General features: G+C 43.3%; 1 protein-coding gene across 1 annotated transcript; it reads left to right on the top strand.

Annotated features, from left to right (window-relative positions):
- Positions 1–21,194: 21,194 nt before the first annotated feature.
- KCNJ8 (potassium inwardly rectifying channel subfamily J member 8) lies at positions 21,195–59,762 on the top strand. Its single transcript, XM_069228539.1, has 3 exons — positions 21,195–21,517; positions 24,223–24,662; positions 55,791–59,762. The coding sequence occupies exons 2-3, from the start codon at positions 24,307–24,309 to the stop codon at positions 56,689–56,691; spliced, it is 1,257 nt and encodes a 418-aa protein (XP_069084640.1). The 5' UTR covers positions 21,195–21,517; positions 24,223–24,306; the 3' UTR covers positions 56,692–59,762.
- Positions 59,763–72,089: the final 12,327 nt, after the last annotated feature.

Below are 72,089 nucleotides of genomic sequence, written 5' to 3'. Positions count from 1 at the left end.
TTCAGACTTGAGAGGACACATGTAGCAGGGCCTTCAGGGCATGTGTGAGTTCCCTGCAATTTGGTTACCCTCAGGTATGTGCTGGTCGAGCACGGGTTCCATCTCGGGAGGGATAGCTCTCACATAATGACCATCCCAGAGTGCCCACCTATCTCAGTCCCTCACGTCGGGACAGAATCCCGACAGGGTTTGGCACCACGGTATATCATAGAACTACAATTTGGTTAATCTTTCAGAGGTCTTGCACCATCCTCCATTTTTGTTGCCTTTTTGTAAGGCCGTGATCGGTGAGTTACAGGGACTCCCAATTACTTCCCTTTTGTTACCCTGTTCTATCATTATGTCATTGACAGGAGTGATTCCTGCAATGGCCTTTGGGTTCATCTTGTAATGATGGGTTTAAGGAAACACTGCATTGGACCAAATGGTTATATTTAGGGGTTTAGCATCCTTATTCAGTCTGATTTCTCTCCACATGAAATCCCAGATGTCTTTTATAACTCTCTCAGATAAATTGGTAAGTACTCTTAATAACTGGGTACAGTCAGGTGACAGATTCTGGCATTTGTAGTTTGAACTCTGCATTGGTGGCTTGGTCTCAATCCCGATTCCATCCTGGGTACAGTAAATGACACAGTTGAGTTTGCAAAGAAGATCCCTTCCTAGCAAGTTTACAGGTCTTGGTTCTCACACTGCGAACCGGCGCTGTTCTTTGATTGTTCTGATTGTTACTGGAATGGGGCTGTAATCTGATTGGTATGCCGCTGATATTTTCTGGCTACAATTTGGAATTATTTTCCTGAGAGGCTAGAATAGGGACCCCAACTGTTCTAACCGCTGAACCAGTGGTCCCTGTGTCTCATCAGGAAAGATACAGGATATCCGTTAACCTCTCCATCTACATATGGTCCACTCAGGTCCAATTCTAAGGCTGCGCCAAATATCCAGTCCTCCTTCCCCTCAGGCACTGTCACTGGTCCTGATCAAAATTAGTGGTAATCTCAAACATCTCGGGGATCAGAGCACTTTGAGACATCAATGGATTTTTGGGAATCCTATTGCTCGTTTTTAAATGTGGAATTCCTCCTTGCATTTGCATAGGTCTAGGTGCATTTTGTGACAGGGCTAGGGTCATTATAAGGGGTCTGTGTATCAGAGGACCCTTTCTCTGCACTGCAAAATTTGCAGTTTAGTCATTCATCATAGCTCAATCAGGATTGTAGCAACACTCCTGCTTCCAATGCCCAATCTTGATGTTAATGTGGCAAGGGATAACCTTCTTTATGGCACTTGTGCCACTAACTGGTGTGTTAACGCCACCTTCTCTCATCCCTGGAGTATTTCCTCCACATGTCATAGAAACTCCTTGCATGTTCATCCCGATACTGGGGCCTGTTTCAGGGTCTTGTAGGGGTACTTTAAGTCCCTTCTTCCCTCCATTTTATGCTAATTGTGTCTACGTTATTATGTACTTTTCTTTTCGCTTAGCTTCTAACATATCACTGCAAAATCTTGCATGCTGCAGGATCTCAAGTGGCTCTTACTGTGCTATCAAAGAACTCCTTGGACAATCTGATTGCTAATTGTGGGTTTCATTCCTTACACAAAGGAGGTGATGAACCCTTGCATGTTGTCTCAAAGTGGGTTGTCTAGTCCACTAGTCTTCCTATACACCTGTATCAACCCCTCAAAGTATGTGTGCACTGACTCCTTAGGTTCTTGAGAGGTTTGGAAAATCTTGGGCAAATGTATTTCTCTTTGGGGAACCTTAGTCTTTAGATGTTTTATGACTTCTTCCTACTTAGTCTAGACTAGGAGTGAGGGTGCAATTGTCCCTATTACCCTAGGAGGCTGCTGAGTCACCCATTCAACTGCTCTCTTACATTCTGCTCACAGGTCATTTGGATCACCACCTCAAACAACACATCCAAATCCTCCCACAAAACCTTTGAAATGGTCACAAGGTGGTCCATCTGTGTATACTACTTATTGAGATATGGAAGGGAATTTGTAAAGTGAAAGAAAGCTGTCCAGATCACAGGACATGTATGTATGCTCCTCCCTCTCCTTCCATCAAGGGTATTCCCTTACTACCTCTCCTGCAGTCTCTCTTTCATTCTCATTGGCATCTTCTTTCCTTCATTTCGTCCTAACCCATTCCTTCCCGGACCACAGCTCCCCCAAGATCTCTGCCTCACTCCAATCCCAAATTTTCTCATTCAACTCTCTTACATGGCTTCTCCATTCTCTCAGCTTTAGCTGTTGTGCTACTTTTAACTCTTCTTTCCTCATGTAGAGCAATTCTCTCTCCTTGTAAAGTCCTGCAAAATCCATTCCACGTTACCCTTAACAGTTTCCTAAAACTCAACTTTCAGCTGGGCAACAATAAGTCTTTGTGGGATGTGTCCTGTGCTTGAGATGCTAACTGGTAGAGCTGCAATAACCATTTGACCTCCCACTGCGGAACTGGTCAAAACATCTCCTTCCAGTAGGACTTAGTGGTATTGCTCTAGGCATAGGTGTGAGATTGCAGGGATTACTTAAAATGAGCTGAGTTACTGGAGTGCTACCAATTGTCTCAGCGTGGGAATTATTGCAGTACTTGACAAAGGTTGTGTATTTGTCGAGACCTGGACAGGGGGTGAAATGGTGGTCTTTGTATTGCTTGTGGGTGATCGAGCTTCTGTAGAGGTTTCAGTGTCTGTCCTAATGTTGATTGCCACTACAGCTGTAGCATTTGGTGTGGCCACTGCGCTATATAGAGGGTGGTGGTCTTATGATGAGGTGCTCGTCTAGGAAGGTGTCCGCCTCCTCACTCTCTACTTTGTCTCAATTTTAGATGTCTCCTTCTCCCCAAGCTTTTCCTTTGTCATTTCTTCTCTCTCTAACAAGGGGCAAACTCCAGTGGTCTCAATTAATTCCACCCTCTGCTTTTTCTGCCTCTCCTCATCATGCATGCTTATCCATTAATGAGTCAAATTACAGATTTTTTATGCAAATGTCTTCTTTTGGTTTTTTGTTTGTCACCTGTTCCCAATGATTCAGAGCTTCATATTGTGTTAGCCTAGGTTGTGGTTTCAAATTGTAGGTCCCTCACCTCAAATTTCCGATTCTTTGAATATCGAAATTCCTGCTCAGTTGGAACCATATTTCTCCATCTTTGGATGCATATTTGTGCCATTGGATAAGTCACATGCATGTGTGTAGTCCTTTATTTGCCACCATCTACCTAGCTGGAATTCCTTCTGGTGGAAACATTCCTTACTTGCTCATATCCTTCTCTTTTTTCAAAAAGGGATTTCCCATATCAGTAAGTTCTCAATCACTCTCTGTCTCAATCTCACACTCTCTCTGGGCTAGTGTGTTAATGACCTGCCTACCGATACCAGCATGTTTCTGTCAAAGGGCACCCTATCTGAGAGTCAGTCAATGCTTGTGCAACACCAAAATGATGCAACGCCAGAATACTACCAGAAATTCCTGAACCACTTTTCGTTACAACCTGTTGTTTGTCTGCTTCATCTATACAGAAAGCTCTACAAAAGCAAGAAAACTACCTACTTCCATACAACATTAAACCCTCAAACTGTTGGACTCGCCATAGTCAGCACACTCACTCCCATGCACCAATAAATGAACCACTGAGTTCAATTAATACACCTGTGCAAGAGAAAAATGACATCCCTATCCTGGTGTGACTGATAGTGCCTCACAGTATACCTCACCTTAGCAGATAAGTTCAACAATCCAATAAATTCAACTTGAGGTGCTTAACTTTTACTTTATACTATAAATATAATAACTCGCACAGTCAGCAATTTCCTAAATGAAATAATATCATCAAGAACACAATAACTATCGCTCCCATGAATCCTAGAGCTAAAGCCACATAATAATTGTTCTCAAAATCTATCTACTGCATTCCATCACAATACACCAACTAGTGTTGCCAACTTACACTGGCTTGCTGCTCACTTATTATTCATGCTTCTCATCTCTGCAAACCCTGTTGACATTCACTCCATCCTTCTTCAGTCACCTCGTCTTTTGGATCCACAATCAGGTTTGGTCTGGGTCAAATTGAATCTCTGGGAGTAACCGCGTGAACCTTGAAGGTGGAGTAATTGGTTCAATAGCCCATTGGGTTTAACTAGTACTGATCGAACCCAATCGGAATCATCAGCATTGCTACCTGATCTGTTAGTGTGCAAACCAGTTTTTCTTACTCATACCAAGAGCACGCCCATGGTTCAGTCCAGGAGCAGTGTAGTCCCTATATGGACTTTGGTGCGTCCTGACTGGACCTTTCTCTATTACATGTAAAAACAAATTCAGTAATCAGTACGGCCACAATCCCAGTAAGCATGACAGACACAGGTCAAAGTTTTAAAGGTTTATATAATGATTTAGGAGGCAAAATACATGAAATGCCATCAATATAATTAGCAGCAAAGCACACAAATCATAAACACAAAGAACTCTGTAAAGTTCTATGCATAATCTAGCATAGATTTGCCTCATAAGAATGGGAAACAAGGGTTCCATTTACAAATAAAAATTATGTCCTTGATAGGACTTTAGACAAATGATTTCATGGATTACTACACAAGCACATGACACTCAAGATATGCACTAAAAAGGAGCAAGCAAGAATAAACATTTTACCAAAGAATACATTTGAGGTTTCTCATGATATTATTGCATTGAATACAGTCATTCTCTTTTATTTTTCAACACTATTAGTAGTACATTGTACAAGGTATAGTCTGAGACAATTGGGAGGTCCTTGGTTAGGTACAGTGTGATGAGAACCACCTGGGATTACTGACCATCTTCTAGTGCAAAAGCTGACAATCCTTTATTTAGAACAGAGAAACAACATTACTAAGACACAATTTCAAGATGGAGGACAACGTAAGCACAGATCTGGTTAACCTAAGCTTGGTTTCTAATATGTTTTAACCTATGGAAAGAACAAAACAGGTCTCACAACTCAAGGCAATCCAGTGATGGTTATTGACTTTTTTTTTTTTTTACACAGTGGACTTTTTTGTTCATCTGCTCACTATAGATATATTGAGTTGACACTATAGTTGTGAAATTATGTCCACAAATTGCATTACGAAGCATTGGCAATATCTGAATTGATTATGACGCTTGACCCCAATATTTTTTGCACATGGCATCCTAAGCAAGAGATTCCTCCTAAAAAATTGGGAGGGTGCTATTGAAGACATAACATATTGCACTTGTTATTTGAAGGGGCATGCTATAAAAATGAAGAAACATGAATGACAGCTGCCAAACCATTTCTATATGGGTCAAAAGTAGAATGATATAAAACCTGAGGTAAATGTTGGCACGGAGCTTGAGGTTGCTAAGCCTGACAATAGCAACCAATTTAAAGTGAGGAAGAATGCACTATAAATATCTCAATTTACATTAATAATGTACTGACAGGAGTTTTTATTTAGTTTTTTCTCCTGCACATGCGCAGATTAGCTCTTAAGTTACTGATTAGTTTTATGGTTGTATCACACATTATGAACGATTCTATGGGTGATTTTACCCTCTGATATTTAAGTACCGGTAGAATTATTATCTGATAGCATGAAACCCAGATATATCCTATCTGAAAAATAAGCTAATTTTAATATAAAGAAGTCTTAAAACATAGGTGCTCTTCGGGGAGGGACTTAGAGGAGCTGAGAGTGGTCAATCTAATTTTCATATTTGTGATACTTTATCCCTTAATGACACCTATCTCATCTCAGAAATGAAGAATACGTTAGTAGTGCTTCGAAGGATGTGATAGGTGACAGTTATGTTATAGTTGACATTTTGACCCTAAAGTACATGCAATGAACATGTCTTTGATGTATTGTTTTGTTTACAGTACGCTGTATAAGTGGACCACCCTAATAAAATATTAGAAAGTGATAGCAACATGTCCAGAATATATTTTCATGGCAAGCTCCCTACCTTTTTGCGCTGCATCCCTGATTTAACTATGGAAGAGAGGTCCACTCTTCCTTAGGAGTATACAGTTTGGACTCAACCAAAATATGAGTGATAGAGACATGGCAAAGAATAATAAATATTGAAATTGGGAGTAGAGTTGAGAGGATGGTAGATTACATACAGCTTAATAAATAAGAAGACTTACATGTCCAGGGCTACAGGTGTGCTACACTGAATGGATCAGCTTGTGTATACCCTTTGTCAACAAGCACAGATAACCTGCTGAACCCTGTTCATGACTGGGAATTGCAATTATTTCCCATGAACAAGGAATTACCAATAAGTGTGGGTCACAAACTTACATTGATTAAGTCCCTAATCTTTTTACATACCACTGGTCATTACTACCAATTGGATTGTTTAGTGCGTCCTTGGATCAGCCCCACCAGGTTTGGCAACAACTCTAGTGGAGCTCCAGGAATACAATAAAATTTGACTATCTAGAGAAAGTAAACACCGTAACAAGGTTTACGTAGTCTAGCCTGCAGAAGGATCATTGATCTTGGAGTGGCCTGAGTGACTGAAAGTCACAGCCTGAAAAAGCAACCCAAGGTACAGGACCCCGCCGTCCCTTGTGCGTCCTGGGTGTGGTGCAGTCCATGTCTGCTAGCTGAGTGATTCACGGTCATTGACCTCTGTCAAGCGTTTTTCTCAGTTCTCCTTCACAAAGAAAGCTAGTTTTTTTTTGCGTTTCGGTTCCATGAGAAGACTCTTGTGTGGTTTCATGCTCCACAAGAGTATATAGAAAGCTAATCCTATTTCAATCACATACTTAAAAAGAACCTAAAATCTCTGCATTAACCATGCAGTTAGACCATAATTCAGAATTTTGAGGATCTTTTGATTGCATGATTATTCTCTTTTGAGAATAATGTCTCTCTCATGAGATGTAACACACTAAATCCTGGTTCTCTATTGCCAACTCCGGAGGGAGACGATGAGAGTGATTTTGACCATGATTGTGTTAGTCTCGCCAAGTTGTGCACAAAACAAGGCCTGACAAACTAGATGTACCCCTAATGGAATCTGACCATACCCTTTCTTTTTACTGGTCTTGTTCGAGAGAGTGATGCAACATTTTAAAAGCTGCCTATGCTATGTGCACCCTCAGTAGGTTTGTGGAAGCATCCTACCTGTGCCATGTAACATCTGCACAAGAAGCTACATTGATTGCTTTTACAGGAGCCTGCTGTACATTGGAAGAATCCTGAATTACCATTTATACTGAAAGCCAGTATGGGCTCAGAGTTGTGCATGCTTTTGGGCAGTTGTGGTCACATTGAGGGTTCATTACCTCTGCTGGGTCCCCCATTAGGAACAGATGTATGTGTCAAGGTTTTAGCCATGGCTTGTCCACATGTGCAGCTTCAAGCATGAGCCCAGGGTTATAAATTCCCTTTACATTCCCTCAAATTCTGAACACCGTCTTCAGGTTCATAGAGTAGTGGCTCTCCTGCCCGGTTCTCTGTGCACCACTAGGTATTTGAGAGTCAAGCTGTCTAATTGTTGTATGCAAAGGTGGAGTGATTTCTTATTGTGCAACCTTTTCCTGGTGACAGTAGTAGGTGTGTATAAACTACATCAATGAGCAGAAAAGCACTCTCTCTAGCTACCTGGTTAGTTCCTAGACACATGGCAAACCGCTTTGACACGTGCTGAATATTTGCGAGATTGCAGGTCTGCACGTGTCCAGCGGCCATCTTTGGGTTATAAATACCGCGCCCCAAGAACAATACATTGCTTGGCCTCATCCTCCTTGCAGCGTGCACCTGGCCTCCCACCTGAACTTCATTGCTTACCAAAGGCAATCCTGAGCACCAGAGCTCGGCATCTAAGGTCAGACTTGATTATTAAGACTATATACATTTCTGAACACTTGATGATAGACCCTTTATTGAACATTTTGGTTTATTTACTTAAGACTCTTCAAACACCAAGAACTATGTGTTTATGTCCTTAATAGGAGAGAGTCAAGACAGATTTGAGGACTAAGGAATGTGAGGAGTTTCTGTTAATTTGGAACTGCTGATCTGTGTAAAGTTAGGTCTGTAAATGTATACAATGTATGTCTCCTTGGGAAATCGATTTTGTTAATGTTGTTAGAGAAACCCTGGTGATTATGTGCTAGATAGCAGCCAAATTGCAGGGCAACATTCCCAGCAACAAATCTCGCAAGAGACCTAGAGAGGAATCCAGACTCAAAGAGTGTCTTCTCTCTCTCTCTCCTCCCCACCCCTTTTCCCTTTCGATACTATTGCCAGAGTTGCTCCTACTGACTGCTACTGAGTGTTGCTCCCGGACGAATCTGAGGTACAGCTTTGCCCAATCTTAATCCCCTGGAGTTTAGGTGAGTGGGTTCACTGACAGTATGTCTCCAATCTATTGAAAGCTTTGCAATTGCCAAAAGAGATTGGAATGGTGAATTGTGCTACACACAAGAGTGGCAATGACTTTGTCACCACAGGCAACTGCTACAAGGATGAAATTGCCCGATGCAGAGCACTTGAGTCCAGCACCTTTCATATGGACATGTGTAGTGAAAATAAGTATGTTTGACAACTGACTTTGTGTTTCACCACTGTGCATATCAGTTGTTCAATGTTCACCAAGTGCACATTACATTTTGTATTCAGTTTAGCTGCCTTTTGGCTTTATCGTGGTGTTAGACATTACATTTTGTATTCAGTTTAGCTACCTATTGGCATTGCAGTTGAGACATTGCAGATGAGCTGTGTTTTTCCACATGGTAAACTAAGCTTGTGTTTTTCGTATTTCCTCTTACCAAACACTATAGAATGATAAGGAAGCGCATATTTTGTGTTTTTCTTTAGTGCAGGGAAGAACTCGGCCTTGGAAAAGAGTGCCTTGAAAACCTGGCCAACTTTCAACGTTGTTTCTTCCAACTCTTACCTACAGTGGCCAGCATGTTTTGAATATTCACATCTGAAAGGGAAGGGCCTTTCAGAAGGCTTTTTCATTATTTCATTTATAAAAGGTGTCCCTTGGCAGCAGAGAGGGGGAATTTTCCAAGACTTCAGTGAGGAGTGGACGTCAACTTCCTTCCCTCCCGTGAGATTGGAAAAACTCTTTCTCGCAGTTGAAGAGGGGTCATCAACTTGCTGGCATGAGAAAGATGAAGAGCAGTGATAGGCTCTACGGTGATGAATTTTGACTTTATTCTTTGCTTGGCAGTTATGCTATAATATAATCACATATATTTGCTGTGTACATTGCCGTTGAGAATCACTTTGATATATTTTCCTTTCATTGCTGTGACTATTTTTAAATGTGTGCCTCCAACCTACTAATCTCCTCTCTCAGGACCCTCGTGGTGAAGTAATAATAAATGTCTTCTTTAAACTAAGAAGTGCATTCCAAAGATTTTTGTCAGCTCGGTCATGAGTGAAAGCAAAACATTTTGGCATAGAGTCGTCAGTCTGGGAGTGGAATTGGAGATTGTAAGTGCACGAATTAAAAGTGTAATTTTTTTTGTTGTTTAGAGAATTAAAGGAAGCACCACAGACCATGTTTGAAAATGCATGTGAAGTTAAACTGCCTTATGGTGCTGTGACAAACATGTTTTCTTGTTTATCAGAACTTTCTAAGTTTTGGGATGAGTGCTTGGATAAAACAAAAGTGTTTTAATATTTAGAAAAGGTGCTTTTTGAAAGAAATGATGTTCCTTTTGTTCTTGACAGAAGGGTTTGGATACTTTTGTCTGCTTACAGTAAAATACATGAGAGATGTAAACAGTTAGAACATGAAAATAAGAATTTACGTGAGCAAATTAGCCAGAACAAATTATTGCAAGATAAAACTGAAATTTACAAAGCTGTTACCGGAGAATCTTACTTCTCCCATTCCAGTAATGAGGAGGTTAAAAAAGGTGAGGGGCCAGTGTGAGCCTCATAAGCAGAGCGTAGATCTCCGTGCGCAGATCAGCCCACAGCTTTTGGCGGGAGTTGAAGTGCATTCTTTAAAAGATTACACTGAGCAAGAAGTTGACGATGTAACCGGTATATTCAGACCACTTTTGCAGAGTACGATGTGTATAATTAATTCAGACAAGACAGAGGTACTGTCGCAAAATGTGCAGTTTCTGGTAATTCAGTGGAATCCAGAACATAGACAGATTTTGTCACAGGTAAAACAAAAGATTTTAGAGTTTCTTACTATTTGCACTATGCAAGAGACACCGAGTTTCATGAGCTTGTTTGATTTTTGGAAACAGAATAGCCCTCATCTGAGTAAAATCTTAACCCTTTAATACAAAGTAACTAGGAAAAAACATGAGTTTGAATGGAGTGAAGAGCAGCTGTGTGCTTTTGATTTGGCAATTGAAATAATTCAACAGACTTTAGATTTGTGCACAGTGCAAGAGGGAAACACTGATTTAGATGTAAATAAGGGACAATATGCCAACTTGAGTATGTGACAGTAACAGGGGAGGACAAGGGCGCCCGTGGGGCTTTGGATTAGAAAACTATCTGACTTTGTGGAGCGCTATACTCCTTTTGAAAACAGCTTTAGACTTGTTATTGGGCTCTAGTGAATTCTGAGCAAATCAAACTAAATGATAATGTAATTCTGAAATCTGAACTACCAATCATACAGTTGGTGATAAATTCACCTAAATCTTACCATGTAGGACATGCACAAGAGGCTAGAATCATACACTGGATCTGGTACATACAAGACAGGGCTCGAGTAGGACCGGTAGGCACTGCAGCCCTACATGAACAGGTGTCACAAGCCCCTGTACAGGATGAGGAGAGGGTGCGGGGGTACCACAGGTAAAAGAATCACCAGCGAAATTGAGTGCACCATTTGAATTCTTGTCTCCTGAGGATAGAAAGCGTGTTTGTTTTACTAATGATTCATTGAAATACGTGGGTACTAAAAGACTTTGGAAAGCAGTGTTATACAATCCAGTTACTGAAAGGTTGTTGTCTACCACAGGAGAAGGAAAAAGTAACCAATATGCAGAGTTGTACAATGTGTGTCAGACTTTAAAGCAAGAGCTGCTTGAGACGTGTCATTTTTACACTGATTCTTGGTTCACTGCCAATGGATTAGCCGTTTGGCTTTCCACATGGCTTGTACATAACTGGTTCATTCATTCAAAGGAGATGTGGAGCAAAGAGTTTTGGCAGGAAATTTGGGAAATGTTAAAACAGAGTAAAGTCATACATGCTCATTGCCCCATTGACTCATTAGAACTCTGGTTCAATTCTCTTGCAGATGTTAAAGACAAAAGTGCAGAGGTAGAAGTGTCAACCCAGAATTCTGTCTTGGTGGGGATGACTAAGTGGGCGCACTAGAAATGTGTACATCTGGGAGAAAAAGCCACTTACAGGTGGGCAGAGATTAGAGAGATGCACATTCCCCTAGATTTGATTAAAAACTGTGATTTTGCAATGTCCTATTTGTCAGCACACACAACAGAGATCTGTCCCACAAACAGTCCAAGATCAGTTGGGGAGAGGAAGGTTACCAGGACAGATATGGTAAATTGATCAGGTTTTAGGGGGAGTGATTGCTGCAGATTACCAAGGCGAAATCAAAGTTATTCTGATAACTAGCAGAGATTCTGATTCATTCATACAGATTGGAGACAGAATTGCCCAACTTGTCATAAGTGCGGTGAATGGAGGTTTGGTAAAGAAGGAGTCTGCCCCAGCCCTTCTGACAGTGAAAGGAAAGGGAAGCTGTGGTGCAGCAGATAAAAACCTCAGTACTAAGGTGTGGGTTGAACCCCCAAATGGCCCTCTGGAAACTTCAGAAAATATAGCAAAGGGCCCCAATAACATCCTGATGATTATAAAACAAGGAAAGGAAAAAGGAGAGCACATTTCAGATGAGAAATGTTATTTGCAAGAAAAGTCATATTTTTTTCGTTTGCAGATCCTACTACGACTCGTCACTGACCATGAGTGTGCTGTGTGGTCTCCCTTCAGGCATTTGTGTGTGGGGTTGGGGGAGGGACCGCACCCCCAACCTGAACCTGATTGATTAAAGTACAAAACCCATGAATCCATTTTGCGCAACTTGCATCTTCGGTTCAAGTTCTACATGGGAACAATACAGAGTACCATGGATGTTCTGTCAACTGGTTTGATTACATTCTTCCACTGGAACTAACTCATGGTTTATTAGCATCTGATGACTGCTGCCAGTCTCATTAAGTAACATTGCCAGTTAGCTGTCTGTTTTTCATGTGGAAACCTGACTTTCACTTGCATTCCAGCAAACCTTTCAGGTGGACCGTGTACGTTTTCATGATTAGAACTCATGATGTTTCCATCTAATTCTACACTGACTTGCTATATTAGAGACACTATTAAATCAGTTATCATCCCAATCAAAATATATAAGCTTCAGTCTTTTCACTGTAGGTGTGTCTAATTTGAAAGTTTATAAGATCAATACGTTAATCCACTTCTATTGCTTTACAACGATTGCTTTTATCATTACATTATGTTGCTGTATAAAATGCAAACCTGATTTGCTTATAATGTTTTTGTTTTTTCTCTTAAATAAGAGAAAAGTAAACAAAAGTCATTGGCAGAGGGTGGAGATGTAGTGAAAATAAGTATGTTTGACCACTGACTTTGTGTTTCACCACTGTGCATATCAGTTGTTCAATGTTCACCAGTTGCACATTACATTTTGTATTCAGTTTAGCTGCCTATTGGCTTTATCGTGGTGTTAGACATTACATTTTGTATTCAGTTTAGCTACCTATTGGCTTTATCGTAGCGTTAGACATTGCAGTTGAGACATTGCAGATGAACTGTGTTTTTCCACATGGTAAACTAAGCTTGTGTTTTTCGTATTTTCTCTTACCGAACACAATACCATGATAAGGAAGCGCATATTTTGTGCTTTTCTTTAGTGCAGGCAAGAACTCGGCTTTGGGAAAGAGAGCCTTGAAAACTTGGCCAGCTTTCGACATTGTTTCTTCCAACTCTGACCTACAGGAGCCGGTATGTTTTGAATATTCACATCTGAGAGGGAAGGGCCTTTCAGAAGGCTTTTTCATTATTTCATTTATAAAAGGTGTCCCTGGACAGCAGCGAGGGGGAATTTTCCAAGACTTCAGTCAGGAGGGGCCGTCAACTGCCTGACCTCCTGTGACGGTGGAAAAACTCTTTCTCGCAGCTGAACAGGGGTCATCAACTTGCTGGTCTGAGAAAGATGAAGAGCAGTGAGAGGCCATACGGTGATGAATTTTGACTTTATTCTTTCCTTGGCAGTTATGCTATATTATAATCACATATATTTGCTGTGTACTTTGCAGTTGAGAATCACTCCGATATATTTTCCTTTCCTTGCTGTGACTATTTTTAAACGTGTGCATCCAACCTACTAATCTCCTTTCTCAGGAACCTCGTGGTGAAGTAATAATAAATATCTTCTTTAAACTAAGAAGTGCATTCCAGAGATTCATTAGTGAAAGCAAAACAACATGCCATGCAATGCAGGGTGAAAGACTGTGTCAAACAAGCTGCTAAATACTGTACATTCCTTCAATGAACTGAGCGAACTGCAACATACTGCCCCAGAAGTTGAGAAGGCTAAACAGGGAAATGTTGGGATATGTGACGGATGCCAGTGACATTTGGATGTCCATTGATGGGAAGCCCCTAATCCCCAACTCTATGTTGCTTGGTATAGTACAACAAATGCATGGCCCCACACATGTAGGAAGAAATAGGGTGGTGTCCACTTTCAAGCAGTAGTGGCACAATCCCCATTTTCGATCAATGGCAGGTAGTTTGTGTCAGCATTGTGCTACTTGTCATAAACAAAACATAGGCAAAAAAGGTTATGGTGACCATGAGCCACATTGGAAAGTCTGATGGTCCCCTCACCCATCTACTGATCAATTTTGTGGAGCTGTCCTGGTGTAATCAACTGAGGTATATCCTCATCATTGTGTGTTTATTTTCTCGCTGGGTCGAGGCATATTCCACCAGGAGATGTGACAATCTGACAGTCACTAGGCTATTGTTGCAGGAGTTAATACTGCAATTGGAGATTCCAGTTCATCTTGAACCAGATTAAGAAGACTTCAAAAAGGAGAATATCTAGTTGCTATGCACAGCACTAGGAAAAGACCAGAGATTCCATTGCAGTTATAGACCTGAGGCTTTAGTCATCGTAGATAGACTGAATAGGACGATAAAGCTAAATTGGTCAAAGCCTGTGCCTCTACACCTCTTATATGGGCTGATGCACTTCCTTTGATGATGATGAACATTTGCACTTGAACAGGATTACATCCTCACGATGTATTAATGGGAAGAGCCATGCAAATTTATTCTATTCCAGCAGCTGCTTTTGTGAATATCAGAGATGATCTTGTTCTCGAGTACTACCAGGGCTTGGTGTATGTGATATGTTCTATTTCTCATCAGGTTAATGCTGCTACTTTAACTGTCCAACAGACCAAGAAACACATCTCCAAGTCCTGTAGGCTCCTCCACTGACAAAGTCCCTAACAGATGATCCTGGTCACTAACAGTGCTGTCAAGTGTGCTGGTCTGCCTAGCTGGAAACATGTGTCCTGTACCAAAAGAGGAAGATGAGAAGAGAAAGAAGTGGAGCCAAGATCCAATAATTCATTAAATCACCATAAGTTTAAGTTTCTTAGGCTTCTGGAGAATAAGACCAGTTTGAGGGCTCACAATCTCCACCAGGAAAAACTTCAACAGGAACGAGACTCAGTAAGGGTGTCATCATCCCAGTGACCACTGTGATACCAACCACTGGATTGCAATTCACTGACACAACAAAAATTGATGGAAAGCTGAAACAAACCTACCTAAGCCAAGATAGTAGGAAATACAAAGTAGTACAGCTCAAGGACATTCCACCTCTGAGAGTGAATCTGCCTCACTGGAGCCAGAAATCACAAACACCTCTAAGGACCATGGCTCGACTGAGGAAGGCTGGCCAAAGACCACAACATATCTGAAAAGACTGTTGCTGACTAGGAAAAGACCAGAGATGATAAGGGAAGTTAGCAAATTAGAGGAACTAGAACCTGCTGAACAACCTGACATTGTGGATGAAAGCACAAGATTTACCACTTCCAACCGACCCAAGAGAGGGAGAATAGTAAATTGAAAATATCCAATCTGGATTGGACATACATTGCAAAAATTGATCTGGAATCCGATGACCACCTGACCGATATTGATGAACTTCGCTGAAGCAAAGACGGTTCCACAAGGAACTCATTTGTGTAAATCATTGACAAATGAGAAAAGAATTAATACGGAGTTAGGGTACTGGTCAGATGATGCTAGAGCCTTAAGCCTCCAGCTGATGCAGTATAAAAATCCCGGTAGCTTTCGGGATGTTGTAGTGACATCTGGGTAGAAGAACAAAATACTATTTGGTTCATTTTTAGATATATTTCTTTGATCTGATTTAAGTTGACGTGGTGTAGCAATGTTGCAAATTCTTATGTGTAGTTTTCACAGTTGCTATTTCTATTTCTATGATTGGTTAGTTAGTGGATGTTGGGGTGGTGATGTCTTTCATACTCCAGTAAACAATATTATTAAACTTGTTGTCAGTAAACCAGTACATTAAACTAATGTTTCAAATGTCCCACAGCATGAGCATGAGAGTGTCTATAGCTCTGATGTTTATTTTCAGATATTAACCAAATAAGTGAAAGTTGTGCAGGTAGAAGATTGCTTTGTGTGTACCTACCTTAAAGCTTCTGTGACTGAAGACGTGTCATATTTTCATTTGCCTCTGCCTTACTCATTATCTTTTTCTAACTTTCTAAATCTATATTACCAGCAGAATTGTATTCAGTTGTTGTAATCTGATTATGAACTTTGCTGAATTTGAGGTGAGTATTAGGGCCATCTACTATGTGTGTTGTAGTCAGCTTATTTCCAGTTGCTACACACCTGGGTAGATAGTTGTTATGCAGCTTTGAGTTTTACACAGAATCTATCTCTAATGAGCTAGATTTTCCTCTTGACCACTACATTAAACAAAATAAGTGAGATTTTAAGCAAATCCTTAGTGATATTTTTCGAGCACTCGTACTATCAATAAGAGTTTCTTCAAACAATGTTAAGAATACAAAGATATCAACTTTAGCAGAATAGATTTCAACTTATACTGCATGAGCTTTACCAGTTACAAATAAATAATTGCTTGCTATGAGAGCATTGATCATGCAGAACCACCTTGTATTAGATTTACTGCTTGCAAAAAAAGGTAGAGTCTACAAGGTCATTCATGCAAGGGAATGTTGTGCATATATCCCAAAAATACATAACAGCATGATAGTTATATTACTGACATTGCAAATATTAAACATGAACTAAATCAATTAGAACAGACTAGTGCCTAGGAAGGCACAGGCTCTCTATTTGGGTCTATTGGGAGAGGTTCTGCTAACATAAGAGAGTGGCTTGGTAATGTAGGTGGAGGAATACTGAATCTACTTTTAACTTATCTGTTGGTTCTACAGATCGGCGTTACATGTGTGCTTCTCTTCCTAAAGATTTGCAAAGGAATTTCAACAAACAATGGGATGAACTGTGGGTATACGAAGCTGTCAGCAATGAGAGGAAGAAAAATAAGACTTGGGAGAATATCATGAAAAGAACCCAAAGTTGATTAATGCTGTATTGTAATAAAGATGTAGAGTGATGACTTAGAAATCATCAAAAGGGGGCTGTGAGTGCTGTTTGTCTTTCCATTAGGCTTACAATGTATTAGAGACAGAGTTTACACTAACATAAAATGTGTTTACACTGTCCCCATCTTGAAATTATGATGCAGTCCAGCACATGATAACCAGCGAAGCTGTCCCTGTTTCTAAATAAAGAATTGCAAGCTTTACACTAATAAATGGTGAGCATTCCCAGAGACTTCTCACCATGCTGTCCCTAACGAAGGGCACCCTAACTGACTCGGAATATCGCTTGCACAATGTATAAACTATAATGCTTGTGTAAACTGTGAGAACGACTGAATTAAATATCATAGTGCTATGAGAAAATCTTCAAATGTATTCTGTAGTAAAATGTTTCTTCTTGCTACCTACTTATTGGTACATATCCTGAGAATCACATGCTTGTGAATTAATGTATGAAAACCTTGGTCTAAGGTCCTATGAAAGGACTTGCTTTTCTCTGTAATTCGGAGCCCCTATTTCGCAGTCTTACAAGGTCAGCCTATACTGGATTTTCTGTAAACCTTTACTGAGTTTCTGTAGAACTTTACTGACTTCAGCTAGACTTAATGATGGCTTCATTCATGTATTTTGCCTATCAATCAATTATATGAACTTTTAAACCTTTGACCCATGTCTGTTATTGTTACTGAGAATGGTATAGTTCTGATTATTGATTCTGCACTCAAGTGAATTATACTGGTCCAGTAGGGGATCACCAAAGTCTGTATCGGGATTACACCTCTCCTGGTCCTAGCAGCTGGTGTGTTCTTGGTAAGCTTTTGAAAGACTGGTTTGCACTCCAACACTTGTTTTGTTCCAGTCCATAACCATCTTACCTCTACTAAAAATTAGAGAGATCCACAAGGCTACCCAATCAGTTGTTCACCTGTACTTGGATCTGGTTAATGGGTGAAAGATCTGAACTACTATCCCCACATACTTCTGTGTATTCCTTCGAACATCAAACTTTTATACTACACATGAAGAGAACACACAACATGGGATTACCATACACATATTAAACATTTGTTAGTTGCCTCTTTATTTCTTATAATATTTTCTGTGTTTTAGTAAGTAGAAGGCTTGCATATGGAGGTTGGGAAAATTGTGTACTTTGTATATTTAAAGTGAAAGGGTACTGAGACACAGTGGGCAACTTCAGCTGTCTGTTTTGAAGGACCACAATAAAGATCAGTTGAAAACCATTATGGCAACCTTACTATTAATATTTTAATATATTTCTGAGATCAGTGAAACAGTACAGTTTCATTAGGTAATAATAAAATATGTCATTTGCACTGTGTAAGAAATTTAGTTGTTGGTTGACTGGGGTGTGAGTCCTGGGCAAACAGCAACTTCAGTTCTTGTCAGGATAAGTCAAAAGCAAACCCCAAGTTAACCTGTGCCCAGTCCCCTGGTAACTTGGCACAGAGCAGTGAGGCTCAATTTAGCGACAATGGGTTAAGTATTTGTGAAACACTTCAAACAGTACAACAGTGACAACACATCACAAAAGGAGCCCACAACAGATTTAGAAAAATTGAGTAAATCTTATTAAATACAACAAAACCAAAATCACAAAAATCCAAGTAGTAGAACCAGAGATAATGATTTTTAAGGTTTTAAGTCAAAATAGCACCAAAAAGCACAAAGCGCTGTTTAGTGTATCTGATCCGTGATAAACCAAGACAAAGTCACAATTTCAGGCTAACCTTGATGGAGTGCAGGACAGCTACAGGGACCCAGTTAGGTCAGCAGAAAAAGTGTCTTAAATCCTGGTTGTGGAGAGTTGTGTGGATCCGCAGAGAAGACGTGTCGCGAAGCTGAGGCGATGCGACGGTTCTGAAATGCGACGAACCTCTGGTGCGAGGCCCTGTTGTGTTGACATCGGGGATCCCAATGACGGGGTTAGCAATGCAAAGCCCAGTGTCGTGGATGTGATGTGCAGTCAAGGCACTGTGTTGAATCCGATGAGTGGTGAAGCTGTGATGAGAAGGTTTGGCGGCAGGGTGGAGGCTGCCGTGGACGAGAGATGCGAGGATCTGCTCCGAGAATGCATCACACAGTGGTGGTATGGAAGGCAATGATCCAAGATACAGGATGCAGTGGTGATACGAGTCTTTTGAAACATGTCCAATCCACCCAGGAGCGGCAATGCATCTGTTCTGATCCAGAATGCACTGCTCAGCTGAGGAGATGCATTGGTTCTGCTCGGCGTGGCATCACTCAGCAGAGATGATGCGTGAGTTCCACTGGCAAGCACTTCAGGTCCACTTCTTTCTGCAGCACACATAGAAAGATGAAAATGCCTCCATGGATTGTTTTTCTGGGGGAAGGTGCCCCTTCCTGTAAAAATACAATCCTGTCTACAACTCAAGCACCCTTGCACCGCAGAGCAAGGGTGCCTACGTTGGCCCTGGGCAGTTAATTGTGCACCAGCACAGAAGGGAAGGGACAGAAATGCACTGTATTTTATAAATACAGTGCATTTCTAGACTTTCTCTGTGGCACAGGGCAGCGCAACAAGGTCACCTGTTGCACTGCTCTATGCTACTTTGTAGTAAATATGCCCCTAAACAGCTACGGTAAGAAAATGCCAACTTTCAAAAAGTGACATTTTCAGAATTACAATATAAAATCCGACTTCACCATAAGTTAGGATTTTAAATTGTGACTCTAGAGACATCAAACTAGAAGTGATTATCTCTTCCCATGTGGAAACTGCACTTATAAACTGTAATAAGGCAACTCCAGTGTTATCCACTGATAGACAGATAGACCTTGCAGTAGTGAAAACACATTTAAGAGTTTTTCACGACCAGGACATGTGAAACTTAAAAATATATGTCTTACTTCTTAAATGCAGTGTGCCATGCCCTCTGGACTTTCGAGGGCCTACCCTAGGGGTGACTTGTATGTATTAAAGAGGAAGGTTTGGGCCAGGCAAAAGGTTTATTTTGCCAGGTGGAAATGGCAAGTGGTAAACTGCACACACAGGCTCTACAGTGGCCAGCCTGAGACATATTCAAAGGGTGGTACTACCAGTGCTCCAGGCCCACTATTAGCATTTAATTTACAGGCCCTGAGCACGTGTAGTGCACTTCACTAGGGACTTATAAGAAAATGACACATGCTAACTGGGTGTAGGCCAAAGGTACCATGTTTTAAGGAGAGGCTACAAGCATGTTAGCACTGGTTGGCAGTGGTAAAGTGGACAGTCCTAAGACCATCAAAAAAGGATTCAGCCCAAAACAAATAGGAGGAGAAAGGCAAAACGTCTGGGGATGACCCTGGAGATGGGGCAATTTCCAACACAGTGCTTATAGAGCTAATAAGTGTAATATGAAGAACTTTATAAAAAGTTATTAAACAGCTAATTTGTTGATTAGCAGAATTTGAAAACGATTTTAAACAGCACAAACATAGATGCGGCTCTTCAAACTGTGAAGGGTCTCTAACGTGTATGCTAGCCCTTGAAGTGCCCTACTCTAAAAGTGTGCTAGCCCTTCACTGAAAGGCACCTTGCGCTCCTAGAGGAGGCTCCGCTTCACGGCAAGCTGCCTGTTTCCCATTGAACATGATGACATAACCTGATCTGCGCTGGAGTGGACTTGGAGGGGAGCCGTTGCCTTAAAAGGCACATTCTGCTTAAAGTCGGCTGCTTCCTGCACAGTCCAGGCAGAGAAAGGAAATGACTGCCCCGTAGATCCCCACTCTCACATACTCGCCCCGAGTACAGTGTACTGACACCCCATAACTTTCGGGGGCAGTCCACTGTTCCAGTGCACGGAAAAAACAATCTAGTGACTTTGCAATGTATCTTGAACCAGGCGATTTCTTCCAAAATCCAGGGCCAGCTCCAGTGAGTATGTCAGTCCAATCCGCCAAGAGAGTTCTCGGCGACTTCACCATGTTCAGTTTAATTCAGACGTAATCAATACTAAAAACGAGGAACCAAACAAAAACATACCTTTGACAATTGACTCTCGTCTACGCAGAGTCTTTGCGTTTATCCGTTCAGAGACGTGATACGCAATTTCACTTACTCTGTATACATGCAGAACGCAGAATGCAAACTTGTGGCACGTGGTGATGACGCGCACTGCTTAAAACGTTCCTTTGTGTGAATATATGATTACTAGTTTCAGAACAAAACGTCCACAATAGCGAACTCATGCACTGTGATTCATGCATAGATAATATTGAGACAATTACGTACTGCAAGGCAGTTTTTTTCCTCGTCCGAGCACAGTTCGTCTCTCTCTGAGACACCCATCATTACAGATTTATGCTTCAGAGATAAAAAACGGGAAAAAAATCCTCCTTCTTACGTCACTGTTTGAAGCTCAAGAAAAAGGCGACTCGGGACATTTCCCACACTGTAAGCATGAAAGTGTGGACCGACCCAGCACGGCACTTTCACGAGGCACCGTAGGAGCCCCCGCCTGGAAAGCAGCACGTCCCAAAACTGCAGTGCGGGACCCGAGCACAACGCGCAGCTCTTCTCGCTCGTAGCAGACAGACGACATGACCCATCTCTGAGCCTCCGGCAGCACTGCCCGCTCCTGGACACTAGCGAGCAAAAGAGTGATTTATTTACGAGTGCCATGTGGAAGACTGGAGAACATAGACGCAAGATTTTTTGGTTTTCATAAAGAAAACGGAAAAACAGTCTGACATTTTATTTTCCAGGATAAGCTCATTAAATTGGGGTTCCTTTACTAGAATTCCGTCCCTGCAAGTGACAAGAAATATCAAGGGGACACTGGTTCGGCTTGTCCTGTAAGTTTTGACTTTGTTTTCTGAGTCTTTGAGACATGCGAGGCTGTCTTGGATGGTAACGTGATTTCAAAAAGTTACTCATTTAAGTTGGGACAACTTCACCCAAGTTAAAAAATGAATATCACAATATAGTATACACGTGTATTTATATACAGGACATATTTTATCGCGCTTACCGTGAACAGACTGTTTTCTTCAAAGTAAAGTTAAGAATGGGCTGATTGGAATTAGAATGTTTAGGCTTTGTTTACCATTACTATCTACTAGAAATTGTTAATAAAACAATCGGCAACGGTGAGGGCCAGTGGATTTAAGTGAATCGACAGGTACAGCGGTTATTGATTAATGATTGAAACACTGCATCTGTCGCATTATGTGCACATTTTATTGTTTTTGACCAAAAATGTTCTTCCTGTCTTAAATGGACAAACAATTACACTGACACTGAATGTGCTGCAACAATTTGCATATTTTGCTGCAGAATTTAAATATCCTTTCTGCATAATTTGGTCCACCGTGCTTCATATTCCTGCTAGCACTGAAAATGTTAAAGCTGTGAGAGTTGTTTGTGGGAAGTCATTATGATGACGAATCTGTATTTCACTAACAACTGTGATATAGTTTCCATATTTCACAGTTCTCTGTGAAATATGGGTTTTCTACATTAGTACATTTTGTGCACCGAAGCATAAAACCGTGTGTAATTTTCCGTAATCCATGTGTTTACTGTGCTACATAAATTTGCTATTTTCTGTTAGTTAGTTTATACCAACATACCAGGCACGTAGTTTAAATATGCAGCTTACTACCATCACGTCACAGCACGTAGCAGAGTGACTAATTCCAGATTACCAGTTTTTGGGTCCACTGTGAAGTCTAATACAATGAACCCACCTTTGCCAGCAAAGAAGGTTCTACTTAAAAAGCAATACATATTGATGGGTTGCACATGTTGAAGATGAAATAAGTACATTGAAAAGCCACCTTCATTCATTCTAAAACATAACGACAACGTTCCTTCGTTGACATACAATGAAAAAAAATATGACATTCAAACTGGGCCCTTTAAAACCGTCGTTTACTTTTTAATATAATATGCATTTGTTTCATTGAGAAAGGCTTCTTGCTACACAAAGGCTTGCCACATCTAATCAAGTTTACAGTGCTGAATCCATCATAGTAGCCCCAGAAGGGTTGGGTCTATTAAGTGCTGCAGTGTATGGTGGGACCCCTACTAATTGATGCCTCAAATTAGTTTTACCACCAGGAATGATACAGGGTTCTTCCATCCAAAGGGCCTGACCCCTGACTGAGGAGAAGTATTCATGCTGTGAATGTCTCTCAATTTAGCTCAATAGTCTGTGAAACACAGAGATGTTTTCTCGGTGTATAACTTTAAAACAGGGAGAACTGTGCAAACACTGTCCCTCTCAGTCGCAGATAAATCAGGGTGACTCACCCAGCATTCCTACGCAGATTAGAGTTGAGCAAGTTATATTGCGTAATACGTGAAGTCCAGTAAACTGTCTCTAATCACGTGCCTGAACGCTGTTGCTCATGAACACTGGAGAAAATAAAGCAGAAAAGAGAGCTCTAGAAACTTCATGACCTTTTCCACTGTGGCAGCATCACTTCAATCATGCCCATTCACTTCCTGGCCTCTCTGACACGGCTGAAAGTAACAGTTTCAGAAAGTTACAAAGCTAATAGTTGTTCTGGTAATTAGGAGCCACACCCACTTGCGTTGCAAGCTGTGATACTAAGAACACTAGGGGGCATATTTACAAGAAAGTGGTGCATCAGTCCTAATGCACCACTTTTCTTGTGACCCCCTTGCTCCACCTAACACCACCATGGTTGTGCTGCATTTACATTGCAATGCACCATGGCGGTCGTTACGACAACAGCGTCAACAATTTTGATGCTGTTGTGGCGCTTTACTGCACTACCACCAAACATTTGGGCGCTAGCGCAGCAAAGCACAGGGTGGCCCAGAGATTATTATGGGTGTGTTACTTTAACGCCTGCCCTGAGCAGGCATTAAAAATGACTGAAAAAATGGAGCAGTGAAATCTTGTAAATTTCACTGTGCCACTTTTTCAGGCCTACCTGTGTGGGAACATCCCACCTTGCATGCATTATGCCTGGCACAGGTATAATGTGGCACAAGGGGTTGCAAAGTGGTGCAATGCATGCATTGCGCTACATTGTAAATAGGGCATGGGGAAATGGCCACCTTAACGCCATCTTTGCTTTATAAAAATTGACGCTAGAGCAACGTTAAGGCAGCACAAGGGCTTTTTAAATCTGCCCCCTAAATGCACAGAAAAAAGTGAGATGAAATGATGAAACATGGTTTGGGCAGCAACGGACAACTGCAACGGACAACTGTCAGGATAGAAGAAAGGTGATAGCTGAACAGGTGGAATCTGTATATGAAATGCTATCCAATCAAGACTGAACTTGTTTTAAAGGTTTATACAAAAAGCACAACGATGTGCAAACATTTTAAAATTGGGATTATACTGCCTCTAGTGTTCCTGATGACTTTGTCATGAAAGAATATGTGCATTTGATGGGGGCGGTTAACTAATTGTGTATACTCGTACATTTATGTGTTGCAAAATATGACAAGTTCGAACTCTGTATTCTTATTTAACCAAATAATATTTTCTTTGTTTTTCACGAAAAAAAAACAAAAACAGATTTTTGAAGGGAGGAGCAAAGATTGAAAGAATATAATTTAATCCTCACTTTCAAGATTGTCCCCAGACTATGGTGGCAGGAGAATGCTTGCCCGGAAGAGCATCATCCCTGATGAGTATGTGCTTGCGCGAATTGCCGCAGAGAACCTACGAAAACCTCGCGTCCATGACCGACCTCACAAAGCCCGCTTCATTAAAAAGAATGGTGCATGCAATGTTGCACACAAGAACATCAGAGAGCAGGGGCGATTTCTTCAAGATATCTTCACAACCCTTGTGGACCTAAAATGGCGTCACACGCTGGTCATCTTTACCATGTCCTTCCTCTGCAGCTGGCTTCTCTTTGCAATGATGTGGTGGCTGGTGGCCTTTGCCCATGGAGACTTAGATATGATCGGGCAGAATACAGGAATTCTGGAGCCATGTGTTACAAGCGTAAGGTAAGTTATTTTAGACTGCTCTATAAATCTAGTCCAAGATCACAGCAGTAAGCAAATGATTCATCCGTGTATCCTTAGCAGTAGTTTAAAAATATTTGCTTCAGGTCTTTACCCCGAATGACATGGTGCACTGTGATATATTCTTCTTCGTTCTGTTTATCTCATGCATGTTTTGCGACACTACACTAACGGTAGTTCTGTAAATGCAACCCTACAATATGTTCATATTTTTCATTTAACCATTTTATTTAATTTAAGAAACGGTTGGCGTCATGCACATCATTGCCGTGGATCTCTTATATTTTTGTCCACTAAGCTATACCATGTCCACTGCAGTTCATCGTTTGCTTCAAATGGTGATTTTGCAAATATTTGTTAGTGGTTGGACCAAAGTGATCAGGCATAAGCATTAAACACATTACAGTGAAACAACTCCATTAATAAGCAGTACACGAAATTGGGGTTAGAATGCAAAAAGTATGTGCTTGGGATGGAAGGTTAAGCATCAGACTAATTTATACATCCAGAACATACATTTTATGTAGTTCATTATTTTTCAAAATAAGTGGGATAAACCACTTGCCTGCAACCAAGGTATTTGGATATTAGGTAAATTAATTATTTCAAATATATACATTTAGCATGGGTTAAAACGAATAGTGAAGTAATGCCAGACTGATGTTTCTTAAGCACTTGATTTACTTTCCTGGTGGGTTCTCCCTCATATTAATGTTTTATCGCTTCCTATGTAGGACCTATGTAAAAAAGTCTCAACTAATCAGCAGAGGGATGTAGGGTGGGAACCTTCTAGGAGGGGTTATCACTTCAAATAAAAGTCGTGTTGTGATGGGTTTTCTTCAGTACAACAATGTTGTTGGAGTGAATTATTCCCATTCAGACAACTTGACAATTTCACAAGAAGGTTTACAGCCACGCTTTACCAACATGCTCTTTAAGCAAACTTATTGCTAAGATTCTATTCCCGTGAGCTTTATCAATCATTTGTGCAATTCACATAAATTACATATAAACAAATTATAGGAATGTTATTATTTTTCCTGCCACTGTATGAGCTGTACTAGCCGCCCCATATCTTAAAATGAAATGTAATTAGTCTTTAATAGTAGCAGGCCTGCCTAGGCAAGTGATCTATTCAATATTTAGAATACAACATGCAAACAGTCATTTTAGGGACTTCAGTCATTTGGAAAAAGCTACTTTTACCAGAAACCTGGCTTTTATTTGACATAAGCAATTCTTCATGTTTCGGGTTATTATTTGCTGGTTTCATACATTGCCTTTTGTACCAATTTGAGTTATTGGTTCAGTGGTTGAAGCCCTACTCAAGCAGCAACTACAATTCTTGTGAGGGTGAAACACATGCAAAACCCCAATTAATTTGTGCTCAACTCTCTAGTAGCTTCGTACAAAAGCAGTTAGGCTAACTTAGAGGCAACGTGTAAATCATTTATGCATCATACAAACAGAAATAAAGGAAGAACACAACACAAGAAAAATCCCACACCAATTTAGAAAAATAGAATAACATGTAATAACCCAATTGACGTCACAATAAAAAACATCTAGTCAGTGTAGCCGAAGATATGCATTTGTAAAGATTTATGTAAAAAATAGTGCTTAAAAGCAAAAAGCATTCTGGTTGCGTCAGAATGGAACAAAGCCACATGGTCAGCCTGACCAGATACATGGGCCAAGTAAGGCCTGCTAAACAGCGTACCTTAAATCCTGAATACGGCATGTTGCAAGATCCAGTGTCTAGTATGTGTTGCACAGTGGTGATTGAGGGCTGCATTGCATGATCCTGTATCGCTGTACAGAGGCAGTTCTGATAAGCTGCAGGGCTGCAATGTAAGGTCCTGCTTTGAGCATGCGCTGGCAGCACCTGTTCCGATGCAAGCCTGAAAGGCGATGCGTCGCACTGCACCGATTCTGCCTGGGCCCCAGCTGGACTGAAAGAGCAACTTCAGGCCCACCTCCAAGGATCCCAGACTGGTGTGGCACCACTTGAGGGGCAAGATGTACAGTAGACAGAGCCCAGGTGCTAGGTTCAAGGTAGATGGAGCCCCTTCTGACCCTGAGCCTTTGATTAGGATGCCATCCAACTCGCCCTTGGAGCCACTCTGGTGGTCCTGGGTTGAAGATGCAGGTTCAGTCCTTCTCACACAGACAGCATGGCAGCAGAGTAGCAATCCTTCTTGCAGCATGGCAGCACAGCAGTCCTTCTTCAGAGCCTTCCATGGGACCAGATGTGTACGAAAGTGTTGATTCTGAAGGTCCAATATTTGTACTTGGTGCTAGCTTTGAAGTAGGAGAAATTTCTAGGTTGTTCCACCCCAGAATTGTCTTCAATTACCTGCCTCTGTCCTGGCCCCAGCTTGTCTGGGGTCACGATAGACTGGTGTGAAACCCTTTGCAAATGTGTTGAAGCAGAGCGTTAGTGTGGTGCAAGTGTGGTAGGTGACAGTCTCTCCCTCTCACCAAGTCAGAGATGGCCGCCCTACCCCTTTGTTTTACTGTCTGGGAGCAATACACAAAGGCCAACTACACCTAGTCATGTGACCCAGGATACAGGCTGCAGACACCATTTAGCTGGAACAAGAAAATGCCAACTTTCTAAAAGTTTCATTTTCAGAACTGTGACCTAAAAAAACATATTTACCATTAAATAGGGTTCTAAATCACACTTCTTTAGAGACCAAACTCGACATTTTGACCTGCTCCCAGTTGAAAGTTATCTCTTAATAAGGTAGCCCAATGTTATCCCATGGGTGAGGCAGGCCTTGTAGCAGTGAAAAACAAAATTAGGTGTTTGTCACTACCAGGACACGTGAAAGACAAAAGTACATGTGCAAATTTTCAAATGCACTGCACCCCACTCTATGGGCTAGTTAGGGGCTACTCTAGGTTTAGCCCTGGCAAAAGGTTTGTTTGCAGGTAGAAATTAAAGTTTGAACTGCAAACACAGGCTTCAGTGGCAGGCCTGAGTAATGTTTAAAGGGCTGCTTAAGTGGGTGCTGCAGGTCCACTAGCAGCATTTAATTTACATGTCCTGGGTACAGATAGTACATCTTTACTAGGGATTTACAAGTAAATTAAATATGCCAATTAGGTGTAACTAACTTCACCATGTTTAAAAGAGAGAGCACACGCAGTATAGCACTGGTTAGCAGTAGTAAAGTGTGCGGAGTCCTAAAGCACACAAAACGAATTAAGTAAAAACAGGAGAAGGCAAAAGGTTTGGGAAAGACTATCCTAAGGCTGACAGGTCTAGCAGCTCCCTATTCCTTTTTTATTGTGTGGGTGTGTGGCAAACACCTTACTAAACAAAATCACGGAGCAAAGAAAAGTGTTGTTGGCTGCCTCCACTGTTACTGGAGACTCTACCACATATTCAATGTTACCAGACATATTTCCATTTACTCTATGGAGACGTCTTTGATGTCACACAATGCCTTACCCTAAACAGATATATAAGAATTGTGGTGTGCGGAAGAAGATAATTCCTACTCCATTTAGCCTTGTTCCTCGTCTCTGCTCAGAGGTTCCTTAATTATCCCCATAGCTCCTTTTAAACAAAATGGGACAAAAAACTGTCTCAAGTGGATTAAAAACGTTGAGAGCTGAAACACTTATACATTTTAGAGTATAAGAACTTAACAAGTGCTTGTATATGGCGTCCATAGAGGCGAGATAAGCAAAAGCTGTGAGGTAAAAAGATGTTGATCAATATCTGTGAAAGAAGTCTTAGTCATTCAGCATATTGCACTCTCTAAGGTATCATAATATTTTAGAGTGATTAGTCTGTCAGGAACTCACCAGTATAATATATTGAGCCAACATTAGCCTTGTTAAAGCATTACAGCAAAAAGGAAAATGTTCAATATTCCAAACACATTATAATGCATATGTAATGTGGGTTGAAATGAAATGTTCATCCTATTTCCTTTTGCACTTTAAGGAATGTCCTCGCTGTGGAATGCCATTCCAGTACTGAAAAGTATATAAAATGGGGGGTCAGGTGAAGAGCAAATAGAAGAAAACACATGTTCCCTTTATTTAGTACCTGCCTGAGGCAGCACATACACTGCCATTTGCAAGAGTTTTTGTTTACTTACAGGGTGCTTACAGCCCACTTGTTGTTTACCATTGTCTGGCTTCATTGGCACTCTCATTTGCTTGCTCCTCTTTGGTTATTGTTTTCTGGCTTGCATTCCTTCTTTTTGTGTTTGGCTCTCCCCAGAGCATGGCCAAAGTACTGTTTCCATGCTCAGTGTCCGTCCACTGCTTGTGCTTTCAGAACTACTTTTTTTATTCATGGAAGCAGTCCCTAAAAGTTCATGTGCTTGTTTTAAAAATGGGGTCTTTGGTTGGCAGACAGGTTACCCCCTGTCCAAGCAAGGACCCTCACTCTAGTCAGGGTAAAGAAGAATCACCCTCAGTTAACCACCGCTCACCCCCTTGGTAGCTTGTCATGAGCAAGCAGGCTTAACTTCAGAAGCAATGTGCAAAGTATTTGTACCAACACACAGAGTAACTCAGTGAAAACGCTACAAAATGACACAACACTGGTTTAGAAAAATAGACAATATTTATCTAGACAAAACAAGACCAAAATGACAAAAGTCCAACATACACAAGTCAAGTTATGAATTTAAAAAGCAAACGAGTCTTAAATCATTTAGAAAACAGTGAGAACATGGTTAGCGTACAAAAGTATCTGGGTAGCGTCAAAATAGAGCCGCACGGGCGAGTGTGTGTCGGAAAAGGCCAGCGATGCTCAATTTCTCACTCGCAATTAAGAGCGTGCATCGTTCCTTCTCCGGTCAGGTCGACGTTTCTTCTCTCCTGCAAGAGAGTGATGTGTAGATCCAGACGGGCACCTCGAATCCGGGCAGGCTTTGCGTTGATTTTCCGCATCCAGCGATGTTGCGTCAAAATCCGGTTGCACGGTGTCAAGAAACAGCTCTGCGTGGGGGCTTGCATTGTTAACAGCAGCCGCTGCGGGTGTTGCACGTCATTTCTCCAGCCGAGTCTCGTCGATCTTCCAGCCACAATGCAGGTGGAGCATCGATATTAGCTCCAAGGCCAGCGGCGCGTCGTTTTTCAGCTGCAAGGTGGGTGGTGTGTCAAAAGTTTCCCCGCATGGTGGTCTTTGCGTTGATTTCTGTCCTTTTCCACCAGCTGCACCTTTCAAGGGTCCATAGACAGGTTAGGGCACCACTTAGCAGGCAGGACTCAAAGCGGAAAGCCCAAGTGCCGACAGAGAGAAGTCTTTGATGTCCTTGAGACTTCAACAACAGGAGGCAAGCACAGTTCAAGCCCTTGGAGATTCTTAACCAGTGGGAAGTTACACAAAAGTCAGTCTTTGTCCTCTCTCAGGCAGAAGCAGCTACTGCAGGCCAACCCAGCAAAGCACAGCCACAGGCAAAGGGGATGTACTCCTCCTCCATCTTCCAGCTTTTCTCCTTGGCAGAGGTTCCTCTTGGTTCCAAAAGTAATCTGATTTTCAGGGGAGTTGGGTGCTCTTCTCATACCCCTTTCTGCCTTTGAAGTAGGCCTACTTCAAAGAGAAGTCTCTGTTGTTTCAAGATCCTGCCTTGCCCAGGCCAGGCCCCAGACACACACCAGGGATTTGGAGACTACATTGTGTGAGGGCAGGCACGGCCCTTTCAGGTGTAAGTGACCACTCCTCCCCTCCACTCAGCCCAGATGGCCCTTCAGGATGTGCAGGCTTCCCCCAGCTCCCTTTGTGTCACTGTCTAGAGGAGAGGTGCAAACAGCCCAACTGTCAAACTGATCCAGACATGGAATCCACAAACAAGCAGAGTCACAGAATGGTTTAGCAAGAAAATGCTCATTTTCTAAAAGTGGCATTTTCAAACACACAATCTGAAAATCAACTTCACTAAAATATGTATTTTTAAATTGTGAGTTCAGAGACCCCAAACTCCACATGTCTATCTGCTCCCAAAGGGAATCTACACTTTAATAATATTTAAAGGCAGCCCCCATGTTAACCTATGAGAGAGATAGGCCTTGCAACAGTGAAAAACACATTTGGCAGTATTTCACTGTTAGGACATGTAAAACACATAAGTACATGTCCCACCTTTAACATACACTGCACCCTGCCCATGGGGCTACCTAGGGCCAACCTTACGGGAGCCTTACATGTATAAAAAAGGAAGGTTTAGGCCTGGCAAGTGGGTACACTTGCCAAGTCAAATTGGCAGTTCAGAACTGCATTCACAGACACTGAAGTGGCAGGTCTGAGCCATGTTTATAGGGCTACTAATGTGGATGGCACAACCAGTGCTGCAGGCCCACTAGTAGCATTTGATTTACAAGCCCTGGGAACCTCTAGTGCACTTTACTAGGGATGTACTAGTAAATTAAATATGCCAATCATGGATAAGCCAATATACACATGCAATTTATACAGGGAACAATTACACGTTAGCACTGGTCAGCAGTGGTAAAGCGTCCAGAGCAAACAAAACTGCAAAAACAAAGTCCAGTACACAGAAACGACCTGGGAAGTATAGGCGAAAAGGTAGGGGAGACCATGCCAATGATGCCAAGTCTAACAGTTTGCTTTGTCCTTCATGTTGCTTGTCTCCTTCTGTTCTCCTCCCTCTGTCCTTGGTTTTTCTTGCTCCCTCTGGCACTCCTTCCACTGGCTGTCATGCTGCTCGTTCATTCCCTCCTCCCACTGTCATTTGTGTTCATTGCCCCCTTTTACCACTGGCCCTGGTGTTGCTTGCCTCTCCCACTGTCAGTTGTGTTGCTTTGCCCTTCCTGCCCTTCTCCCACTGCATTGTATTGCTTGTTCCGCCAGAAACAAATCAGTATGATGTGGTCAGTGCTGGCAGTGTTATAGCTTTTTTTCTAACTTTCATCCATGCTACACAACAGTTGTGCTGCTGTACAATATGTCTAAATTACATTGAGAAATCCAATAGTGTAGGCTAGACCTATTGGCTTTCCCAGTGCTTTTTTTTAATATGAACGGCCTACCAAATATAGTGGACTTTAATGAAGCAGAAACTAATGATAACCAGATGATCTTCTAGACATCATGTAAAGCATGGTATGGCTTGTGTAAACAAGGTTTCCAAAGACAGATGGGGACAGTGGTCTGCTGCAAGCCCTTAAATACTCTTCTAGAAAGGCTGCCTGGGACATTTTTACCTCATCTCACCATTTTGGTAGTTTACTGGCACCAAATGTGTAATCTTCAACCACTGACGCCAATCTGTATCTCTAACTTTATTGCAATAATGTACTTTAGAAATGTGTGCATTGTTTCGTTATTTACCAGAAGTACCATTTTACCTAAAAGCGAAATAATATTGTGAGGCATAAGGTCACAGAAAATGGCATCACATGAACTGTTACTTTATTTGATCTCACAGGAAGTGGATACATGATCCTTCAATAATTGTGAACATAAAATACACCTCAACAAACTTATTAAAACATTTTGAAAACAAACACTAGAGAGTGAAGGCAGAGCACAGTTGTAACCTTTCATGACCTTCAACAGACATCACTTAGGGGGTTATTCTAACTTTGGAGGAGTGTTAATCCGTCCCAAAAGTGACGGTAAAGTGACGGATATACCACCAGCCGTATTACGAGTTCCATAGGATATAATGGACTCGTAATACGGCTGGTGGTAAATCCGTCACTTTTCCGTCACTTTTGGGACGGATTAACACCTCCTCCAAAGTTAGAATAACCCCCTTAGACACTAAGGGCCATATTTATACTTTTTGACGCAAAACTGCGCTGACGCAGTTTTGCGTCAAAAAAATTAGCGCCGGCTAACGCCATTCTGAAGCGCCATGCGGGCGCCGTATTTATTCAATGACGTTAGCCGGCGTTAGCCGCCGGCGCTGCCTGGTGTGCATGAAAAAAAATGACGTACACCAGGCAGCGCCGGCGTAGGGGGATATGGAGCTTGGGCGCCAAAAAATGGGGCAAGTCAGGCTGAGGCAAATTTTTCGCCTCAACCCGATTTGCACCATTTTTTTCGACTCCCAACCCCCATTGAAATGACTCCTGTCTTAGCAAAGACAGGAGTCATGCCCCCTTGCGCAATGGCCATGCCCAGGGGACTTGTGTCCCCTGGGCATGGTCATTGGGCATAGTGGCATGTAGGGGGGCACAAATCAGGCCCCTCTATGCCACAAAATGTTTTTTTTTTAAACTTACCTGAACTTACCTTAATGTCCCTGGGATGGGTCCCTCCAGCCTTGGGTGTCCTCCTGGGGTGGGCAAGGGTGGCAGGGGGTGTCCCTGGGGGCTTGGGAGGGCACCTCTGGGCTCCTTCCAAGCCCACAGGTCCCTTAACGCCTGCCCTGACCAGGCGCTAAAAAACAGCGCAAAAGCGGCCGTACGGCATTTTTTTTGACCCGCCCACTCCCGGGTGTGAATTTTGCCCGGGAGTGTAAATACGGCGCACATGCCTCGGAGTCAATTTTTTAGACGGGAATGCCTACCTTGCATATCATTAACGCAAAGTAGGTGTCCACGCAAAAAAATTACGCAAACTCCATGGACTTTGGCGCTAGACGCGTCTAACGCCAAAGTATAAATATGGAGTTAGTTTTGCGTCGGAATTGCGTAAAAAAAAACAACGCAATTCCGGCGCAAACAGAGTATAAATATGCCCCTAATTACGAGTAGCTCATACATTTCAAAAGACCGAGGAACAGCAGTTGCCCATTGGCATTATGCGTTTTTGTTTTCACATGGAGATTTCAGCTAATGAAAGCAACAGATACAACAGTGTGAAATTTCATGAAAAACATGCAGGGATCGGCATGGAAACACCGATTCCTGCACGTTACCCCTCAAAAATGTAATCCGCTGTACTTCCCTGACTCCGGCATTACTCCCACATAGCAGGAATCTGGGGCAGGGGTGTAACAAGCTTTTTAACCAACCACTCTTAATGAGGAAATTGGGCCCTCGTTATAATTGGTCTTAACTCCGATGGGCCCAGTAACAGGTGAGACTTGCTCGATCGAAATTAAACGTGTTTAACTTTAACATGAAAATACAGCTGAAATATTTGTGTGGAACAGCAGGGGAAACGAGAAATTACCAGAGGTATCAGACCCCGAATTACTTTTTGCTCCGTAATTCATCTTTTCTTAATGGACCTCGAGGGCCTGAAAAATAATTGGCCAGATTTACTCTCGCCCTAGAGTTAACGGTGCTCTCAGGGTCCGTAACTCCGAGGATGGAGAGAATCTGTGCCACAGGTAGTGCCGCCTTAGTGTGCCTCAGAATGCCAGTCCACAAGATGCTTGTTGCTTCGGAGAAAGGAGGAGAGGGTTGATTCTCCTGAAACAGCCGCGTCTTCAGTACCACTGGTGCTGGATTCCCACGGCACAGCTCATATCACGATTCAGACTCTCAAAAGAGTATCAGCCACGTCCAACTCAGTGTTTAAAATATCTCCCTAGTTGCACGTGATCCATTTTATGTAATTGTGTATACGCACTGTCTTTAATGGTGTAAAGTCACCATTGTTTTTTTTTTTTAAAGTATCCCACAATGGCCTTCTCTGTCTCATGTGTTCACCAACTTTTGCTGTCTCTTGTTTTTTCACTTTCTTTCTCCCTCGGGATCGCTCTCGCTCTCGTCCTCATTCCCTTTTTTCTCTCCCTCTCCTCTGGCGCCTTTCCCCTCCCCTGCAACACGTCTTTAGCCTCACTCTCTATCCTTCATTCACACATTTCTTTCGCATAACAATGACAAACTACCAGGGGATTAGAGGCCTCTGCAGAGAGCCGAGTTTCTGCCAAAGAATGCAAACACCCGAACTCCCAAACAACCTTTATACCGAAGGGCTATTTTGGGCACTGATGTCTTTGGCTCATAAAGAGCGGAAAAAGACAAAGCGTTTCTCAGAAAGTAAAAACGAACAGGTAACACTTCTCACAACATTTCAAAGTAAAATATGTACTTTTGTGCATGGAGACTTTAGATCACGATGATTTTTTGTCATTACATGTAAAACATGGTCTTGCTTCTACAAATCTTAAGCTTGTTAGTGAAATTAAATAGAACAGGATCAGAGAGACCAAGTGTACTAGTTCGTTGTACAGTTTGACTGGTAAATTGATGAGAACCTGTAGTGTACAGGGGTGTTTGTACAAAACGCTGTTATAGGGAGTTGAGGATCTTTGCTGTTAACCTCTGTAAACCAGCTGATGTTATATAGGAGTCTAATCAGTAATGTTCAAAACAGCGGTTCATATTCTTATTTTAAAAGTGCTCCCTAAAACATTGTCTATACATTTCGAATATACATTTTGCATGTCTTTAACAATGAATCAGGTTTATTGTCTCATCGAAAAGGCCTTACAAATAAGACATACCACACAACATAGTTATTTGGTTATTTGAAAGTGTACACTCAGGAGAGTTTATTCAGTCAAGAATGCGTTACTGTGCCAGAGTCACCTATAGTGAATTGGCTAACTGTTTTTAAAAAATAACCTTAAAGTTAAGAATTATAGACATTTAAAAATTATGCTGTTGAAAAGGATCATGTCTGGTTAAGTTTGAGCCAGACAACTATTGGAGTCAACCAGCGTAAAAATTGCATCTTAGTCCATCCCATAACATAGTAACATCGCTTCTCGACAGAGCCTTATTTTGTGCTTCTTCAAGAGTGGATCCAGAAACTGCTTCTGCGACAAACGGGATTTAGAGTGGAAAGTGGATTATTAGTTGGGTGCATCGTACTCCACCACACGTAATAATGTCACTGTGCTTGTTAGATACAGTAAAGGTTTCAGTAATTTAAACTGGAGCTCATCCTCTAGTAGCTATGGCACAAAGAAGATAAGTTTGATTTAGAAGTACCCAAACAGTTACAAAGATAAAAAGCCCAACACAATAAAACCCCATTAAAATTTACAAAAATAGAGAATATTTTAATGAACATAATGGCACCAAACTGACAAAAATTGAATAGAAGGAACAAGAGATGTGATTTTGTTTAAAATATAAATAAAAATAGCAGCGAAAAGTGCAAAGCGCAAACTATGAGCAACTGGTTCCTGAGACAGGGGTAAGGTTTCAGGCTGACTGCGATAGAACACAGGTCCGATACGAGGTCCAGGTTGGTCCGGGTCAAAGAGTTACCTTTAACTTAGAAATGTTTATGGAGAAAAGTTGTCAACAACGTGTGGTTGGTTGGGGGGGGCAAGCTGAATCTAAAGGAGGGCTCGATGGCTGCAGGTTTCTCAAGCATGGGATCCCGGAGCAGTCATTGATGAAAGTGGGAAGGCCTCAAAATTGCTCTGATACTGCTTGGCTTCAGTTCCAGTAATGATCCCCATGTTCAGACTTAGAAATGTTTCTGGAAGTTGGGTCACCTTCTGTAAGGCAAGCCAGCAAGTGGAGGCATACCGGTGATTCAACGGTGGCCCCGGTCTACATCAGTTCTCCGGCTAACAACAGTCAAGGGCCCAGGACATAGGACTCACTCCAAAAGAAGCCACCAGCTGGTTATATGGCAGCTTCAATTGAAACTGGTCAGCTGGTCTCTTTCATAAATGTTGGCTTCTTGCAGATTTTGTGTCACTGCAGCTTAACTGCAGGGTAGTCAAATGACCCTTGGAATCCACTTCTCAGTCACGGCTACAAGTGGGAGCAGGTCCAGTCCTTAGGGATCTTCTCACAGGTCTCAACAGAAAGTGCAGTCCCTCTTCTGTATCCCATCGACCCAGTTGTGTTCTGAAGAAGCTACACAAAGGTGCCTCCTTTAGGTCTGGGGTTGGCCTGCAGGTGGGTGAGTGTCAGAAACTGGGTTCTTAGAAGAAGGGGTGAGAACCCACCTCAAATAATAATCACACCCATTGTCAGGATGACCCACAAAAGTCACTAAATAAACCTGTGGTTAACCCGGTGGGAGCTTGTCACACAAGCAGTCAGGCTTCACTAAGAGGCAATGCGTAAATTATCTATGCAGCTCTCAAACAGTGATAAAGTGAAAACAACACAGGAAAAATTCCGAACCAATTTAGTGCAATGGAGAAAATTGTAATAAATAAAATTACACCATAACTGTAAACATCTAGTAAGTAGGACCAGAGATATGATTTTTTAAAGTTTTCAGTAGAAATAGCGGCAAAAAACATTAAACTAATCATGCCAATCTGGTAGCATTAGACAGGGTCAAAGTCAAAAGTTAAGGCCGATAGTGATGGAGCGTGGGTTGGATACAGGGATCAGGTTGTCCCGGTGGAAAGTTCACCTTCTAATTGAATCCAGTTTCATACGAGAAGCACTTGTCAGCAAGGTAGTTGGTGGTCAAGCTACAAGTTGGATCTGGAGAGGAGCTTGTCGATAGTGGCCTGCTGAAGTCCCATGTCTTGGATTAAAATTCATACTGACCGTGCAGTCGTCTGTGGAAAGAATTGGTCAGTGATTGGAATTTCATGGCAGCGGGAAACACGGTGGGGGTACTGCTGTGGTTGTGAATAGCGATCGGTGGTGAAGTCCGGGGTCTGTATCTGAGAAGATCTTGTAGGAAGTCACATGCAGTTCCCACGTTGGCCTCAGTGAAGTCCACTCATGTTCTAGAGGAGACTGGGAGCAGTTCTTTACAACACAGAAAGCCCAGAACTTCTGTTTTTTCACCTGGAGTCCAGTTCTTGCAGTTTTATGGTTGAAGGAGTACATTCTAACACCAGTCAAAACCAGGTCAAGGACCTGGGGGGGGTCACTTCTTGGTGATTAGGACCCACTCCAGCAGAGGCAAGCTGCAGGGTTCAGGCTGGTCCAGTTGGTACTGGTCAGCTGGACAGTTACAAGAAAAGGGCTCAGGAAGCTTGTTGCTCAAACACAAAGTCAGCCAACTGATGCACGGAGACACTTCTGGGGTCCTGGGTCAAGGTAAGGAGGTCCAGTCTTCTTTCAGGGTCAGACAGCAGGGCAGCCTTCTTCTGAGGTTCAAGAGTGTTCTGATGAGAGGTTCTGAGGGTATCACATTTATACTCAATGCGAAACTGTGTGAGGGGACACTGCCTTTGTTTAACCCTAAACTAGGACTGGTGAATATTTCCTTTTTTTGCTGGGTTTGGCTCGTGTCTGTCTAGTGAATCAAAGGGGAGGAAGGCCCAGGTGTGCGCTGCAGTTGCCAGTGACAGGACAGGCCTCATGAAGGTAATGGATACATACCTCAGGCTACCCTTTGAAGTTCAGGAATGGGCTGGATACACTCCCCTGTCCATAATGCCGAGGAGAGGACCACTTTTCCCAAGACCCAAGACTCTTTTGTCCCATGTCTGAGAGGAATACACATCACTCCACAGGAGAGCCACTGACAGTCATGTGACCATGGACACTGTCAGAAAGGGACATTTGGTTTAGGCAGAAAACTGCTAGCTTCCTAAAAGTGACATTTTCAGAATAGTAATTGAAAACCTGACTTTACCTCTACAAAGCATTTTAAATTACAATTCAAAAGAGCAGAAGATATATTTATTTAGCTATTCTCAAACTGACGTATTCACTTATTAAATGTAATAAAGTAACTCACTGTTAGTCTATAGGCGAGCTAAACTTCCTAGAGTGAAAAACAGCTCTGGAGAGGGTTTTCACTGTCAGGACATGTAAAACTTAAGTTCACATGTCCTGCTTTTTCAATACTGTGCACCCTGCCCGATAAGCCTTTAAGACCTAACTGAGGGATGACATTTATATTAAAAAGGAATGCATACGCCTGGCAAAAGTTTGTTTTGCAAAGTAAAAAAGGCAGTTTTAAAACTGCACTACAGGTTGCAGTGGCAGATCTAATGCATGTTTTGCAGTGCTACTTTAGTGGATGCCACAATGAGTGAATAAACTCAATTGTAGCATTTAATTGAATGGTGCTGTTTACATATAGTACAATTTACTAGGGACCTATAAGTAAATTAAATGTGTCAATTAGGTGTATAAGGTGTATACTTATTGTACCATGTTTGGAATGGAGAGCGCATGCACAATACACCTGGCTAGCAGCAGGAGTAAAAGGCACAGAGTCCTAAAGCCAAAATGAACAAACAGGCCAGCAAGAGTATAGGGCACTGAAGGGAAAAATCTGGGGAAATGCTATGGAAAAGATGGTCGTTTTCAACAGGGTATCTCCTGCATACTCCCTAACCAATAGGGAAAGCATTCTCAAGGATAACCCTACCCACATTTGAAGTAGTTCCTGTGTGTCCTACTGCAAACAGTCCCAGAGTGCCCATCTACCTCAATCCAACATAGCAGAATCTTTTTCCTGTGTGCTCCTGTGCCCACTGCAGAGGCATGGCCAGAGAAATTAACGAGCCCTCTCTTATAGTTACTTAAAACCGGTTCTTGGGGAAGCTACTTTCCCACTGGGATTGGAGCCTGGCTGTCTAGAAGGACAGTACAAGGGGCTGGGACCAGTTGTGCTGAGTTACAGGGTAGACATCCTTTAAAAATAAGCAAGGGGCTGGTACAGCTCTCATGCCATCATGTCAAAGGAAGCCAGCGTCTCCCCCACAGCAAATGTCTTTGTCTCAGCTTCGGAAGACACTTCGCAGCTCACCAAGGAGCTATTCAGTTCCTGGGTGACAGTTGGAAGCTCAGGCAAACAGGCTTTAGAGGCTCTCTGCAGGTTAAAGGGCGACATTTTAAAAGTACCTTTTGCAAAATATTTAAAACAAATCTGGCTTTAGCAAGGATTGGATTTGTACTAAATATTTTACTAAGTCTAAGAATGTACTTTGTAGATGCTTCCTAAGTGGAGATTACATTATAGAATGTTAGTATTCACTCTCAATGCTTTTCTATGGAACAGCTAACCCGGCTACAGTCGAAATAGCTTTTTAGGCCTTTTTTTCTGTAAGAACATGCCTAACATGAAACATTTACCTATCCCACTTTAAAATACCACACACCCATAGAATGACATAATAATATTTAAAAAGGAGGGTCTAGTCCTGTCAAAATGAGTTATTTTCAAAGGTCGACTTTGCAGCTTAAACCTGCCCAGCCACGTCACTGGTGGTAGGCCTGCAGTCATGTTTTGCATTGTCACTTTAGTAGTAGCACAATATGTGCTGCAGTCAACTAGTGCATTTAAGTTACAGGCCCTGGGTTCATTTTGTACCATGTACCAGGGATTTATAGGTAAATTTAATATGCCAGATAGCTGTATACTATTTTGAAATGTTTTACGGGTTCTAGCCATACATGGGAAACTGGACAGTAGTGCCAGAGTGTGCAGAGTCAAAAAACAAGCAGAAGAATCTAGCAAAATAATGGAGATAACCATGTAAAAAGAGGCATTTTTCTATGGCTTGCTATTACACAATGTCGTAAACCTGAGCAATTCGTGTTATTGGTCCTCTTTTGGTAAAGGCCAAGACTGGAAATGCTCCTAGTCTGAATTTTATGTACATACTGCTCTTTACGTCCGAGGATATGTGGTCCATGTATGTTTCATAAGTGCTCAGAACTCTGATACTCAGGTACTGCATTAGCAGCCTACATCCTTTTTTATAACATTTGGCCAGTGTCTGCCTCCAGTAGAACCTTTTGATGATTGCTGGGCTTGATCTATTCATTGATCCTGGATTCTCCAAAAATCAGCATATCCTATTTCTCCTAGCGTTTTGGAGATGTAGTATAGCAATACAGATAGATTCATGTTTCTTGCTCTGACCAGGACATTTTATCATCACAGTTTAACATCACTTGTTAATCAGAGCAATTGACACAGGTCAGGGCACCTCCATAAGGTTGAAATATTGACTTCTGGATTTTCTTCTGATTTAAATATCATGAATGTTGTTTTAGTGATGTTAATGATAAGATATTTGCACTGCTTGTGTTTCAGACCCTCTCTGTAGATGATACATTGCCAGCTCAGTTCATGTCTTGAGAGCAGCATCTGCTGCACATAGTAGTAGTGGTATTTTCTCTGTTCTCATTACTGGTATGCTACCATGGTTCAGATTCAGAAGCAATTTGCCTACGTCGTTTATGAGCAAATTCAATACAATTGGTGCAAGTACGCAGCTTTGCCTGACTCCAGTTTGGATCTCGACGTTGGGCATATATTCACATCTTGATCCATACCTGACCTTGGCTGTGACCTTCCAATGAAGCCGATGTAGGACAGCAAGGAGTTTTTCTGGTACCCCTTGCTTCTTCAGTGCAAAACAAAGCATATCTTGGCATTTGATTTGATTAAATTAGTAATTTGTTTTTCTCCTGTATGCTCTCTTATCCACTGCAGGTATTTCTAATACATATGACAACCATTCTTACATACACACCCCATGAACGTTGTACAGATTGGTACACCTCCCAACTATTTATGCACTATGTTTACATTATTATTTTTTATGAAAACTAGAGAATAGATAAATGTGAGGAGTACATTTCTTCATGTTTGTTAATACCCAAACATTTTATGCTTAGTTGGCGCTTAAACTTACTTGCGTTGAATTACCCTGGCCACCAATCTAGCATCATAAAAGGTATGCCAGGTACTCTAATTTAAGGCTACTTTTTATGTGTTCATAATGTTGCTGACGATGGGCACATGCATGGTATAATTGTTTGTCTTTGCTAAATATTTGTGCACACATCATAGTTTATCATGCTTTCATTATAATTGGAGTTGCTGTTTCTGTAGGATATGTTTTCCATTGAGAATTGTTTTGGTGGCCTCTGGGAAGCAGACTGTTGCTCAGAGGACTACTGCCGGCTCCCGTCGAAGCGTTCACATACAAGAAACGTTTGTTTATTTTTTTGTTTGTTTTTAAAAGAAGTACATGTCCCCTTAGTGGGAACGGTCTGCTACTAAAAAAAGGGTTACCACTGTGAATGCAAATACAGGGATGGCGGTCTGCTGTTTCTTGAAAGCCTCTATCCCAACATTTACAGCCTATCACACTGGAGCACGAATTGCAACCTGTGCAATTAGCATTCATTACACAAGTCATTGTGTGCCTGTTAGAAATGGGGTTTTTGGTTGGCAGTCAGGTTACCCCCTGTCCAAGCAAAAGCCCTCACTCTAGTCAGGGTAAGTCACACACAATCCAAGATTATTCTGTGCCCACCCTCTGGTAGCTTGGCACGAGCAGTCAGGCTTAACTTAGAAGGCAATGTGTAAAGTATTTGTGCAATAAATCATACAATACCACCATATAGCACCACAAAAATACACCACACAGTGTTTAGAAAAATATATAATATTTATCAGGATAATTGTAGGTCAAAAAATATAAAGTTGCAATGGAAAATTGTAGAAATATCACAGAAAAGTGATATGAAGTGTCTTAAAGTCTTTAGAATATAAACAAAGTCTCTTTCAAGCACAAGTACCTGGTTTAGCGTGGAAAAATCTCCTCAGAGGGCCACAAAGGAAGAGGTGCGTGGAAAAAGGGTGTGTGCGTCGATTTCTCCCCAGCACACACGGACTCGCATCGTTATTTTCCACGCGGGGAAGTCGTGTGTCATTTTCCGGCGCGCGGACAGTCTCTTTCTGTGGATCGCGGGGATTACCAGATGTCCCGGGTCTGTGCGTGGATTTTCCTGCTTGTTCTCCGGCTGCGCGTCGGTCTGCGGGGCTGCTCGTCGAAATTACGATCTCACGGCAGGCGTCGTGTCGATTTCTCCTCTAGACGGCGGTCTGCGGGGCTGCGCGTTGAAATTACGATCTCACGGCAGGCGTCGCGTCGATTTCTCCTCTAGAGGTCGGGCGGCGTTATCCTTGCGAAGCCGTGCGTCGGATTTTCGATCGTCCCCAGAGCGTCGCGTCGGTCAGCTTCGGTGTGCGGCGTTTTTCTCGCCGCAGAACAAGCTGTGCATCGAAATTTTCGGCGCACGGAGCGTCCAAGTGAAAAAGAGAAGTCTTTTTGGTCCTGAGACTTCAGGGAACAGGAGGCAAGCTCTATCCAAGCCCTTGGAGAGCACTTTCACAGCCAGACAAGAGTTCAGCAAGGCAGCAGGGCAACAGCAAGACAGCAGTCCTTTGTAGAAAGCAGGCAGGTGAGTCCTTTGAGCAGCCAGGCAGTTCTTCTTGGCAGGATGTAGTTTCTGGTTCAGGTTTCTTCTCCAGCAAGTGTCTGATGAGGTAGGGCAGAGGCCCTGTTTTATACCCAAATGTGCCTTTGAAGTGGGGGAGACTTCAAAGAGTGGCTAAGAAGTGCACCAGCTCCCCTTTCAGTTCAATCCTGTCTGCCAGGGTCCCAGTAGGGGGTGTGGCAGTCCTTTGTGTGAGAGCAGGCCCTCCACCCTCCCAGCCCAGGAAGACCCATTCAAAATGCAGATGTATGCAAGTGAGGCTGAGTACCCTGTGTTTGGGGTGTGTCTGAGTGAATGCACAAGGAGCTGTCAACCAAGCCCAGCCAGACGTGGATTGTAAGGCACAGAAGGATTTAAGTGCAAAGAAATGCTCACTTTCTAAAAGGGGCATTTCTAGAATAGTAATATTAAATCCGACTTCACCAGTCAGTAGGACTTTGTATTACCATTCTGGCCATACTAAATATGACCGTCCTGCTCCTTTCAGATCAGCAGCTGCCACTTCAACAGTGTATGAGGGCAGCCCCAATGTTAGCCTATGAAGGGAGCAGGCCTCACAGTAGTGTGAAAACGAATTTAGGAGTTTTACACTACCAGGACATATAACTACACAGGTACATGTCCTGCCTTTTACCAACACAGCACCCTGCCCTAGGGGTTACCTAGGGCACACATTAAGGGTGACTTATATGTAGAAAAAGGGGAGTTCTAGGCTTGACAAGAACTTTTAAATGCCAAGTCGATGTGGCAGTGAAACTGCACACACAGGCCTTGCAATGGCAAGCCTGAGACAAGGAGAAGGGGCTACTTAAGTGGGTGGCACAACCAGTGCTGCTGGCCCACTAGTAGCATTTAATTTACCAGCCCTAGGCACATAGAGTGCCCCTTACTAGGGACTTAAAAGTAAATTAATAGTCCAATCAGGTATGATTCCAGGTTACCATGTTTTAGGGGAGAGAGCATATGCACTTTAGCCCTGGTTAGCAGAGGTAAAGTGCGCAGAGTCTATAAACCAGCAAAAACAGTGTCCAAAAAGCGGAGGGAGGCAGGCAAAAAGTTAGGGGTGAATACCCTAAGGCTGTCAGGTCTAACATGTGTCCCCCCCAGCTGAAAGTGGGGAGAGCTACCCGACCTCCTGGGAGCTCTCATCGCTAAGGCGGAAGTACCTGGAGAGACCATCAGCATTGCCGTGGTCAACCCCTGGGCGATGTTCCACCGTAAAGTCCATCCCCTGTAGGGAAATGGACCACCTCAAGAGTTTTGGATTATCACCCCTCATCTGCATGAGCCATCTGAGGGGCCTGTGGTCTGTCTGAACCCGGAAGTGAGTCCCAAACAGGTAGGGTCTTAGCTTCTTCAGTGCCCAGACCACAGCAAAAGCTTCTCTCTCAATAGCACTCCACCTCTGTTCCCGTGGTAATAGCCTTCTGCTAATAAAGACTACCGGTTGATCTCTGACCCCCTCATTCAGCTGTGCTAGGACTGCCCCTATGCCATGCTCTGAAACGTCTGTCTGCACGATAAATTCCTGGGAGTAGTCAGGGGCCATGAGTACGGGGGCCGTGCACATGGCTTCCTTCAGGGCGTCAAAGGCTTTCTGACAAGCCTCTGTCCAATTCACCAACCTAGGTTGTTTCTTGGTAGTGAGTTCTGTCAAGGGTGTTACAATGGTACCATAGCCCTTGACAAATCTGCGGTAGTATCCTGTGAGGCCTAGAAAGGCTCTCACCTCAGTCTGCGTTCGCGGTGGTTGCCAGGCCTTGATAGTTTCAATCTTGGCCTGGAGTGGCTGCACCTTGCCACCACCCACTAGGTGTCCCAAGTACACCACGGAACCCTGCCTAATCTGGCACTTACTGGCCTTGATGGTCAGGCCTGCCTGTTGCAGGGCCTGAAGCACCTCCTTGAGGTGAAGCAGGTGTTCCTCCCAGCTGGAACTGTAGACAGCTATGTCATCCAGGTAGGCTGCACAGAAGGCATCTTTGCCAGCTAGGACCCCGTTAACCAACCGTTGGAAGGTAGCGGGGGCATTTTTCAACCCAAATGGCATCACCCGGAACTGGTAATGGCCATCAGGGGTTGAGAATGCGGATCTTTCCTTGGCCCCCTCAGTCAGGGCGGTCTGCCAGTACCCTGAAGTAAGATCAAACGTACTCAGGAACTTGGCAGCGCCTAGCCTGTCCACGAGCTCATCAGCTCGGGGGATGGGGTGAGCATCAGTCCGTGTGACTGAGTTGAGACCCCGGTAGTCCACACAGAACCGGAGTTCTGGCTTCGCACCTGGGGCAGTAGCCTTAGGGACCAACACCACTGGGCTGGCCCAGGGACTACTGGGTTTCTCGATAACCCCTAGAGTCAACATCTTGGAGACCTCCTCCTTGATGCTGGCCTTCACCTTATCCGACAACCTGTAAATTTTGTTCTTCACAGGGAGACTGTCACCAGTGTCAATATCATGAACACAGAGGTGGGTCAGTCCAGGAGTAAGGGAGAACAGGGGGGAGAACTGCTCCAACAGCTCATAGCAGTCTCCTTTCTGGTTTAGAGTCAGGGAGTCAGACAGAATGACCCCGCTTACTGACCCATCACCTTCTTGGGCAGAGAGGAGGTCGGGGAGAGGTTCACTCTCCTCTTCCGTTCCTTCATCTGTGACCAGAAGCATTTTGATCTCCGACCTCTCAAAATGAGCTTTTAGTCGGTTCACATGGAGCACCCTTAGGGGATTCCTAGGGGTTTGGAGGTCCACTAGGTAAGTGGCCTCCGCTTTCCGCTCCTTTATTTCAAATGGGCCAGACCAGCGGTCCTGGAGAGCTCTGGGCTCTACTGGCTCCATTACCCACACTTTGTCTCCAGGTTGAAACTCTACCAGGGTGGCCTTCTGGTCATACCAGTGTTTCATTACCTCTTGACTGGCCTCAAGGTTACTTTGGGCCTCTTTCAAAAAGCGGGTCATCTGGTTGCGGAGGGCCAACATATAGCTGACCACATCCTGAGGGGGTGTCTTTGGAGCTTTCTCCAATCCCTCCTGGACAATGCTTAAGGGTCCCCTGACAGGGTACCCGTAGAGAAGCTCAAAGGGACTGAACCCTACCCCCTTCTGGGGGACCTCTCTGTAAGCAAAGAGAAGGCATGGTAAGAGGACGTCCCACTTACACCTCATGGTCTCAGGGAGGCCACCAATCATGCCCTTCAGGGTCTTGTTGAATCTCTCCACAAGACCATTAGACTGGGGGTGATAGGGGGTGGTGAACTTGTAAGTTACACCACACGCATCCCACAGAGACTTCATGTATGCAGACATGAAGTTAGTGCCTCTGTCAGACACTATTTCCTTGGGGAATCCCACACGGGTAAATATCCCCATCAGGGTTCTGGCCACCACCGGTGCAGTAACGATCCTCAGAGGGATTGCCTCTGGGTAACGGGTGGCATGGTCCACCAAAACCAGGATGAACCTGTTGCCTAAGGCAGTTTTGGGGTCCAAGGGACCAACAATGTCGATGCCCACCCTTTCAAAGGGGGTGCCAATGACAGGAAGTGGAATCAGGGGGGTTTTAACCCTTTTGTCTGCTTTACCACTGGTCTGGCAGGTAGGACAAGATCTGCAGAACTTATCTGAGTGTGTCCTCATTTTGGGCCAATAAAAGTGGGTGACAAGCCTGTTAAAGGTCTTGTCCTGCCCCAAATGTCCTGCCAGGGGAATGTCGTGAGCCAGACCCAGTAGGAAGGTTCTGTAACATTGGGGGACCACCAGCATACGTGCTGCCCCTAAGGCCGGAACCTTAGGCTCACTGTAGAGGAGATAATTCTCCCAATATAGGTGGTGAGCGCCAGAGGCGTCGCCTGCTGCCTGGTTTGAGGCTTGTTTCCTCAAACCATCCAGAGTGGGACATTCTTTCTGCGCCTTGCAGAATTCCTCCCTGGTGGGTCCACCCTCCACTTGCCAGCCAGCAAGCTCAGGTAAGTCACCTAGGGCGGCAATGTCTTCCCCAGTTGGCTCGGGAGCCTCCTCCTCAGGAGCCCGGTCAGCCACTGTGGGAACTTCTGGGGCCGGTTTCCCGTGCCCCTGGTCCCTCCTCCTGGCAGCTCTCTGGGCCGTCGTTCCAGGCTCCAGATGCCCTTGACTTCCCTCTCGGTCAGCCATGGACCGTGTGGTCATGCAGACCCACTCAGGTAACCCTAACATCGCCAGGTGAGACCTGAGCTCCACTTCTTTCCAAGCAGTGTGCTCAAGATCATTGCCTAACAGACAATCTACAGGCATGGCAGGACTCACAGCTACTTTCAGAGTACCAGAGACCCCCCCCCACTCAAAGGAAACCAGAGCCACCGGTAGGTGACTCTCGCGATTGTCAGCGACTCTGACCTGGTGGAATGTATTAGGTACTATCTGCTCTGTTGACACCAGCTGACTCTTGATAGTAGTCATACTGGCTCCTGTGTCACGCAGAGCCTCCACCTTCTGCCCATCAATGGTGACCCACTGCCGGTACTTGGAAGTATTTTTGGGCATGTGGGCCTTGGGCACCATTTCTCCTTCTCCCAGGGACACTAGGGAAATCTCTACCTGCTCCCCAAAGCTTCTTGGGTCCATCTCCCCCCCGAGCGCTACACTAGTCAACCCAGGTGCCTGTCCGGTAGTGGACGGTGCCCTCTTAGGGCACTGTGGATCGCCTTTGTAGTGACCATACTGGTAACACTCCATGCATTTGGGGCTAGATTTCCCTGACTTGTCATATGTCCCTGTTTTTTTCCGAAATTTGGAAAAGGAAGGGTTTCCACCCCCTCCCTGGGAATTCTTTTGGGGCCTTTGGAAAGTTCCTTATCCGCAAGTTTATCTCCCCCCTCTTTCTTCTGTTGGGAACCCTGACCACCTTTGTGGGAGTCCCCCCCAGGTACCTTCTTGGACACTCTGGTGCTAACCCAGAGGTCCGCCTCTTCAGCAAGCTTCCTGGGATCAGTCAGCTTACTATCCACTAGGTGCTGGCGCAACTCTGTATAAGTAGTATTAAGCATATGCTCTCTCAGAATCAAGTCATATAAACCTTTATAATCTGCTACTTTGTTGCCCCACACCCATCCATTCAGTGCTTTACTGGAGAAATCAAAGAAATCTACCCATGTTTGTGTGGTTTGTTTGGTCCTGTCCCTGAACCTCTGACGGTATCCCTCAGGGGTCAACCCAAACTTGGCAAGTAAAGTGGCTTTCTGAAGTGGGTATGTGTTTTGATCAGGTTGATCCAATGTGAGAAGTGTGTCCCTCCCCAATGGCGGCACATAACCCCACATAGCTACCCCCCATTGCCCTTCAGGAACCTCATGAGCCCTTAGTGCAACTTCATAAGCAGCTAACCATTTATCTATGTCATCTCCCACCACAAAACTGGGCACCACATTCTTGGGTATACGAACCTTCTTTTCTCCAGCAGGTCCTGTCTGTATGCTGCCACCATTATTGCTGGATTCAGACTGCCTCACCTTGATCTCCAGCTCCTTGAGACTCAGTTCATGAGCCAACAATAGTTTCTTTTCAGCCAAAGCTCTTTCAGCTTCCACTTGTTTGGCTGCTCTTTCAGCTTCCGCTTGTTTGGCTGCCCTTTCAGCTTCTGCTTGAATCTGTTTGGCTGTTCTTTCAGCTTCACTTTGTTTGGCTTCTCTCTCTGCCCTCCTCTCTTCCTATTGAGCCTCAATTTTCAGTTTTGCCATTTGCAATTGGAACTCCCTTTCCTCTCTCCTTTCCTCTGCGGTCAGGCTTTGCATTGAGACACTGCTCCCTGGTCTGGAAGGGGGCACAATTGCAGTGGTAACACCATCCACAGATAGTGAAAATTCCTCTGAGGGGCCATGTTCTGGCTCCTCTTCCTCATCATCCTCTAAATGGGCTTCTGCCCAGGCCCTCAGCGCCACTTGAAAGTCCTCCTTTCTGGAGGCCCCTTGGGTGGGTACCCTCAATGCCCTGCAGAATCCTCTTAGTTATTTGACCGTATATGCATCCAACTGGATTAGGTCAAATTCCCCTGTCTGACACCCAGTCAGAGACATGTTGAGTGAGGATTTAGTTTTTGAAAATTGTCAGGAAAAAAAATCGGGTTTTCAAAAAGAGATAAAAACCAAGTTGACCTTCAACTGTGGGTAGGTAGTGAAATACTTAGCTACTGTATGTCACTGCACAAATACAAGTCCTATCCTCACCGCTGATCACCAATGTTAGAAATGGGATTTTTGGTTGGCAGTCAGGTTACCCCCTGTCCAAGCAAAAGCCCTCACTCTAGTCAGGGTAAGTCACACACAATCCAAGATTATCCTGTGCCCACCCTCTGGTAGCTTGGCACGAGCAGTCAGGCTTAACTTAGAAGGCAATGTGTAAAGTATTTGTGCAATAAATCATACAATACCACCATATAGCACCACAAAAATACACCACACAGTGTTTAGAAAAATATATAATATTTATCAGGATAATTGAGGTCAAAAAATATAAAGTTGCAATGGAAAATTGTAGAAATATCACAGAAAAGTGATATGAAGTGTCTTAAAGTCTTTAGAATATAAACAAAGTCTCTTTCAAGCACAAGTGCCTGGTTTAGCGTGGAAAAATCTCCTCAGAGGGCCACAAAGGAAGAGGTGCGTGGAAAAAGGGTGTGTGCGTCGATTTCTCCCCAGCACACACGGACTCGCGCCGTTATTTTCCACGCGGGGAAGTCGTGCGTCGTTTTCCGGCGCGCGGACAGTCTCTTTCTGTGGATCGCGGGGATTACCAGATGTCCCGGGTCTGTGCGTGGATTTTCCTGCTTGTTCTCCGGCTGCACGTCGGTCTGCTGGGCTGCGCGTCGAAATTACGATCTCACGGCAGGCGTCGCGTCGATTTCTCCTCTAGACGGCGGTCTGCGGGGCTGCGCGTTGAAATTACGATCTCACGGCAGGCGTCGCGTCGATTTCTCCTCTAGAGGTCGGGCGGCGTTATCCTTGCGAAGCCGTGCGTCGGATTTTCGATCGTCCCCAGAGCGTCGCGTCGGTCAGCTTCGGTGTGCGGCGTTTTTCTCGCCGCGGAACAAGCTGTGCGTCGAAATTTTCGGCGCACGGAGCGTCCAAGTGAAAAAGAGAAGTCTTTTTGGTCCTGAGACTTCAGGGAACAGGAGGCAAGCTCTATCCAAGCCCTTGGAGAGCACTTTCACAGCCAGACAAGAGTTCAGCAAGGCAGCAGGGCAACAGCAAGACAGCAGTCCTTTGTAGAAAGCAGGCAGGTGAGTCCTTTGAGCAGCCAGGCAGTTCTTCTTAGCAGGATGTAGTTTCTGGTTCAGGTTTCTTCTCCAGCAAGTGTCTGATGAGGTAGGGCAGAGGCCCTGTTTTATACCCAAATGTGCCTTTGAAGTGGGGGAGACTTCAAAGAGTGGCTAAGAAGTGCACCAGCTCCCCTTTCAGTTCAATCCTGTCTGCCAGGGTCCAAGTAGGGGGTGTGGCAGTCCTTTGTGTGAGAGCAGGCCCTCCACCCTCCCAGCCCAGGAAGACCCATTCAAAATGCAGATGTATGCAAGTGAGGCTGAGTACCCTGTGTTTGGGGTGTGTCTGAGTGAATGCACAAGGAGCTGTCAACCAAGCCCAGCCAGACGTGGATTGTAAGGCACAGAAGGATTTAAGTGCAAAGAAATGCTCACTTTCTAAAAGGGGCATTTCTAGAATAGTAATATTAAATCCGACTTCACCAGTCAGTAGGACTTTGTATTACCATTCTGGCCATACTAAATATGACCGTCCTGCTCCTTTCAGATCAGCAGCTGCCACTTCAACAGTGTATGAGGGCACCCCCAATGTTAGCCTATGAAGGGAGCAGGCCTCACAGTAGTGTGAAAACGAATTTAGGAGTTTTACACTACCAGGACATATAACTACACAGGTACATGTCCTGCCTTTTACCTACACAGCACCCTGCCCTAGGAGTTACCTAGGGCACACATTAAGGGTGACTTATAGGTAGAAAAAGGGGAGTTCTAGGCTTGACAAGAACTTTTAAATGCCAAGTCGATGTGGCAGTGAAACTGCACACACAGGCCTTGCAATGGCAAGCCTGAGACAAGGAGAAGGGGCTACTTAAGTGGGTGGCACAACCAGTGCTGCTGGCCCACTAGTAGCATTTAATTTTCCAGCCCTAGGCACATAGAGTGCCCCTTACCAGGGACTTATAAGTAAATTAATAGTCCAATCAGGTATGATTCCAGGTTATCATGTTTTAAGGGAGAGAGCATATGCACTTTAGCCCTGGTTAGCAGAGGTAAAGTGCGCAGAGTCTATAAACCAGCAAAAACAGTGTCCAAAAAGCGGAGGGAGGCAGGCAAAAAGTTAGGGGTGACTACCCTAAGGCTGTCAGGTCTAACAGTGCCCCACCCCAAATGGACAGATTGAAATGTGAATGTCAATGTGCAAATTGCATGTCTGTGGTTTGAAACGAGAATAGTATATCAGACCCAAAACCTGCTATTTTGAAATTGTCTCTTGGTCTCAAATTTCCATCTTTCTATCTCATCTGCTCTCTCTGGTAGCCTCTGCCATGCTTTGCTACTCTTGTAGCAACTATCAACCCTGGCCAACGTTCATTAGGTAGTTTGTGATTTTACACATACTCTGGATGTTGCCTGATTCCATGGATTTCTAGTTTTTTAGGGTGTGATAGTTTTGAGGCGCGATAATATTTGGCTAGCACCTTGTTCTTGGTTCTTCAAGATTTCGCATGGCTCATGTGCTCAGTGACTTCAATATGAAAGCAAGATTATTTTATGTTATCTTCAATAACTTGGACTAGTGTAGAGAAGAAACATTCAATGCACGATTAAGGACAACTGCCTGTAGGATAGTTGTTGACTATGACCTGACTTGCAAGAAGATAGGAACGGTAAAGTACAGGGCTCAGTTATGACCTGTGGTAATACTTTCAGTAATGATTTTCAGTAATGAAATACTTAATTCTCATTGGAAACCTGACTGAATCAGTGATGACTGCTTGCAGCATGTACTTCCTTCACACCCACATGGCTGAATCTGGACAAAATGGATGCAGAATTGGCATGTAGTGCGTATGTGGAAGTTTTGTAGGCATTCATGGTCTCATCAAATCATTTCGCAAATATGGCTTAAAGCAATGATGTGTCCTTGTAGTATTGTTGGCGACTCGTTGTTTTACATAGTGTTAGAAATTGGGGTTTCTGGTTGGCTAGGGTATGCACCTCAGCCAGGCAGAACTTACCCAATCTAGTCAGGGCAAGGGAGTGACACGTCCAAGATAACCCCTGCTCACCCCCTTGGTAGCTTGGCACGAGCAGTCAGGCTTAACCCGGAGGCAATTTGTAAAGCGTTTGCACAACACACACAACACATGTGACGCAATATCCCCACCACAAAGGAAACACAACACCAGATTATATGAAAATATACTGTATTGTACACAACGCAATTATCAGACCAAACATCACATATCAGTACTATCCTGCTACCTTAGCAGTTGTCAGAACATCACACATTAGTTACTCTGCAAACTAGCAGTAGTCACATCTAACACACAGGTTACTTAGTATTCTGCAACATAAGCAGTAGTCAGGAAAACACGTTATTACACTAAGCACTTGTCATAAGAACATCATGAACGCCCATAGAAGGAACATTATAACACGTATGGCAAGTCAGAAAGAAAAACATATTACCAAGTTATGTCCATAAAAGGAACATTTGCATATGCATATGAAACACCATCAAAAACAGGTAGGCAACATATAAATCAGAAGAAGTCTCTAGTAAGAACTTATGTTCTATATTTTGTTCCTTTAACAGTACCTGGCTTGTTGAAGGCACCTCCAGTGCCTAGAAGATGAACAATGAGGCCCCCGGCGCTCCTATGTGCAAAATGGGGGCCTCTGACATCCTTTTGAGGAGAAGAGGGCGGCATGCACCTCCTCTATACCATTGACGGGCCCCTCTGGGGACCGTGATAACTGGGGGCCCCCCTAGGCCTCCACCGGCCCTCTCGAGGGGGGCCCAGGTCAGGGAAATCTTTAAGGGAGGAGGGGGGCGCTACACACCCCCTCCGAATTGGAAACGGGCCCCTCCAGGGACCCGTGAACTCCTGGGGTCTCCCCGAGCCTCCACCGACCCTTATCAGGGGGGGAGACCTCCAAAAATGCCACTGGCGCACGGGGGCCAACAAGGGAGCCAGCGGCAACGGGCGAGCCTCCGGTGAGGCTACCGCCCGGCCCACAAATCAAAGGAGAGTCCTCCGGGACTCCAACAGGCGAGGGAGAGGCGTCCTGCTCTCCCTCCTGCTCCCGATGACGTCCTGGCCCAAGGCAGGGCCTGCCGTTGCCCCGGGGGTGCTCCACAGAGCGGTCCTCGCCCCGGGGGCACCAATAGGAGCACGCTTGCTCCAGGGGACCACAAGAAGGTTTTCTTCGTGCCCCGGGGGCACTAGGAAGCGCGCTACCATCGCGCTTGAACAAAACAGCTTCCCCGGGCTGCGGCGGTGATTCCCAGCACTACAGCACGCTTTTGAAAAACGCTCAGACTCCCAATGAAGCCCGGGTCGCGGCGGTGATCTTCACAGCAGCAGAGCGCTAAGCAAGCGCTAATCACAGGAAAGGGGCAGCGCTTACAAGCGCTAAGGACATCCCCAAAGAGACGCTTTCCAAAGCACCTAATTCAGTGAAGAAAAGCACCCCTCATGCTTTAAGCATGGATGCAGGGGTCAGCGGCCACAGCACCCTGCCCCTGGGGAGCAGAGTTCAAGGAAAAGGCCCACAGGGGGACAGGGTCCCCAGCAAATGGTAGTCTTTTACAGTGACCAGGCAGGTCACAGGTCAGCACAGCAGCAGCAGTCCATGGCGGTTCCTGTGGAGTCCTTCCAGCAGTCTGTGTCCAGTTCCAGGTAAGTTCAAAGAGTGTCCAAATTGTGTGTGAAATTCCCCTGTACTTATAGTCAGTTCTTACAGTGTTTTACAATGGTAGGGAGAGGAGGTTCCAGCCAGTTACAACTGGTTCTGGGAGCGCCCCCTCTCTCCTTTCAGCACAGGCTCCAAACATCAGTGGGGGGTTAACGACCCTATAGTGTGGGACCAGGGCACAGTCTTTACAAATTCAGGTGTGCCCCGCCTCTCCCTACTCTCAGCCCAGGAAGTCTATTCAGTATGTAGATGCACCTCTGTGACACCTCCACCCCCCTGTGTACAGGCTGTCTGAAAAGTATGCACAAAGCCCCAACTGTCACTCTGCCCAGACGTGGATTGGAGTCAAGCTGCAAAACACCAGAGTCATAAGCACAGATAAATGCGCACTTTCTAGAAGTGGCATTTCTGTGATAGTAATAAAAAATACACCCACACCAGTAAGCAGCATTTATTATCACCATCACAACCATACCAAACACGCCTACGCTACCCCTCATAAATCAGACAATACCCCTTAAACATAAGGCAGGGCATTTCTAATGCAATCCTATGAGAAGGCAGCACTCACAGCAGTGAGACACCAGTTAGGCTGTTTGTCACTACCAGGACAGGCCACGCAACTTGGCACATGTCCTGCCTTTCCTCATACATGGCACCCTGCCCATAGGGCTAGCTAGGGCGTACCTTAGGGGTGACTTACATGTAGTAAAAGGGGAGTTCTGGTCCTGGCAAGTAAGTTTAGATGCCAGGTCCCTGTGGCAGAAAACTGCGCACACAGGCCCTGCGCTAGCAGGCCTGAGACAGGTTTGAAAGTCTACTTCAGTGGGTGGCGCAAGCAGCGCTGCAGGCCCACTAGTAGTATTTAATTTACAGGCCCTGGGTATAGAGATACCACTGTACAAGGGACTTATAGGCAAATTAAATATGCCAATTAGGTATAAGCCAATCATACCAACTTTAGATGGGAGAGCACCTGCACTTTAGCACTGGTCAGCAGTGATAAAGTGCTCAGAATCCTTGAGCCAACAGCGAGAGGTCAGAAAAACCAGGAGGAAGGAGGCAAAAAGACTGGGGATGACCCTGCGTAAGGCAAAAAGTCCAACACATAGGGTTTGTTTGATGGTCGTTAGATCAGGCTTCTTGTGGAAGAATGTTAACAGTTCTTACCACTAGTAAAATGCATGTTTTCTTTTTTTTTTTTTGTCCTGGTTCCCCTCGTTCACCTTTAGCTAGCCACCTTAGATCTCCTTCGTACCACCCTTGCATCCTACACAGGAAACCTTGAGTCTGGCTCGCTTGGGAAGATATTGCAACCTTAATTGATCTGCCTCTTGGTAACTGACTTCAACCAGATCCAGGTCATAGTGTTAGGACAGTTTTGAGGACGCGGCCTTAGTCATAGGCAAAACTCAATATTTCAAATGGTCTTGTTTCTTAAAGTGTTCTTATTACACACCTCACTAGCGCCCTCCCTCCTTCCATCTGATCAATGATGCCCATATCCGTGATCCTTTTTCTGAAGTGTTATCCATGTCCATTTTCTGAGCGTACATGACAGAGTCCAACCATTTGACTTTAGAGGGGGCTGGCTTTGTTATCCGTTGTCTACAAATGTCCCTTCCCGCCAAGAGAGCTGGATAAAACAATAACTTGCATGTGTGCTTTTGTGTGGCATATGTGATGCTTCTTCTGGTATTCTCACTATTAAGGTTTTGAAATATATTAAACGTGCCTTCTTTATGGTTTGTTGTTTAATGTTTCTGAAAAGTGCAGCCTGGTCGTTATGCAGTTAAGAATGCTTTATGATACTACCTTCCCAAAAAACTGCTCTACCCTACTAAACCATTAAAACATTATCACAGGGACGTTTCACATTTCAGTTACTAGAACAAGGCTGCCCAGTGTCATTGAAAAAACAGCAACAAAAATCGTAAAATAATTTCCAAAAAAGAACGTTAAATATAATTAATAAAAAGGGGCAAAACTAGGCGGCACTATTTTCAGATTTTTTGTATTGATGTCTCTTCCATGAAACATGCTTTTAGGGTGATTTATTTAGCTTGAACATGCTTTTAATGTGATTTATTTTGCTTTTTTCTCTCAGGTCCTTCACCTCAGCTTTTCTTTTTTCCATCGAAGTTCAAGTAACCATTGGTTTTGGAGGGAGAATGATGACCGAGGAGTGTCCTTTGGCAATAACTGTCTTAATTGTGCAGAACATTGTGGGCTTAATAATCAATGCGGTCATGTTGGGCTGCATATTCATGAAGACAGCACAATCTCACAGACGGGCGGAAACGCTGATTTTCAGCCGGCATGCTGTAATTGCCGTGCGAAATGGCAGACTTTGTTTTATGTTCCGGGTTGGGGATCTGCGGAAAAGTATGATCATTAGCGCTTCAGTGCGTATTCAGGCAGTGAGGAAAACCACCACACCAGAGGGAGAGGTCATCCCCATTCACCAGGTAGACATCCCTGTGGAGAATCCCATTGAAAGCAACAATATCTTCCTGGTGGCCCCACTGATCATCTGTCACGTCATAGACAAGCGAAGCCCTTTGTATGAAATATCGGCTTCTGACCTCATCAACCAGGACTTAGAAATAATAGTCATACTTGAAGGTGTGGTGGAAACCACGGGCATCACAACTCAAGCGAGAACCTCATACATGGCAGAGGAAATTCGGTGGGGCCACAGATTTGTGCCAATCGTAACGGAAGAAGAAGGAGTATACTCAGTTGACTATTCAAAATTTGGAAACACGGTCAAGGTGGCTGCGCCACGGTGTAGCGCCAGGGAGCTGGACGAAAAACCCTCAATACTGATCCAAACACTGCAGAAGAGTGAACTGTCTCACCAGAACTCACTGAGAAAGCGGAACTCAATGAGGAGGAATAACTCCATGAGGCAAAACAACTCCATGAGGAGGAACAACTCCTCCCTCTTAGTGCCCAAGGTACAATTCATAACACCAGATGGAAGTCAGAATACAGACACAGCATAGACAATTAAAAGCATTTTTTGTTCAGAACTACAACTGGCAGATTGGCCTTTTCATGAAACTGAAAAAGGCAAAACTGCTAAAAATATTTATTGACCACGTTACTTCAGAGGAACTCTTTGTGAACAGCAATAGGAATAACAGATTTGATCACATGTTTCAACTAAAGACGATAATAATAATGTCGCAGAGAAAGCTGATCAAATTGAATTTGATTGAGTCTTTTAGTTATGTCAATTGTGTACAGTTTTTTATTTTCTGGTTCACAATTTACAGATGTTAGTCTACAGTTATGTAAAGCCATCAGGACAAAAAACTCTCCTGAGTGAACTTTATGCTTCAGTCCTTTTTCTATATTTGAACAATAATGTTGACAGAAAGCATGGGAGAAACTGTTAAAGTGTTTTATTTCATTCGCAAATATCTTAGAGAATCAGGGGCCAGATGTAGCAAAGGTTTTTACCCATTCTGTGTCTATGGGAAAAAGTGTTTGTACATATGGCCCCAGGTCTCTGTTAACGTTTTTCTATTTATCTGCAAATATCTTAGAGAGATTCAAATCTCTTCCTGGGCCTTCATACCCTATTCTCACTGCCCAAATCTTTTAGAATTTCTTTGCAAATCATACCTTATTGATCTGCAGTGACAGTTAAGAAAAGTTAAAGAACTTTGGGAGTTCATGGGGTTTCAGACCTAATGTCAGACATTCTTAGATTAAACATATTTAAATATGCCTTCCAAAGAGGAAAGCTCAACAAGGTCAAATAAAATCAGGATCATGATGTCATGTAAGAAGATATCACAAAGGAAAGGAGTATAGAAGATATGTGCGTCATAACTGAGAATGCAGAAAATGGAAACTAGGCATTTTATAGTTTAGAAGTCGACCAAATATTTATTGAAGTTGGCAGGTGGGGAGTTCATATGATATCAGGGCAGATCTGCAGCTTTGTAGGTCTGTGGCAGTGTCAAACGTAAATAAAGCATGCATGAAAAAGACACTCATCCTTCTTAGGCTACTAAAGGGAATACTCCAGGGGTTTGTAATGTTACACTAAGCATTGCTGCAATGCTTTTCGGTAAAAAAAAAAAAACAGTGACAGAAGGTGTCAAAAATATATGACTCAGCAGCCATGAAATGTCTGTGCATACAGTTGCCTGTAATGGGCTCCAACTTTTTTGAATGACATATTTCTTGCCAAAAATAAAATAAAAGGCTAATTTTGCTTTATGCTGGAAATAAACAACCACAGACGATTAAAGCAATGAACCCTGCAAGTAAGGTATTGTTTTTATTCACTTTCCTAAGCTGGAAGTACCCTGATGTTGTACCACAGATAATAAATGCTGACACCCCCATGTGTGGTATTTACCAGATGCACCATTATCCTTCCATTTCAAGTTCTGCAGCACCAGATTTTCGAAAATACAGTAATACCTACCCCACGTTGCCTTCATTTCATTGCAAATTAATGTAATATATTTTCCCAGCAAAACAATGTAACAGCTTTACCTGGACAACATTGCACGGGAAAACGCGCTGTCTTCTGACCTAGTTAGTGGGAGAGAATTTACAGTTTGCACTAAAACGTTGTTTATAGAGAGAATGCACAGATTAAGTTGTCAGAATGAAATGCACATCTGGAATCACAGGTTTTTCCAGTTCATCATATTGGACCCAATGTCTCAAAGGGGTTTTCCCATTCTGTGCCTCTGAGAAAATGCATTAGTACCCACGGCCCATTGCCCTATACAAATAACATTCACTAAATTATTGTAACCCTCTCTTTTCTCTTTTGTTTGTGTTTGCTCATTCTCACCTTCTCTTTTATGTGCCTCGGTAGATACAGGAAACAATGGGACAACAAACCTCATGGTTATCTTTCTATTCTTGTTCTGGTCGTGTTTATTGAATGACTTCTTGGCATTCGTTAAAGCAGTCATTCGTGACAAGGAACATTCACCAGACAGAGGCTTCTTCATGTGGATTTCTGAAATAGAGTGTATTTTTTTAATTAATTTAATTTGAATGGAGCCCTTCTGAAGACATCAGATGAAGACAGTCTCATTGGTGTTAGACGAGAGTAGCTTGAATGACAGGAAAGCAAAACATGTAACATGCATGCTACTAGCATTTCTCGTTTAAAAATGTACATTTTAAGGTGATTTGAAATGCAAGCAGAGCGGAGATCGATTGTACTGTTCTTGGTTCTGAGCTTGGATTTGTCTTCCCAGCACACCAGTCTATCCGCACAGCAACCGTGCTAAGAGGTGTTTTGTCAAATAGCCTGCTAGGTAAAAATGACAAGTCGTCTCAGAGATGTTTAATACGTTGCCGAGCATACACACGCGTCATGGCATGCTTTTTGCTCAGTGGTAACATATGTCTGAAGAAGGAAGGTTATTTAGGAACAAATGTCTGATTTGCTAATTATGTGCCACAAATGTTGACAACAACCATTTTTGCTTGAAAGAGGCGCAACCCTTAGTCGCCTCCTGCCTGCGACCTGTATTTATGTATGTATGAATACATTAGGACTTATAACCTGGGAGCAGAGCGAGCTAACAATGGAGCACTGTTCATACAAAGTGCCATTTTAGGTTTGAATGAGTGGCGAGGTGTTCTCTCCCAGTTTTTTCTCAGGGGGTGCGAAAAAGTTATTTTTTGATAGAAGGGGCCAGATGTATGAAAGCATTTTGCATTCGCAAACGGTGCGAATGCCCGTTTGCGAATGCAAAATGCAATTTCAGAATGTATGAAATACATTCTGAACGCAATTTTAAGGAATTGCAAAAATAACGATTCCTTAAAATTGCGACTCTGTTTAGAGAGTCGCAAATTGCAACTCTCTAAATTAGAAATCTCAAATAAGGATTCCTTATTTGCGATTCCTTAGCATATGTATGAAGCAATTCCTAAATGCGATTTTGGCATTTAGGAATCACTAATTACCACCAAGTTGAACTTGGTGGTAACCATGTGCAAAATTTAAAAATGCATTTAAAATGCATTTTTAAATTGTACATGTAAAGCACACATGCCCTTTTGGCATGTGTGCACCTTACATGTCCTCAAAAAAAAAATTGGGGTGCAGCAGAGGGGCCTTAGGCCCCCAGCACCCTGGGGTTTTGCATTTCCAAAATTGCAAAATCTGGTTCAGAAATCGCAATTTTGGAAATGCCAAAAATTCGCATATATGGGCCAACAGGCCCATAGGTGCGAATGGAGCCGGTATCGCAATTTGCGATTCGGTAATAGCTTTTGCGTTTTTTAAGAAATCGCTATTACCGATTCGCAAATGTGATACATGGCACTTTGCGAGTCGGAAATAGCGATTTCTTAAAAATCGCTATTTACGAATCGCAAAAGGCCTTGATAATACATCTGGCCCAAAATGTTGTGCTGATGGAAGAGATGCATTTTATCTCCTTTCTGACATGAAGAAGTGAATGAGTGCAGTCTTAAGGGTGGAGAAATGATATTCCATCATTTTGGGCCTAATTTAAAAACCATTGTTTCTAGGCCTTTTCTTTTAGGTGCTCCTTGATTTCCAGCCTCAGGATTTCATAGTTTTGAAGATGATGCAGGCTTGAGGGGGCACCCTTTGCAGATACCTGAGAGTCAGAGCGTCATGGCTGCATTTCTTGTATTTCTTTTGAATGGATGGAACCTAGTAGAGTAGCTATTGGCATTACTGGGGAGTAAAGACATGGGCTTGATTGTGAAACTTGCTTTTGGCAAGTATGGCTTGATTTGTTTTCTTTGCAAATCGAATCTGACCAAACAGATGTACTCCTATGCCCGGTCATAACACTCTGCTCTTCTAATCTTAACCTTTTGAAAATTCATTGGCTCTGTAAATCCAAAGCTGAAAGCTGTTATTTTTCCCGTCTGGCTCCTTTACTGTGGAAAAATGTTTCCCCGGTTCATATCATCAATTACGTTTTTCATACAGAATTTGAAATCTGTTTATCCTGTAGCACATTTCCCCGTTTCCCATGCATTGATCAGATTTAGTGCCTCCTTTCTGGTGCCAAGAGAGCTAAGTGTAAACAAGTATTTTTTCAAAAAAGTGCAAACATAACATATGGTAACAGAACACAACTGAGAGATCACACTATGTGGAACCTAGACATTTTGCTAGTGGATGACAACATATAGACCAACATGTAATCGTTGGTGATATATGAGCTTTGTACAGGCCAAACTCATGTAAATCTGATACATACAAAACTTATAGTATCATAGTTCAAAATGTGCTTCCTAGAATAACGATTTTTGCAGTAAGTGATAAAGAGACTATTTTGGGGTACTTAGTGTTATTCACCATGTACGAGTGTCGGAGTTCAAATGACACTTCATTAAATCTTTGTAAATTGTCAGGAGTGACCTGTCAGAATAAGGACAGCATATCCAGTAAGGTTTTGGCTTCCCAGCACCAACTGCTAAGGCACTTCTGTTACTACAGCTCAAGGCCTTTCTTAAACCTTTGACTATGGAGGCCACAGGTGTCCTTCAAAAGGGCTTTACAACATTTACCTCTTGTGATTTTTTCGGTTTTCTTAATGATCTTAATATTGTCAGAAGCCTAAAGTATTACAGAGAACTGAAAAAGTGTGGAGTAGCCAAATGAGTCAACTGTAAGACTATTAAGAAATACCAACTTTGCATGATGCTGTTTAATGCCACTAACACTGAACTCTGCTAAAGAGCTCTTCTCGATTTTGAAAATCCGAATTTTTCTTGTGCATGTTTTCATGGAACTAGTCACTATTAAGATCTGTGTGATAATTTTGCACAGTTCTTTCTGAGTAAAATGAATACGATCTTGCTTAGGTTTGATTTTCTGTGTATACAGATGTTGGGACCGCAGATTATGACTTAAGTGGGCCCAGATTCTCAAAGTTTGGTCCCATTATTACAGAAGATTTGAGCATTCTGCTCTTCACCATCAAAGCTGGTTCTCTGACCCCTGCCTCTCCGACCCGATCCTAGCTACGGCTACGGACCTTACAGAACTTCATTTTATGGGCATCTGTAAAATGTCCCTTTCCAAGACAGAGGTCCATGCTTGCTGGCAGCATGTGTTTATTGTCCCTCTTTTGTAGAAACCCTCTGTAGATCTTAGTGTTTTAGCCAACTACAAGCACATTTCTCTTCTACTTCTTCATGTCAAGGTAATTGAAAGTGTCAACTTTTAGTTCTCAGAATCTCTGGAAGCTGCTTGATGAGATGCAATCTGATCTTAGAGGTCGCCATAACACAAAGACTGTGCTCTTAGCCATAGTATATGATCTTAGACCAGGAGGAATTGGCTTGAAATTGATCTTTCTGCAGCTTTTGACATGATCTCTCACTCCATGCCCATTTATTGTCTTCTTGATGTGGGAGTTTGTGGCTCGGTTGGCTGAAATCTTTTCTTGTAGAGAGATCTTATGCTGTTAATCTATTACCATTTAGTTGGGCAACTGTAGTTCCCCTAAGGCATTCTAAAGGGCTTCTCTCTCAGCCCTACCCTCATTTAAATATTTGTTACTCTGTTAGCACCTCTAATTAGATCTAAGGGCTTCTGCAGCATGTCCTACACTGATGATACTCAGATTATGGACAGTCTCTGGAATGCACAGAATTGTTGTTCCACCTGTATGTTGGCAGTCACAGTGTACACCAGTCACAGGTTATTGAAAATGAATTCAAACAAGACAGACTTCTTTTTTACTTGGCTCCCTGTTCTTTCACTGGTCATCCAGTTGGTTGTCTTCTAAATCAGGTCCTATCCCCACTTCAACTGCATGCACGAGCAATGTGGGTGCATTATCCTGTTCCAGCCTATGTTTTGTCCAAACCTCAAGTACCCGTTGGGTCAATGGCCCATGCCACTGCTCCTTTGTGCCACTACACCTGCAACACTCTTGATAGATTTACCCTGATATTCCCTGATGCAGCATGTTTCACTCAAACACATATACACATTTTTCTCCTATTTTCACTTCCATACTTCATCACCTAGTATTTTAGAGGGAACAATGAGATTGTGAAAGGGTATGAAGGGGAGCAAGCCATTCTATGAATGGGTTCCTTGGTAATGGACTAGACGCCACAATATTGTATTCCCCACCATCCTGACCACATATTACCCAGAATGAAGAACTCGTCAACAACAAAACATAATATTATGTATTAGTTTCATTCATGTTACCTTCCTGGTCAATATCACATCCCCATTTTTGTGGACAACCCCTGTGGTGCATAGATAAATCCTACCAAAGTTTGGCTTACCTGGTCTTTGTTTTTAATAATTCTCTTTCTACCTGGTCAATGTTTAAACTTGGAGGTGGAGTTAATACTGATCACTAGGAGTACATGGAAAACACTCCCATTTTATTTTACTTTAAAAGCAAATGTGAGGACATTCCATGAATGTAATAAACACCTCCCATTTTTTCATCCCGGCAGACACCAGATTCATGCACAAATCCCTGTCTGCAATTCTTTGTAAATAAGTATTTGCCTCAAAATCCACGGGATGTTGCATTGGGACGTCCATGCACTACCCATAGAACACACTCGACAGTAAAGTAAACCAAAGCAGTGCATTACACAACTTTGCTTTACTTTGGGCCACAATCCAACGCAAATCATGATTAGCTCTGGATTATAAATCCACTTGAACACTTTGCCTTGAGTTTGTGTTGCAAAATTAATGCAAACCCAAAGCAAATTCTTTGTAAATCTGGGCCCAAGAGAACAAAGGAAACAATTGTGCCTGCAGAAATGAGGAATAACATGCACTACTTGCAAGTTATTCCACATACCCACATAAATGGGTGCAAATTGTGTGTCAGTTAATTTGTGAACCCTGTGCCATCGCAATTTTGTGGGTATGCCATTTACAAACTCAAAATACAACCCAATCCTGCTCGGTCCCTAAAAGTTGGATTTACAAGACTGTTCAGGTCTTTTGAAAAATACACCTTTAACATTTCTAAGTGTTATTGCTTTGGTTACACTAGGGTGTTCCTATAGGAAGTTGAGTATCAATGAAAAGGTTAAAGGACACCTCTTTATGCATAAGGTGGAGACATGCACTACATTGCCCACATGGAAAAGCACCCTTTGCACAAGAAGAAATAATATTTGCCAACACGACCTTTTGGATATTGAAAGCAATGCCACATAACAGAACACTACAACTCATTGTTCACTGTGTTATTGTTCTCCCATATGAGTTGGGTATTTATATAGTGTAGATGTGTTTTAACAGGGCTCTAACCTGTTAGAAAGAGCTCATGTCAAAGATGTATGATCTGCAAAACTACTAATGTTTACAACTTTTCATGTTAAAAATAAAGCATTGTTGCCAACTTATTGCTTTGCATTTTTAGTACTTGTTTTGGTGTGGTTTTTGTAGCATAATTTACTCACAACACATGAGCACTCAGACATGCATGAATACTGTTAGAAGTGACATCCTTGCTGTGGTATTCATCCAGAACTTTTGCCTTCACCTCCTGTTTTTGCTGAACTCATTTTTGTTGGCACTGGGACTGCCAATCAGCGGCAAAGTGCTTATGCTCTCTCTCTGAGACATGGTAAAATGGGCTTTTACCTTTGGTAATGCCTGTATGCAGTGCACATAAATTACATGCTACTAGTGTGCAGCAGAACCCATTGTGCATCCACTAAAGTAGCCCTGAAAAGCATGTCTCAGACTGACCACTGCAGTGTGCCCTTTGCCAGGTCTAAACATTCTGGGGGTTATTCCAACTTTGGAGGCGGTGGTAATCCGTCCCAAATGTGACGGATTTACCACCAACCGTATTACGAGTTCCATAGGATATAATGGACTCGTAATACGGCTGGTGGTATATCCGTCACTTTACCGTCACTTTTGGGACGGATTACCACTTCCTTCAAAGTTGGAATAACCCCCTCTGTTATTAATACTTGTAAGTCACCACTTTGGGAGGTCCTAAAAGCTCATGGGAAAGAGTCTATGGTATTTCAAGAGTAGCACATGTGTAGGGATAAATTCCTAAAGTCGTTTTTCACTGATGTAAGTCTATTTTTCCCAAAGATTAACACTAGGTTGCCTTATTAAACTTAATAGTTGATACTTAGGGCCTCATTTAGAAGGGTTTTGCGCTGCCGTAGCGTCAATTTTTTATGCTGTGGCAGCACAAACAGACCCCCACACAGAGCTGCATTTACAAACTGGTGCAGTGGTACCATTGCGCCAGTTTGTAAAGCCTTGCGCCACATTATACCTGTGCCAGGTATAATGTATGCAAGTTAGGCGTTCCCCCTCAAAAAACCCCACAGGAATGTCATAGTAAAATCTACAAGATGTCACTGTGCCATTCTGTGTCATCACTGCTTTTTTAAATGGGGTCCCCTTAGCATTGCTAGACTAGCATCAACATTTTTTACTGTAGTCCAGCAATGGTAAGTTTTAGTGCCACAACTGCATCAGAATTTCTGACACATTTGTGGACACTGTGCGCCATGGAGTACTATGAATACAGTGTTCCCATGGTGTAGTTAGGGGGGCACAAGGCGGTGGACAAAAACTAGTGTATTGATCATGATGCACCAGTTTCTACTAAATGAGGTCCACAGTTTGGGACCAGAAAGAGAAATGCTGTTTTCACTGAAATTATTTTTCTTTAGAAAGTTGCCATTTTCCTGCTTTAAACAAATAGTTCCTTTCTGCCAGGGTCACATGTATCAATCAATCAATCAATCCAAAAAATTTATATAGCGCGCTACTCACCCGTGAGGGTCTCAAGGCGCTTGGTGGGGGGGGCAGGAGGGTCACTGTTCGAACAGCCATGTTTTGAGGTTTTTTCTGAAGAGCAGGAGGTCTTTGGTTTTGCAGAGGTTGGTGGGGAGGGAGTTCCAGGTTTTGGGGGCGAGGTAGGAGAAGGACCTGCCTCCTGTGGTGGTGAATTGGATGCAGGGGACTGTGGCTAGGGCGAGGCTGGCTGATCGGAGGTTGCGGGTGGGAGTGTTAAAGTTCACTCTTTCGTTGAGGTATGTTGGGCCGGTGTTGTGGAGGGATTTGTGTGCTTGGATGAGGATCTTGAATGTGATTCTCTTGTTTATTGGGAGCCAGTGAAGGGTTTTGAGGTGTGGTGAGATTCGTTTGTGGCGGGGGAGGCCAAGGACGAGGCGCGCGGCTGTGTTCTGTATGCACATGTATGTGAACTGGTCTTCTGTGTTTTTTTTGGAATTTGTTGCAGGCATGGGGTAAAGGAGGTCTAGGTGTGGAGGGTCTTCCTGACAGGATGACTGGAGAGAAGTTGTGCCCTGCCCTGATGACACTTCAAAGGGCCTTACCTGTAACCCAAAAAGGAAGCTAATACTAGGCCTGACTTTGCCTTTTTCACCTTGGACTGCTTGTAGCCAGGACCATGGGAAAGGAAAAGAACAGACCAGAACGAGTTCTAGGAGTAAGCCAGGAAATTCTGCCACACAAAGCCTGGCAATGAGATTAAAAGAAGTACCTTTAGAACCTCTGATCAGAACACTCTGGGGCCTGTGGAAGAGTCATAAGAAGGACTGCCCTGTTGTCTGAAGAAGGAAGATTGGGCTTCCTTTCCTTGAATCCAGGCTCCCATGAAGTGACTCTAAGGGCTTATTTATAAGCTCCTTGCACTGCTGTAGTGTCACTTTTTTTATGCTGCGGCTTTGCAAGCAGTCCCCTACACTGCGCCACATTTACAAACTGGCCCAATGGGACTAAATTGTAGGGATTAAGCAAGATTTAATGAGAGTATTAAAAGGGACATGCACAACCCTCTAAAGAGTAAGCCCATTCTTAGTTACAAACCACGCTTTTACAGCTACTACAGCCAAAGAGGGCCCAAAACAGTAGTAAAGGTATTCCAGCTCAGACCCGGAGTAAGTTCAACCCTACACAAGGCACCACACATGACCAACCACTGGTACTGCAATACTCTCCATATTTATTAATGGAGGCATTGACATAAAATAAAAGCATAGGAATTCATTTTAAATTAAGTTAACTTATTTTACCTTTTAAAAATGTATTACATTTAATGTAATTATACCTTTCACCCCGCCATACACAATGTTGTCATCAATGATGTCATTTCATAGAACTGGCCATGAGTGATATACTATGTGAGGGTATAAGCAGTGCATAAGGAGGGCACAAGTTATCTTTATTTCAGGTATCTATAACTGGTGAGTTACAGTTTTTTAGGTTTTTAGAATACCCAGCTATAACTGTCACATTAACATTTGTTTTTTTCAGGAATTTCCAAGATTTATTTAAGTGTATGTCACTGCCAACATATGAAATGCAAGCCTAGTGGTCTGATCAATGGGTCATAGTAATGTTTGTCATAAACAATTAAATAAAACATTTGTAATCAAAGCAATATAATTTATCCATAAGACTAACCACAACGGTTGGTCCCAACATGGCTGAAGCTGAGTCCCAACATGGCTGCCAACACTTCCTTTTTATCAGTCAATCAGATCTCAGCACTAGATCCGGAGAGTTCGCAGAGCCTTTGCGTCCCTATATATACAAATTTGAATTTTCTTTAATTTCTCTGAAACTACTGAACATATTTACACCAAATAAAAAAAAGGGCTCTTTCCGAATCAACAGCTACCTTTCTCCGAAACATGGTGTAATTCCATCCAATGGTTCAGGTGCTATTGCTGTTCAAAATCCCTACAGAAGAATGCATGGGGAAAAAGTGTTTTGGGACCCAACCTTTTTCGTCACTCTCGCTTGATGGATCACCCCGAAGCTTTCCAGACAAATGTTGAAGTGAGCGTCATATTCTCTTGGAAAACTTTGTGAAGATTCATCAAACGGCACCAAAGTTATTTGCAGAACAAAAAACAGTTTTTCTATAGAAATTAGGGGCCTGGTTTGTACTTTTTTAGTGCCACATTTGTGTCATTTATTGATGCCAAAGCACACAAACGTCCAAAATTCAAATATATTTTATAAGTTTGTGCTGCTTTTGCGGCAAAAAATGACACAAATGTGGAAGCTAAAAAGTATAAATCAGGCCTTAAGTCCTAACTACAACCACCTACAGACATAAGCCACTAGGTAATATAGTAAGCATAGGTAGATATAGATATAGATATATATTCACTAAAAAAAACAAAGGTAACATGGACTTTATAGTTAGGATCTGAATTTACTCATACAAAACCATAGAAATTCAGCAGTCATAGTTACCTGAGCTAACTACAACTTGCTTTCCCGTAATGCACTGCTTATGACCTCACATATTACATCAATCATGACATGGTCAGTGACATCACTAATGACATCTCATATGACATCACTGATGACATCATGGATGACATCATCCCTACAGTCATACACCCACTCATTTGCAGATACAAACTCTTGTATAACCACACACACATCTACTCACATACTTATTCAGAGATGCATAAAAGTAGTGACAAACAGATATTCATTCAGCCAAATTGAATAGCCCAGTCCTTTTTATAATAGTGCTGCTGATACTGTTTTATACTTTTTCAGTATTTACACACTTCTGAAGTAGTATTGTAATATTATTTGTTTTTTTAATTAATTTTGGAACCGCGTGTGAGAGTGAGAGTGTGTTGATGTGACAGTGGATGTAACAGCATCTCTGTAGGTGTGAGAGTGGGTGTGACAGTGTCTACCTGCGTGTCAGACTGGGTGTAATAGTAGCTGTCTAGGTGTGAGAGTGAGTGTCAGAATGAGTCTCTGGGTTTGACACTACATATGAGACTGTCTATGTTAGTGTGAGGCTGAGCTTGAGAGTCTGTGTCAGGGCGTCAGAGGGAGCGTGACAGTGTCTGCCTGGATGCGAGGGTGGGTGTGAGAGTGTCTATCTGAGTGTGAGAGTGAGCGTGAGAGTGAGAGTGAGAGTGTCTGTGTAGATGTGACAGTGGCTTTAACTGCATCTCTGTAGGTGTGAGAGTGGATGTGACAGTGTTTGCCTGTATTTCAGACTGGGTGTGACAGTAGCTGTCTAGGTGTGAGAGTGAGTGTCAGAATGAGTCTCTGGGTTTGACACTACATATGAGACTGTCTATGTTAGTGTGAGACTGAGCTTGAGAGTCTGTGTCAGGGCGTCAGAGGGAGCGTGACAGTGTCTGCCTGGATGCGAGGGTGGGTGTGAAAGTGTCTATCTGAGTGTGAGAGTGAGCGTGAGAGTGAGTGTGAGAGTGTCTGTGTAGATGTGACAGTGGCTTTAACTGCATCTCTGTAGGTGTGAGAGTGGATGTGACAGTGTTTGCCTGTATTTCCGACTGGGTGTGACAATAGCTGTCTGGGTGTGAGGGTGAGTTTCAGAGTGCGTCTCTGGGGTCGACACTACATGTGAGATTCTCTATGTTAGTGTGAGAATGAGAGTGAGAGTCTGTGTCTGGGTTTGAAAGGGAGTGTGACAGTGTCTGCCTGGATGCAAGGGTGGGTGTGGGAGTGTCTCTCTTTTTTTTTAACGTTTACCGAGTTCCACGGATCCAACCGCAGATTCAAACCGAGGGCCGCGCTGATCTCTGCGGGTGGAACTGCGGATGTCGTGCAATGTGAAAAAAAAACATTTTCTGCGTTTCAAAGGCATTATTTGTCTCATCACCACATGGGGTATGGGAACCTGTACCCTGACCTCATCAACTCAATTGCTCCCCTCACATTTCATCCCCCGGGACCAATTACTGAGAAAAGAAAATGGCGACCTCAACATTTCTCTCAGGTTGTGGGCAGCCAATCAGATTCTTCCTGTGGCATCTGGATCCACGGAGCCGCATCTCCATATATCTACATTTTTTTACCTTAAATTTCTCTGAAACTACAGAATGGATTCACACCAAATCTAAAAAAGCGTGATCTGTGGAACACAATCTAGCTTTGTGCCAAATGTGGTGTAATTCCTTTCAGTGGTTCTGGCTGTAGGTGTGTCTAAAGGTCCTATGGAAAAAAAAGAATGGGGAAAACACGTTTTGGACACCCCCCTTTTCTCAGCCCCTGCTTGTCAGATCACCCTGAAACTTTCAAAACAGAAGCTGAACTTAGCAAAGCATAAGTTTTGAAAATTTAGCGAAGATTCGTCAAGCGGCGCCAAAGTTATAGGCAAAACAAAAAACATTCTTTCTATAGAAACTAGGTCCTACCTGTAACTACCTAGTGGCGACCGTCACTAGGTAATGTAGATAGATAGATAGATAGATAGATAGATAGATAGATAGATAGATAGATAGATAGATAGATAGATAGATAGATAGATAGATATTCCTCAACATTAATGCCTTGTTACCCTCCCAGGGAATCCTAGTGGCGGTAGGGTGTCCACCCGTCCGTAAATTTCACGGACTCTCTGTAATTTCACCCTGCTGTCCGTTGTCCGTGATGAAAGCTTTAACGGACGGCATTTGTCCGTAATTTTAGCCTTTCACCTAAAGGGCGATGGAGGCAGGGCGAAATTACGGGCAGAGGAGTTTCCCCAGCTGGGCTGGAAGGCAGGGGGTCTCCTGTGCTCTGAGGGAGGGAGGGGCAGACAGATAAGAAAAAGCCTTCTTGCCAGGGGGTCTCCTTCCCTAAAGACATGCAAATGTGGGCAACTGGTAAATCTGCAAATACAAAGGGGCTTGAAAACCTGCATTGACTTTACTAAAAGGAGTCACTTGAAGTTTTCTGGTGGCAAAGATATTTCTTTCAGAGAGGTATTGTAATGGTGTTCCAAGGTGAGCTGTGGAGTGTGTGGTTTTAATGGAGTGTTATAAATTTTTTTATCACTAGGTATAAACTGTATATTATTCAAATCTGTATTTGGGAAGAACTTTTTATTTATTTAACCGAAATGTATTTGTGCATTTTGTAGCAGCCTTAATTCTGATGTAATTGTATTTTTCACAGTTCTTTCAGGTACCTCGGTACCTCATAGTACTATCAAACATTGGCAAAGCCAATGGGTCTCATCTACGAAAGAGTTATTGGCTTTGCTAATGTGTTTTAGCCATTAGCCATGTTATACACCAGAGTAGCTGCTGTTCAGCATAGCTTAAAGCTAGTGGCTTAGTGGTGTGGAGTGGAGTAGAGTAGCATAGGAGCAGTGGTGTAGAGCCCAGTGGTGCAAAGTACAGTGCAGTGGGATACAGTGCAGTTGTTTAGAGTTCGTTAGCGTAGAGTGCAGTGGTTTAGAGTACAGTGGCATGGAGTGGCATGGGACAGAGTAGAGTGGCATAGAGTGCAATGGAGTAGAGTGGCATACATTAGAGTAGCAGAGAGAGCAGTAGTGTAGAGTGGTGCAGTGGCATAGATTGCAGAGAAGGCTCACATTGCAGGGAGTGCAGTGGTGTAGTGTAGAGTGGTGCAGAGAAGGGCAAAGTGCTGTAGAGTGGAGTGATGCAGAGTAGAGTGGCATAGAGTGGAGTGGCTTAGAATGCAGTAGTACATAGCACGGTGGTGGAGAGTGCAACACTGCAGAGTAGAGTGTCAGTGCAGTGATGTAGAGTGGAGTAGAGTGGCACAGAGCAGTGGCGTAGAGTACAGTGGTACAGAGTAGAGAGCAGTGGAGTACAGTGCAGTTGTTTAGAGTGCATTGGCTCAGAGTGCAGTGGCATAGAGTGGCATGGGGTAGAGTTACATAGAGTGCAGTGGAGTAGAGTAGCATACAATAGAGTAGCAGAGAGTGCAGTAATGCAGAGTGGTGCAGCGTCATAGAGTGCAGAGTAGACTCATGCGGCATAGAGTGTAGTGGTGTAGAGTGGTGCAGAGTGGAGTATTGTAGAGTGGTGTAGAGTAGAGTATAGTGCCTAGAGTGCAGTGGCATAGAGTAGAGTGGTGTAGAGTTGCAGAGTAGAGTGTCAGTGCAGTGGTGTAGAGTGCTACAGAGAACAGTGGCATAGAGTACAGTGGTGCAGAGTAAAGGGCAGTGCAGTTGTTTAGAGTGCACTGGTGTAGAGTGCAGTTGCATAGAGTGGCATTGGGCAGAGTAGAGTGGCATAGAATACAGTGGAATAGAGTATATTGGTGCAAAATGCAGTAGTACAGGGCAGAGTGGTGTAGAGTATAGTGTTGGCCAGAGCAGTGTTGCAGAGTGTCAGCTTGCAGTGGTGTAGAGTGCATTGAACTAGAGTGCAGTGGTCAGAGTGGTATAGAGTACAGTGGCGTAGAACAGATTGTTTCAGAGTAGAGTGCAGTTGCATAGAGTGGAGAGGTGCAGGGTAGAGTGCAGTGGCATAGAATGCAGTGGCACAGAGTGCAGTGGCATAAAGTAGATTATTTCACAGTAGAGTGAGGTGGCTTAGAGTGGAGAAGTGCAGGCTAGTGTGGAGTTGCATAAAGTGGCATAGAGTGTGATGACATAGAGTAAAGTAGTGTAGAGTGCCGTGGCATAGAGTGCAG

This window comes from Pleurodeles waltl, chromosome 4_1 (genome assembly GCF_031143425.1).
Source record: "Pleurodeles waltl isolate 20211129_DDA chromosome 4_1, aPleWal1.hap1.20221129, whole genome shotgun sequence".
Taxonomy (NCBI): Eukaryota; Metazoa; Chordata; class Amphibia; order Caudata; family Salamandridae; genus Pleurodeles; species Pleurodeles waltl.
This window is presented reverse-complemented; position numbering and strand designations above follow the sequence as displayed.

Excerpts from the sequence above, each read along its gene's own strand:
- KCNJ8 (XM_069228539.1), top strand. The coding sequence starts at position 24,307 with ATGCTTGCCCGGAAGAGCATCATCCCTGATGAGTATGTGCTTGCGCGA. Across the intron at positions 24,663-55,790 it reads CCATGTGTTACAAGCGTAAG|GTCCTTCACCTCAGCTTTTC; the intron begins GTAAGTTATTTT and ends TTTTTCTCTCAG.